Source organism: Protopterus annectens, chromosome 2.part1 (genome assembly GCF_019279795.1).
Source record: "Protopterus annectens isolate FY-2018-M chromosome 2.part1, PAN1.0, whole genome shotgun sequence".
NCBI lineage: Eukaryota > Metazoa > Chordata > Ceratodontiformes > Protopteridae > Protopterus > Protopterus annectens.
Window position 1 is genome coordinate 1128849845 of NC_056729.1, and position 72089 is coordinate 1128921933.

The following is a 72089-nucleotide window of genomic DNA, read 5'->3' on the forward strand; positions in this document are numbered from 1 at the left end:
CACTTGCCTTTGGTACAAAGAGTCTTTGTTTTGCTTGGGATTGCCTTATCCATGCAGTCCTGTAGGTGCTGGTAGAAGGCATTTGTAAGTGATTCAGCGGCTTGGGTACTGTTTTCCGCCAGCTCGGGGGCCTTAAAGGAGACCACACTAGTCTTTAGAAGTGTGAAGTCGGCTTTCGAGAAGTTCTTTACTGTGTTTTTTTTTATTTCAGGTGGGGGTGGGATGAGGACCTCCAGCGAGATTAGTTTGTGATCTGATCTCACCAGTGACGGGTATACTTCCGGTGTTGAACATTGTGCTCCCATGTTCGTGATGATGAGATCAAGTATGTTTTCTCCTCTTGTGGGGATGGTGACCAGTTGTTCCATGGCGTTTGAGTTTATGAATTCCAGGAACTTTTGGGCTAGGGTATTTGGGCTTGAGTAGTGTTCCCAGTCTATATTAGGGTAATTGAAGTCACCTAGTATGATGGTGTTTGGAGATACATTTATCCCTCCAGTGTTTTCAGGAAAGCCATGTGAGGTTCCTGAGTTTGTGAGGGTGGCCTGTAACATGCTACAATTTGCAGAGCAGTCTTGCCTATGGTTAATTGCACCTGGATGGTCTCCGATGCATCGTGCGTTGCCACCAATCTTGAGGTGTGGGTGTCCTTGATGAATATGGATACCCCCCCTCCTTTCTTGGTATTGTCCGGATTTTGGGGGCGGAACGCATGGTATGAGGTAAAACCTGATAGTGCTGGGGTCCTCTCAGGAGCCTTGAACCAGGTTTCTGTCACAGCACAGACATCGATGTTCTCCATACTGAGAAGGGCCTCGAAAAGTGCATTTTGAGATTGAGACTTCTGGCATTGAGCAGCATTACCCTTAGCTTTTTCCATTTTGTGTTCTAGGGTGGTAGGTTTAGAATTTGAGCCTTGCCTAAAAAGGCACTATGGGGTGGCAAGAGCCTTTGCCAATATCCAGAATCCCAGGGGTGACAGGTGCAAGCCGTCCCTTGCAAAGCAGCGTGGCTTGTCCAGCATGTCATCCCAGGCAGACAGACATTGGATCCCCTTTGAATGACACCAGAGTTTAAGCCAATTGTTAAAGCTGATCATCTTATCTCTGTATTGTGGCATCATTCTTGGTGAAGGTAGGATACTGCTCAAGGTCAGGGTCATACCTGCCTGGGCTACATAATCAGAGAGCTCCTCAATGTCTCTTTTCATGTAGTCCAAGCAGGTACGTCTCAGGTCGTTTACACCAGCGTGGACAATGACTGAGTCATATTTGTACCTGCTGTTGAGAGACCTGAGTGCTTGCATTATGTGGCGGATTCTAGCGCCCGACAGGCAGCTTACTGTAACCCTCTCCTTACTCAGTCTGGTGAGCGGGACGTCAGTGTGTCTGACTATGGAGTCACCAATGACTAGTGTGTCTGGCATTGTGTTTGGCCTTAAGGGCTGTGACTGTTTGACACTCTGACTGTGAGGTCTATGTGTTGCTTTTGGTTTATAAAAGCAGAGGAATACATTGGTGTAGCATGGTGAGCTTGGGTGTTGTGCTCAGAGGGTGTTACTTTAATTTTAGATTAGGTCAGTAGCTACACTGAGTGATGAGTGATGGGAATCAGCATGGGAGAGGCTAGGCTGCACACAAAGGTAGGGTCTCCAGTGATGAGAGAGGAAGAAGATTAAGCAGAATCATCTGTAGTTAATCCATGTGTGCACATACACTATGTTAACGGGAGCATAAATCTAGGTAACTGTGCGGGTCAGGAAGTGAGTGTCTTGGTATTCTCCAACCCTTTAAGTCCCAGGAATTTAATCTGTGCGTGTGTGTGTGTGTGTGTATTGTAGATATTTACCTCAGTGATAATTATTGCATAGGTGGAGGTAAAAAAAGGTTGTGACTCCTGCAGGCATATATACATGAGTGCCTGAGCATTCATTGGATGTGTGTAGTACCTCACGCCAGTTAGGGGGACCAGTTAGCTACTTTGCCCAGAGGAAAAATATGAAAAGTATGCTCTCCTTGGTATATGTAGTTTAATGTTAGGCAACAAGTAATTAGAAAACAGTCCCATTGTAGGTTGAATGCCATACAATCACAGGGAAGACAGAGGGCACTGTATTATAAAAGACAGGATGATATATGGTACACAAGGGGAACTAAATGGTTAATCAGTGCAACAAATCAAAAGGAGGAATAAATGCACTGTATGGAAATATATCTGCATCATGAGCATTTAGAGTAAGAATTAACAGTTAAAAATGCATCTGTTCCAAAAATGTAACAGTCTGGGTATCTGCATAAATCAAAGCAAAGCAAAGAAATAACAAAAATAAAGGCATCAGCTCAAAAAGATGTATTAGAATAGAGAAACAGTATGTATTAGTATATGTAAGCTCAAGAGGAAGGGCTCCTGCCACCCCAAAAGCTCAAATAATTGGAAAACCTATGTTGGTCCAATAAAAGGAATTACATTCCGTCTTGTGTTCCAGTGTCTTTTTTATGTTGTACATAAGCAATGCCCTTAACAGTTATAATGTCTGTTATAACACTGTCTAAGGTCAAAGTTGTACAAAACAGCTGAGAGTTTACATGTGAGATTTCTTTAATAAAGAAAACTGTCAATGCATTTAAAATGACCAGCTGTTTTGAAAAAAATAATAATAGTTAAATCAAGTCAACTGCAAGGTGCTTCATTGATTTATTAAATACATTCTGACAGGAAAGTGCTCAGCTGTTTATTTTTTAACTGTAATCGACTTCTATTTAACAGAAAAGGTACTATATTACTATAACTCAGAATTTTTTTTATAATGCTGAGTTTTTTAATAGTAAGTGATATGCATTAAAAAATTGAGCTTATTGTCAAATAGTAGATGCTTATGTTTATTTATTTATTTGTTGCCCTTGTTTGTTTTTACAAGATACTAGTTATTGGCTACTGCTATGGCTTGTATTACATGTTTACTAGGTAACAGAAATGCTTTGACCCAAAACCCTTGCTTCTTTAGTTACTTCCTCATACTCAATCTATTCATAGAGTGGTAAATTCAAAAGAAACTCTACTACAGGGCAGAGATAATTAGCAGCTGGACCACTTAGTGCTCTCTACTAATTTTTCAAACTATTTTATGCATTATTTTTGCACAGTGTGCTCAAGAAATATTCCACCAACGCAATACACAGGCACAAAACCACAACAATCATCTTATTAAAATGAAGTTGGGAAAATTGCTGTTGTAAAGGTTGACTAAAATATTTAGACATGGGTATGTTATAAAAATCAAATTTACTCATGATTAATAATCCAATTATATTTGGAATTTAAAATAAAAACACTTCTTTGCTTTAGACAGAAAGATTTGATTCTCAAAAACATATTTTATATATAAAACATTGCTCAATATCTAGCTTTACTAAACAGCAAAATAAATTCCATCCATGGATTGGAATGCAAAAAGAAAATTCTGTCAAGACAGAAAAATAGCTCAGCTTGTGTATATTAATAGAAATATAGCAGAAGCTAAATAAACCTTCTAATGAGGCACAGAGGGGTTTATACTTATTATGGAAACACTAGAGAAGTGTCAGGAAGGCTAGATGGGCTAATGATTTATTGGGAACGCAATGACTCTCTTAGAGGAATTAGGTCGAGTGATGATAGTGTGAAAAGGGTATGCTGAGAACTACTTTTAGCAAACTGTGACTATGGCCCAGATTCCAAAAGAAATGTGCACATAGGGTACTGTGCCAAAGGACGAGTTTGGCAAACTGAGGAAGGACATAATTTCACAAACAACTGAAAGTCAAGTGTGTGTACTAATAAGTATGGTGTATGGCAATTGCCTGATTCCAAAACACATCCTGTGCACCTGATGACAGTAAAATACAACACACTAGTACATGAATGCTTTATGATAAGCGTTTGGTGGAGGCCATATTTTTCTTGACCAGGCATTTACAAATTTGAAGACATATTGCAAAATGTATCTGAAATTTCTGTAGAAATAACTGAAATAATAACTTATGCTGATAATACACAACAGCAATCTGTGGTCTTACATGGCAAATGTGTCATATTCACAGGCAACCAGCTCAGAGGTGAACCAGGCTACAGTTAGGCCAGCTCTCCAATCAAGAAATAGCAAATATATGTCAGACAAAGAGTTGTTACAGGCTGTGTGTAAGATGTGTGTGCCCCACATGTCTTTACGCAGTCCGTGGGGTAACCCAGTCCAAAAGCTCATGGCTGATACCATAGGGGTGTCCCAGACAGCTGCTAGGACAGTTTCTGGCAGTCATGTGCAGCAAAGTACATGAGTTCATCCATTTCCCAGCAACATCAAAGGAGTGATAGGCTGCCATGGAACAGTTCTATTTCATGGCCAAATAACTCCTTGTTATCGGTGCAATTGATTGTACCAATGTACCAATCAAAACTCCTTGAGAAAATGATGAAGAATATTACTTTAACAGAAAAAGGTGGTCATCTGCCAATTGAAAGATAATGTGCTCATAACACAGCCTCATTATTAATGTAATGGTAACACATGGTGCAGCTATTTGGAAAGAGAGTGCCCACCAGACTTCCAAGAGGGTGAGATCTCTGAGGGGTACAATTTGTTAAGTACACCTGTATGCAACAATTGTGTTCTCTGCTTCTATACTGTAGTGTGAAGCAACCAAGCAATTGTTTGGCATGCTGAAATCACAATTCAGATGTCTGGACATATCTGGGGGTACACTGAAATACACATCACAAAAGGCTGCACAAATGGTCACAGTGTGTGCTATGTTACAGAACATGATTGCATCCAAGCACAATGGCCTGCCAGCCCTAGGTATGGGTAACAGACCCCACATATCCTAAGAAGAGCTATCACAGGCTTCACAAGATGATCCGCATGACATAAGGGACAGAACATCCAGATGTGGGTGACAAAGACTGCAGCCGAACATGTGATTCAGGCAGCATAGCAATATCTGTCTCAAAGCATCGAGTCTCAACATGCCAGAGGTGCATAAATTAACAGATGATGTGCAGTCCCATTGATGGCTACATGCCAGCACCACATTTCACAGTTACAGTAATCCATCGGTGATTTGGACATGAGGAACATCATAATCTCATAGGGAGCTTATCACATCGACAAAGGTAGTCATGGTGAAAGCAAAAAAAGTAAATATTATTCACTGAAATAACTTTTGCTGACAGTGGACTTTGCCTTTTTAACCATTTTGTATAACCTCAGAGTTGGCATATATAAGTCTGAGTGTGTGTGTGGGGTGTCCAACCACATGGGATATTTGAGGGGGGTGGGGCTTCTTATAATGTTGGCGGAAGTAGTTTTAATGAATGTTTTTTGATTCGTTTGCGTTCACTGAAACTACCTTCAGTGACTCAACATGAATCTCAGCCGATACAAATATCTAAATTGTGTTTTGCTGCAGTGTATATATATATATATATATATATATATATATATATATATATATATATATATATATATATATATATCATGTGACATTTAGGCGAATGCCTTATGGAAGTGTGCAGTTGTGAGAGAGGGGGAATGTAGAACAGCTAAAGCAAACATGTGTAAGTCCTGCATGTGGTCAATACTGGTGTAGTATATAAGGTCAATATATTCATTATAGACTGCAGTATGTGCATATAGTATAGTTTGTGTAAGAAATCAGCTTTTGTTGTTTGAGTGGGGAAGGAGTAGCAAATCACAACATGCAGATAAGGGTACAGAACTTAAGTGTGATAGAAATACATAACTCACATGAAACATCACCAGCATAGGGTGCCTGAATTGATGCCATACTTCAGGTTGCACACTATGTCAAAGCAAAGCCTGAAGTGCACAGACATCATGCTAGATGTGTACCATGTGGGTACAGCAGTGACAAGGGACAGACCCAGCATTTCAGACTGGAATTCCATGGCAACTAAAACCAGAGTAAAACTGATTGCCATTATCACACCAGTACAAAAGTTGATGGTTGATGGTACATCCGTACATATAATCACACTGTGGAAAAATAAGGGTAAGTCAAACAGTGAGAACAAAAATATAACTTGGGAATAGCAGGTTTATATTCATGACTGGACATGTATGAACACACTTATGGATTCTGGCTGCATGCTGTGTCATACATAAATGGTACTGTAAATTGTATGCACATATGCTCTCAGACTGTGGAATGCATGTGTCATGTTGATGTGCAGTTTACTAATTTTCAGTACTTGCAGATGTAGACACCATGGGAAACACAGGTGTACTTTTCTAAGTATACTTGTGCAATTGGTTTTGTCAAACAATGAGGAAATGTTTGTGAGGTATACATAATACCATATAACTGCATGAGTGTTTGCAACATTTAGAGAACTTCATTTGTTGCACAGCTTTAAACATTCTAATCATAAAAGCATCTATACAACACAATATGTGCCTTACAGTGACATGACTGTTTATCATGAGGTGTCAAACCTGTGAACAAATGCATGCAAGTTTTACAATGCATTGATGTGCTTCAAGTAAAATAATTGAAAAATAGTGCATCAGACATGTCAAAGACCAGTAACATGCACAGTGCTTCATGTTCAGCACAGAGGTCATCATTGCCACAGGTTTAGGGTGACATAAAAACATACATATAATGGGATACTTGCGAAAGTAACACTAATGTAGATGAGTCATCCTTGTTGCTGGATCAGGCCATGGTCTTGGCTGCCCCGACATATGAGGAAAGCTCGGCCTCATGGTTATGTATCACATATCTGGTGGTGCCACCCTGTATAGGGTGGAACATACTATGAGCCTGTGCAGTGCCACGTGGTATGTGACATGTTGTGATGTGTCTGTTGGGAGTTTGAGCATGGCTACCTACAAAAACTGTATATGCACATTGCAGCACAGGCACTATAGATAAACTATTTCCATGGGCAGGGCACCAAAGAGGATGTCTCCCTCTGCCACATTTGGCATATTTACCATGTGGGACATAGCTTTGCTGAAGCACAGCTGAGACAAATTGCTCTACAGAGAATGCAATTGATGCCACACTGTCTCTATGTGCAGCTGGTGTTGCTATGACCTCATCATGCCAGCAATCTTGACTCATATGTAACACACAAATCTAGTTTGCCACTCAGTCAGCTGTACAACCAAGAGCATGCAGTGTTACAACTGATCATATGCCTGCAACAGCAAGCATACAACATCATATACACACCCATGTATTGACAATACCTGGCCACGTGATGTCCAAAGGACATCAGTGGTCGAAATGTCTCACCACCACTGTAAGACTCAACTGGAGACAGCTCACAAGGTCTTTGTCTTGGCCAGTAGCTGAAGCTTCTTTACCAGCATACTGGCCAGGTGCACTGTCCTCTCTTTCAGAGGCAATATCTTGGACAATATGCTGGTTTCCATCTGTGCTGGACAAAGTAAACCCAAGTGCAGTTTCCTGTGTGTCACTGGCTTTGCAGTATCACATCCTGAGTTGGGATCAGTGGACATGTCCAGAAAGAAAGCAGACAATGGATGAGCTTCAAGCAGAGAGGCAAAAATAGAAGCACATGCTACACATATGCACATTAAAAGACATCTGTCAAAATGTCTTATGTTGCGTACAGCACTCTGATCAAAAGCAATGTATGTTTTACATACCTGATTATTGTGACTGTGGTCATCTACTGTGTTATGGTCATATAACATATGAACAATGAGTATTAACACAGCAAAAGAATTATAGAATTACACCACTATGACTGATAGGTGAAGACTTATCTAGCATGCCCTCAATGGATAACATCAGAAGACCTTGACTGTGAGGGGGCGGAGCCTGAATGGCTAACTGAAGGCATCAGTTTTTGGAGCTCCATAAACTGGCATTATATTCAGGAAATTATGATATTTAATTCTAACTAAACTACTACAAATATTTAGTTAATAGTCTAAAGTAACTAAATACAAGTTTTAGTGGATTTTTACAAGAAATTTCCTGTCAAATTATTCAGGAGTCTATATACAGCAACTGGAGAGATGAGCAACCTGAAAAATTCTCATTCTCATCTGGCACTAAAAAAGGAACTACAACTGGTGACTACCACATTACAAGAATTATCAACAAAAATGGATGATTTTAAGGTTAATCTACAGAATTTAAAAGAGAACTCTCAGAAACAAACAGAGGTCTTCAAAGAAATACTTTAGCAACATCAGTCAAAGATAACAACCATTGAAACTTCTTTGTCTGACATTGATGGAAAGCTTAAAGAAGAAGAAAAACAAACAGAGTTTCTCCTGAAGCAAAATACCTGGCTATCCAATAAACTAGATGACCCTGAGAATAGGGAAAGAAGGTCTAACATCAGGATTTTCGGTTTACCGAAGAAAACAGAAGGGAGGGGACATTATATCCTTCTTAAACTCGTAGATTCCAGAGGTTCTAGATCTTAAAAAGCTTTTTCTTTTGACATAGAAAGGGCACATCGTGCTTGAGGAAATAAAACGTCAGCATCAACCCCATCATTGTCCTCTGTGCCACCAAGGACAATTATAATACATTTTTTATCTTTCATGGACAAAGAAACTGGTGTTAAAAACAGTATGGAGGAAAAATCATGTTAAATACAATCAAAATCTAATAAGATTTGATAACAACTAATCCACTAAAGTGCCGGAACAGAGGAAAAAGGTATGGTCACTAATAAAACCTCTAAAACAGAATAATATTAAAACTCAAATAGTCTTCCCTGCAAAAATAAAGATACTGCACCAAAGTGAGATGAGAACCTTCAACACTCTGGAAGAAGCCCTACAATTCATCAAAAACAACAATATCATAACCATTTCAAAAGATATGGAATGGGCATCCCCGTCTTTGAAGGGAACCCCTGATAAAAATGGCTGAACTGATGTCAAAAAAAAGAAGTAGAAAACAGAATCTAAAGTACCAACATCTGTAAAATCTCTCAAAGTATCAACTGCAACCTAACCATTAAAACTTTGAAATGAATTTAATATATTTCAAAACCTCTAAGCTCATGCATACATATACCACATATATACAGAGAAAGGTATGTGTCCTATATCTTTTCACGTATGACTTACAGATCTAGATATATATTAGTTATAAATCATCTCTTTCTGACATTTCTTTCTCTTTCCCCTTTGTCTCATGTCTTTCTGTTTCTCTTGTTGTTTTTTTTTTTTTCTTTTTCCTACTTCTAAACATATGTTAAGATTTGACTGACATAGTAACTAAATACAATTCAGTACAATCAAAGTTAATATTTATGCTATGTAACCTGTAGTGCTCAGTTTGCTGGTCCCTTCTTTATTTATTTAATTATTTCTTTTATTAAATTATTATTGATATTTACTGTGGCTGAAATCAACCTTAGTCGCTAATTGTTTTATCCCTTTAAATCCAATGAAACTGTATACTGACACTCCAATTAAATTGTTAGAATATATTTCTGACAAGTCTATGATAACTGCAAATTACTTCCGTATTAAATTAAGTAATGCAACTGAGGTGTTAGTTAACATTGAAGTAACATGGGGTTGATTTACTCGTAGCTGGTGTAAATAAAGATGTTAGAAAGTGGGCTCGTTTTGAGTCCAAGTCTATTCATAGTGAAGCTTATTTGTTTTAATGTACTGACGCTAGTCTTTGTTATTGTCAAGAGCTATCCGACCATGGCTGAAGAGATGAACATTATTTGTGGTGCTGATAAAGCTGAAATGTTTTTTTTTTAAAGGAATGGTAGATTTGACTGCAGGAAACGATCTATGGGTGAGTGCAGAATACAGCTAAAATGTACTTTATGTAGAACTATGCTGTGACGAGGGATCCCGGCTGCTTTGTGTGGGAGCGATGTAATTAAGTGGCAGAGCTTCCGCATTCTTGTGATGAGACATAAGTGTGATAGGTAAAAGGAAATGATGTTGCTTTGCTGCTCGGCTTGAGACTATATCTTCGTTTGTTTGCATGGATTACAGGTCGGTGTGTGTTCTGGTCTGGGGATGGATGATGGCTTTTCCCGTGGTGTATGTGGTGTCTTACTTAACGACCCTTTGGTTAATTATATATTGACCTTGTCATGAGGGAGATAGAAATGCAAAGAGGGGAAATTGTTAAGCTGGTTGTATAGTCTCAGTGAAATGTATGGGTGGGAAAAAAAGAGCTTGTGAATTTAAAAATGAAGACTTTTAGGGCTGCAGCTCTCACGAGCTACATATACTGTCATAATCTTTTCATAAGCTATTGAGATGTTTATTATTGTCATAGCAACAAGCAGGAAAGGATTTCATTGACTATGGGCCCACTCCTTGTTTTTAAGCACGAACATATCTTTCATGATAACAGAAGAGAAATCTTTATTTAGTTTCATCTTTAGAGATGAGAATAAAAAGCTTAAAAAAGCTTAATACTTGTAGTATAGTTAGCAAATATAACATTAAGTGAACTATGCATTCAGAATACTGTAAACATCCGAACTCATATACACAGTACTGTTATGTTGTAAATCACTTTGTAAATATAACTACATTCACTTCCTTGAAAGCCTCTCATTACATAATTTATATGACTGCTAAAGCATGATAAAACTAATGGTTATATTATGTTCATAGATTCATAGATTATACTAAGCTAACTGCCCTTGCGAGCCATTTTAAGCTTAGCCAATTATCCCTTGTGAGACTCAAATCGTGCACCTTGTGTTTGTAAGGCAAACACCTTAACCATTAGGCCACCCTCCCAACCCCATGTTGTGGTATAATTTATATAGTCTCTTTTAGTTTTAATGCACAGTATCTGAAAATGTATGCTTATCTGTTACAGGAAGTAATAATCATCAAAATGTAGGTTACTTGCTGCAAGTCTTTGTGTTTATGATTTTAAATAACTTGTGTGCTTCAAACAAATGATTATTATTTCCAGCATGGAAACATATGTTGATACAAACAAATTGAATTAGTTTAATTATCAGTATAATAGAATTCATATGTTTATAAGTACAGATGGACAGCATATAGTTGTTAATGTATATAACAATTATTTCTGCTAACAAACATTTTAAAACACAATAATTGTAGTGAATAGACTCCTTTCATATTTAATATTGTGTGTGTGTATATATATATATATATATATATATATGTATATATATATATATATATATATATATATATATATATAGAGAGAGAGAGAGAGCTCTAGTGAGTGGAAAATGGAAGCTAGAGTGATAGTTCTTCAGATGTATCTAACTGTTGGACTAGGAATGTATTTAATTCCATGGTGGGTAAGATTAATGTTCAAACTAATTTAATTTCATTATTTACTTTAGTTTTTAGGACGTTAATTAGTTTTTCTAAGCCTGACTTAAACATGATGATTACTTTAGTGATAACATGCTTTACTTAGATTGATGAATGTTTACAAATTAATAATTTTACTATTAGAGGAGGGGATGGTCCAGGTAAAGATAATGGTACTTCAATTGCTTCTTCAGAATAATTTGATATGGGCCATTCTTTATTATCTTTAAATATTAATGGCCTAAATAGTCCAAGTAAGAGATCTAACTTATTAAGATACCTAAAGTTAAATAGAGCCCAAATAATTCTTCTACAGGAAACCCACTTCAAAAACAATGATAATTACATATGCGACCCAAGTGATTATATGACCTTAGCATACTCTAAATTTAAATCTAAGAAGAGGGGAGTAACAATTTTATGGAGAAAGAATTCCTTAATTCCTGAAATAATGCATAAATATGTAGATAATGACGGTCTTATAGCTATAGTCATCTTGAAGTATAATAATAGATTGTGGACATTAGTAAACCTATACTGGTTTCCCGGTATGGGGTGGGAACAGTTAAGAAACATCTAGATCAAATTATACATATAGCTAAAGTTAATCTAGTGGTAGGAGGAGATTTTAATTGTATTACCGATACTTCAGAAACTACTAATAAAAATCTCCAAATTTAACAGCTGCTGCAAATCTATTAAAAAGATGGTCTGAATCTTTAAACTTGATAGATACCTTTAATGTTATAGATAACAACTCTGTTATTCTCTCACCAACACTATAGATTTGGTACTCAAACCAGAATAGATAAAATATGCATTTCTCAAGATCTTCAAACAAAAATTACTTCTTTCTCAATAATCCCATGTCCCCTATCAGAGCACAATTCATTAGTTCTAAAAATGCAAATAGATTTTAAACCACTATCATTTATATCTAAAATTCCTGCGTACATTACAAAAATAAAAGAATTCAAGCAGTGGTTAGTGAATGAACTTAATGTCTTTATAGATATAAACTACAACTCAGAAGTGAACATATTAATGGTTTGGGATTCAATTAAAGCTTACATTTATGGGAAAGCGATTGGTTGTTATAAAATAGAATCAAGGAATGGGAATCAGAACTACAAGAACTACAAAGAAAACTCACATTATATAAATCCCAAAAGTCACTGAATTTGATTGAAAACAAGAAGAAAATAGAAGACTTAAAAGATATTATGAAATATTAAATCATAAAACTAATTTAGCCTTGGAAAGGTTAAAGATAAATTCTTATGCTACTTCCCCAAAACATTTGCATAATTTATCTGTCAAAGTTAAAATGCAATCTAAAGCTAACTCTATTATTAATATCTCACATGAAGAAAAAGGTAAGAAAGTGTCAGAAATAGGAGATATACTAGATGCTTTTAAGTGTCATTATAGAAATCATTATAAAAGTAAGAATATTACAACAGACCATGTCAGCTTAGAAAATATGATTTCTAATACTAAACCACTCCCTGAAAGTTTACAAAGGAATTTACAAAAACCCATTACACACAAAGAAGTTACTGATAAAAATCAAAGAAAGTAAATCTGGTAAATCTCCTGAAATGGACAGTTTAATCTCAGAAATTTACAAATTATTTCCCAAAAATATAACCTCATTACTACATAAAACACTAATTGAAATTCAAACCCATGCAATAATTCCCCCTTCATGGAGATACTCTTTAATCATACCCATTTTAAAAGAAAATAAAGAAGCTAGTCATTGTAGTTCATATAGGCCAATTTCATTGTTAAATAATGATTATGAAATATTTATGTCTATCTTGGTAAATAGAATGAAAAACCAAATGAACGAAATAATCAAAAATGACCAAATTGGGTTTATTCAAAATAGACACGCACATGACAACATTAAAAGAATATTGACATTAATTGACTATTTAAATAAAAAATATATAGAAGCCTTGATAATCGGTCTGGATATTGAAAAAGGATTTGATTCCCTAAACTGGGATTATTTAATTAAAATTCTTGAAGCATATGCCTTTCCTCCCTCCTTTATAACATTCATTAAAAAGGTTTATGAAAACAACTTAGCTTATATAAAATTAGGACCCTTCACCTCAGAGGCTATACAAATTACAAGAGGTACTAAAAAGGGTTGCCCTATGTCACCCATCTTATTTGCATTGGCTATAGAGCTATTGGCTATATTAATATGAAATAATCTGAAGATAAAAGGAATACATATATTTGGACAATATAATTCTAAGAGCATGCTCTTCACTGATGATATACTTCTTACACTATTGAATTCTAAAGAAGCCTTAGATGAACTAGATATTTTGATACAGAAATTTTATAAGATCTCAGGTCTTAGTTTTAATAACCAAAAATCTAAATATTTATTATTAAATAAGAAGAATGATATACAAATAGACAAGAAACATATCATAGGTGAACAAGTAGCAAGTTTAATATACCTGGCGATAATTCAGTGTAAGAATATACAAGATATAATGAATATTAACTATAAAAAGGTCATGGATACAATAGATGCTCTAGTGTTCAAATATAATAACCTATTCATAGTTTTTGAAGATAGACTACAGCTGATTAAAATGGTTCTTCTTCCCAAAATTTTGCATGTGGTACAAGCTACTTTGTTAATTCCTGAGAAAACCTATCTTAAGAAAATAACAACAATACTCCTAAGGTTCTTATGGTATCCTAAAAGAAATAAAATTGCATATGTCCATAATATTAGACAATGGGATCAGGGAGGAATACATTTTCTGAACATTGAATCATATATAAGAGCTACTCTACTTAAAACAGTGATTGAATGGATTAGTCCTACTTATATCTCCAACTGGAAAATGTTACATGGAACTATAATAATAAATGAAAACAAATTACTTAAAAATACTATTACAAAAGATAAAGATAATATATTATGGTACTCATTGACTTTAAATTTGCAATATAATATAACTAAACTAGGTCAAATCTATCTACTAATTTATTTGATCATTTTAGGAAATTTATAAATATGAATATGGATTTAAAGCTCTGGTTCACCACACCAATTCCCTTCAGTATTATTAAAAACTTTCTAGATAGAATTCATAGGGACATATTCATCTTTTGGGAACAGAAAAAAATAATTTGTTAGTTGCATTGTATAAAAAAATCAATAAGTATTAGATATAGAATATATGATGTCAACTTATGAATTAAATTCTCATGAATGGTTAATACTTTCGAATATATTGATATACTCCAAGGATCTATGTAGGATAATAAATTATTTGTCTTTCTCAACCCCACCTAAATTCATATTCAGACTATTTGGAATTATATATAATGAGAATATGAAAAATGGAACTTCATACTTATATAACCTAATAATAAACTACAAAGCATTACTCAAACCATAATTTTGGCAGTTTATAACTAAAGGACATTCGATTCAATTAACTCCAGAAAATAAATCAGATATATTACTCTCAGTAAAACTGACCTCTTGTTCTCATTATTGGAGAACATTTACCTGGAAATTCCTATATAGATCCTTCTTAACCCCTGATAAAGTTTCAAAAATCAATTCTTCTAGTAATGGGGTTTGTTGGAGATGGCAACAGACTGATAAAGCTGATTGGTCTCACATCTTTTACGAATGTATAAAAATCAAACCCTTTTGGGAAAATGTTAATAATTTTATGCAGGTGATTTATACAGATAATGTTGTTATGACCAAAGCTTTAGTATTACTGAATATGGCTGAAGATTTTGTTTTAAATAGAACTAATCTCTATTTACTTTGGACAATACCAGCTATTGCTAGGAAATGCATAACAAAGAGATGGAATTCTACCATAGTACCTAGCAGAAAAGATTTTCTGAGTTTATTGAAGAGGACAGCCTTAATGGAAGTTAAAACCAAGGAATTAAGAATGTTTCCTATGCCATTATCTAATAATCCTTGGAAAAGAAGTTTAAACATTGATTGACACTTTACAAATGGATCTAACCTCCTCTTGAAATAATTATTTCTTAAGCTTAATTTATCTACTTCTGTATAACTTGTTATCTTTCATTTTTCATATGTCAGGCTGAATGTAAATTTGTATATAGTTAATTTGTTTAGTAATATGATAGTACACTATGTTAAGTATTCAGTTGTTGTTTATTTCATATCTAAAATTATCTGAGTAAAAAAAAGAAGACCCTGACTGTGGAACACATAATGTGCAACTGCTGTTAATCTGTGAAACATATAACTACATCTGTATAATGTTACTTAGCTGACTAAATGCCATGTGTACCCTTGCAACTTACAGCAAGGAAATGCAACACAAACATGGTTGTTGGTTTTGAGACTGTGTACAGTGTGATGGCCCACTAACATAGGAACATGAGCACATAGGCAGCACAAGGCTTATGTGACAGATAAGTGAACACTTACCTGTCATGCTGTCATCAATTACACTTTCTTACTTTCTTTAACAGTCTTTCCTGATTGTCACAGGTCTTTTCTCACCCAATCCATTCACCTTTTTGCTAAACACCATTGTTTCCTCTTGCCTTCTTCCTGTCTGTCCTAAATATTCTTCACTAGATTGTCTACTGCTTTTCTGCATATGTGCACAAACCACTGTAATCTGTTCTCTTTAAACCTCTTTACAGTTGGAGCTACTTTGGCTTCTACTTTGATGTCATCATTTCATTTGTCCCACAGTGTCCACATTCTGGCAGACGATATGTGTGTATTGACATGTGTCATTTCCACAGAGCAGCAGCATACATATTCAGGCACACTCTAATCTGAACATAGTAATGCTGGTGCTCTTTCTCACATGCCTACTGTATTTGACAAGGTTACAGAGGTATGTAAGAGTGCATCACACATGTATCTGTTGGTATTCAGATTAGCTGTTATATAGTGATCCAGGTTTGATACAACATGTCATATCAGTACGGTACTGCAATAGTTACAGGGATTCCAGTGCACACCTGACTGTGCAATATGTGCAAATTTCTAGCCAGTGAGAATGTGTCCTGATTATGTTGAATCTTGGACCTTACTTTCAATGTGTGGCATCATCTATGCTAGTGGTAATGTTCTTTAACTTGCATTACCAGACCTACACAACTTGTTTGGTTTTTGGATGTGCACTGTCTACTTCCATGATAACTTGAACAGATATATGTCATCCCCATCACATCACATGACTATATGACATGAAGCTTGATATATTTGAATGAATATGAGTCTTGCATACATATACTGGCACACTATCTCTGTGTAATAGATATACATTTAATGTCTTTGTTGCCAATGTCTGAGCTCTTCATTACTACCCTGAGTGCCCATAAATGCTCAATATAATTCTTGTACAGGAGTCAAGCATTTTTTCTTTCTTTTTTTTTTTTTTGTGAAACAGCACTTAATAATATATTTAGAATGCCTTAGTAATCAGTTGGGATTCACACATAGTATCCTTCATGATATGTACTAGTATCTAAATATGTGAAAACTGAGAGTTATAGGTGTTTGCTGTCAATAAGTACCAAGGTTTCTCAGTATGAACATTTCTCTTTCACTATGTGTTGATATCTTTAGACATCTCTGTATGACCTATAATGTAACTGTGATGTGCATATATGATTGACAGCTTTGAGGGTAAAGTTGCATTACAATGATGTACTGCATATTGCTGTGGTAATATCATGTCATGTACAACTGACTTGTCTGCTGTTAGTATTAATTGCAACTTACACTGGCTCCACAATGTGACAAGGCACTATAGATGAAAGATGATGGAGAAGACATGCCTGACTCCTGTTAGAAAAGTCACAGTTGATGGAGAAAAGAGAAGCCCCAGATGATGACAGTCCTGGACTATCACATGCTGTAGATCTGCTGGACCAGAACTGTTGACCTCCACCACCACTTGATGACATGAGAAACCAGCTTAGGGAAGCTGTAGTTCTTGTACACAGATGCAGACAACAATGGGGAACATTTTCCAGGACATGGAATGAGCCATGCACAACTCCTTTCACAAGATCAACACAAGGATCATACAGGTGCCTCAGCCCAACCATGAAGAAACCTCAGGACCCTAATTATAATATTTGTGTTCCATCCATTTAATGTGTCCTACAAGAGATTGTTACATAGTTGAGATTTGTTGTTGTGATAGGAAATATTTGTGTACATTTTCCAATATAGCTGTATAGTTGTTAATTCCCTGTCAGTTCCTTATAATGTGCCACAGACTGTTTTCTAACTGTATCTTTTGATATGTCACCATTTGCTGTACATGCAAGACACATATTACTGCTTGCAATATGGCAACCCCTTGTGCTATTCATGACATTTCACAATGTGATCTGTATGTACCACCAACATCAGTTGTCTGCTGAGACATACATTGTCCTTTGAAGTCATCTCATTTGACATCATGTTTTGCAGACATGTACACTCTATTCATCTGGGAGTATTCCAGACATCATTAGCGGTCTCCACTGATACCTGCAGGAATACAGTCACACCATCTATATGTGTCTGTCAATACTATCTATGGTGAGGTACACTATGGTCATAGTTGACTAAAGAAGCATGCTTTCTCCCTTGACTCCTGTCTTTGTTAACATTCCTGTTCTATCACCATGGTGTATGTACCTGTGCTGTAGCAATGCTGTTAGGCTGTAGCATGTGTCTGTCTTTCTTTACAGTGCTTTGTTGGCACTCTGTAGTCATAATTCTCTTTAATGTAGCACTGTAATACCAGCATATGCACCTACATTAATGACACAATTCACATGTGGGTTTTCCTTCCCTTTCCTGCACTGCCTGCTTGCTGGCTGTCATGCACTACTGTGGTAGTTCTACTAGTACATACAGCAGTGACATTTGCACCATGTATGCACAACTACCTATACTCCTGTGTTTGCAAGTATGCCTTTAATTGCTAGGTATTGCACCACATCAGTGTGTTGTGCTTCCCTAGGGATTACGTTGCCACAATTCCAGACATCCTAGTTTGTTGCACAGGACCATGTTACAGGTAAGCACTGGCTTAACAACACTCTGTATTTGTAAGAGTAATCCACAAGTCAAATAGCGTAGAAACAATTTATTACCGCTTTCGTCAGAAGACTTCATCAGAATGCATTGTTACAAAAAACAAGGCTCTTAAATAGTACTTTAATTATTCAATCTATCAATTAATTTAAAATCTAAAAACATTTAAAGCAAAACAGCACATTATAAAAACAGAGAGGCAGTGTTTTCCTTCTTGATATTTAACTTGCCATTTTTTAAAAAACATTTGATGTTAATCATACCATTTAAACCGGGACTCTTATCAGATTTTAAATGAATCTGCCACATAGCTTCCCTCTGTTCAATGAAATTCCTAAAATCTCCCCCCCTCAAATCTGAATTGCACACTTCTAGGACAGAAAATAAATTTTTTTTAAAATTACTGCAAACTAATGAATGCTTAAATAATGCATTAGTGTCATTATGTGTCTTCATATCATATAAATGCTCACGTATGCGTGTTTTTAAACATCTTGTCGTCATCCCGTAAGCTGGGCATGTACTACATAGCCCAATATACACTACCCCCCTAGTGTTGCAATCAATATATTCTGGTACCTGAAAAGTTTTGTCAATGCTATCAATGACAATCAAAGGTCCCACAGAAAGAAACCTACAAGCATTACAATTGTGACAAGGGAAAACACCTTTCCTGTTGGTTTTATTTAACAACATCTTGTTGGCTTCTAAAGCTTTTTTAACATTAAATGTGTTTCTAAAAACAAAAACTGGTTTTTCTCCCAACACTTTTAATATATCCCTGTTCCCTCTTATAATTTTCCAATTTCTTTGTATCACATTTTTTATAGCTAAGCCATCAATGCTCATACCTAAAGAACACACCGGACCCACTACGCTACTGTCAGTACAAACATTCAAACTTGTCACTTGTGGTGAGGTGTCAACTTTGTAATCCAAAATAGCTGGATTCTTGGCATTTTTTAAAATTTTATAAAAAATGTGATACAAAGAAATTGGAAAATTATAAGAGGGAACAGGGATATAGTAAAAGTGTTGGGAGAAAAAACAGTTTTTGTCTTTAGAAACACATTTAATGTTAAAAAAGCTTTAGAAGCTAACAAGATGTTGTTAAACAAAACTAACAGGAAAGGTGTTTTCTCTTGTCACAATTGTAATGCTTGTAGGTTTCTTTCTGTGGGACCTTTGATTGTCATTGACAGCATTGACAAAACCTTTCAGGTACCAGAATATATTGATTGCAACACTAGGGGGGTAGTGTATATTGGGCTATGTAGTACATGCCCAGCTTACTACGTCGGGATGACGACAAGATGTTTAAAAACACGCATACGTGAGCATTTATATGACATGAAGACACATAATGACACTAATGCATTATTTAAGCATTCATTAGTTTGCAGTAATTTTAAAAAAATTTTATTTTCTGTCCTAGAAGTGTGCAATTCAGATTTGAGGGGGGGAGATTTTAGGAATTTCATTGAACAGAGGGAAGCTATGTGGCAGATTCGTTTAAAATCTGATAAGAGTCCCGGTTTAAATGGTATGATTAACATCAAATGTTTTTTAAAAAATGGCAAGTTAAATATCAAGAAGGAAAACACTGCCTCTCTGTTTTATAATGTGCTGTTTGTTTTTAAATGTTTTAGATTTTAAATTAATTGATAGATTGAATAATTAAAGTACTATTTAAGAGCCTTGTTTTTTGTAACAGAGCATTCTGATGAAGTCTTCTGACGAAAGCGGTAATAAATTGTTTCTACGCTATTTGACTTGTGGATTACTCTTACAGATTGTTTCCTGGCCTTTGCATTTCTGTTTTTTATCAGTGGTATTTCGTTTGGGCATTGTCGTTTTGCACCATGGCCGAGGAAACCAACATTGATGAACAATTGCTAAACCTTAGCGTTCATCCCACTCCAGGTTGTGACTCTGATTTTAATATGAACAAGTTATTTATTTCAACTTTACTAGACATTCAAAACTCTTTAAAGTTTTTGATGTCCAAGGCTTTGGGCATTCCACCTCAAGCGGAAAACGTTTCCAGCCCTGATGGTTCCTTTAAAGAACTAGACACTGTGGTGGAAGTCGATGAACAACCAGTAAGAAACCAGAACAGCAAGAACGGACGACAGCTTCCGGTAACTGAATCAGCGGTTAAACCTTTGCTGGAACCTTTGGTGAATCCCTTTTGTAGACTGTCAGCGTCTATTAGCTCTGTTTCCAACGAAGAGCTAACACAACAAATGGATTTACTTACCCGACTTGTGAAAAGGCATCGGTCTCTTCACATAGAAAATTGCTATTTTGAAAGGTGCATCCAGCTTAAGGTAATGCGGAAAGGATTACGTTTTTTCAAATGTCCCAACGGCGTACAAATCGGCGATCCGCTGTTTGGGACCTTAGTATCGTTCTTCAATGAAACAGGTATGACATTTTTAAAAATATTATGCGACAATAATGTTACCAAAATGAATATACTAAAGGCTGAAATTTCCGAACTTGAAAGTAATATTAGGAAAGTGTGCAGTGCTACGATTTGGAGTGATTTGTTTAAAAAGCTAATTGGGGACATTGAAAAACATTCTTTAGAAGTTACAAACCAGAAGCAATCAAAGTTAGAAAGGGACATTACCAGTTATCGGGCAAATTCCGCCTACAACTTCTTTGTTCCAGGGAACAAGGAGCCCAATTTCAGAAATACGGGTCCGTATCATAACAACAAGCGCCTTTACAGTAATGCTGTGAACAACTATAACAGACCTTCTTACACTGAAGGTCAAACAAATAGGAAATACAATCCTTTAATTATGAATGGTGAAAGGGGTCTGTTTGGCAACTGTAACGGTGTTACTATCGACAAGGAAGAACCGAGCAATGAGATTGGTGGTTTATTAGTGGGGGACACAGTGACTGAAGCTGTAAACAATATGACTGATAATAATGCTGAAAATACCACAGAGAACACTAGCACCGGTACTTCGAACTCTGGAAGTTCGGTTTTTTTGGGGAAAAGAGTAGAGAACAACAAGAAGGCTATGCTGACCAGGAGTCGAACATTCCTGGGTTCCCATTCCTCAGAGGAAGACAGTTGAACAAGGAAGCAGCAATTGACGACGATACTCGTTTTGACATAATAAATCTCACTGACTTTATTTTCAATGATGATGAGTTGCATGTATTGAAACTTGGACTTAACTTTGTTCCCACAGTTAGAGCAGATTACGGAAATACAGTTTTGGATATCAAAAAATTTTCGAGGAAATTAAATTTGTCTTATATATTGAATGACATTCAAGTTGGAAGTAATAATTGTTTGGTGAAACCTTCAGTTTACAATCCCCCTTTGGTACATACCATAAAAATATTTGAAGAGTCATGTATTAATGATATTGAGAATATTTTTTCAAGTAAATTCAAATCTAGGCACAATTTGAGTGTAAATGAAAGAAAGGCCTTTAATAAATTACGTGACCAAAATGGGATTTTACACTTTATGAAAAGCGACAAGGGGGGTAATATAGTCATAATGACTCAAGAACAGTACAAAAACAAAATGAAGGATTTATTAAACAACCGTGATGAATACGAGTTGGTATCACCATTTTTTATTAAGAAAAAGGAAGCCTTTATTCATTCTTTATTATATGATGCTTTAATGAACAATGAGATCAATTTTGAAGTTTATGAATTTTGTGTAATTGAGAATCCCAGAATAGGTGTTTTATTTGGCATTCCCAAAACACACAAGAATCCCCTGGACCCCCCCTTTAGGCCCATAGTGTCTTCTCCCCATTCAGTCACCGAAGGGATTTCATTGATTTTGGACGCCACTTTGGGACCTTTGGTTACCAGTCAGAAATCATTTATTAAGGATTCTTGGCATTTTTTAAACAGGATCAACAATTTTGCCAGCAAGGGTGATTTTGATTTCAATAAACATATCATGTTTACTTTGGATGTCGAATCCCTATATACTTGTATACCCCATGAAGAGGGGATAGATGCTATCCGGTCACTGTTAAGCAAAAATAACCAATTTAGTTCTGGCCAGATTTCTACTATTTGTAGATTTCTTGAGATTTTACTTTATCATAATTTTTTCTTATTTGGGGACTGTTATTACAGACAAAAAAGGGGAGTGGCCATGGGGTCTTCTGCAGCTCCTTCTTATGCCAACTTGGTAATGACATGGTGGGAGGAGTTCTTTTTAACATTGTTAAGAAGCAAGTTTCATATCTTAGTATACTTTAGATTTGTTGATGATTTATTTTTCATCATAGAAGGGGACAGTGACATAGTAAGAGAATTGGTACAGGAGATTAACGAACAGGTTAGTTTCTTAAGGTTTAAGTTAGGAAACGTAGGTTTACAAGTTGAATTTTTGGACGTCTCCCTGAGATGGGATTTTTTAGAAAATAGATTCAATAGTAAAATATTCCGCAAGGAGACCTTTACGAATAGTTATCTCCACTTTGACAGTGCCCATCAAAAACATACCATAAAAAACATCCCCAAGGGACAGTTCATCAGGGCCTGTCGCATGACATCATCTGAAATTGATTTACATCAAGAATTCTTATATATAAAAAAACTGTTCTTGAATAGGGGGTATCCCAACATTATGTTGGATGACATCATCACTACGGTTTTAAGTAAAAGAGGTACACTTTATCCAGCTATTTTGGATTACAAAGTTGACACCTCACCACAAGTGACAAGTTTGAATGTTTGTACTGACAGTAGCGTAGTGGGTCCGGTGTGTTCTTTGGGTATGAGCATTGATGGCTTAGCTATAAAAAATGTGATACAAAGAAATTGGAAAATTATAAGAGGGAACAGGGATATAGTAAAAGTGTTGGGAGAAAAAACAGTTTTTGTCTTTAGAAACACATTTAATGTTAAAAAAGCTTTAGAAGCCAACAAGATGTTGTTAAATAAAACTAACAGGAAAGGTGTTTTCCCTTGTCACAATTGTAATGCTTGTAGGTTTCTTTCTGTGGGACCTTTGATTGTCATTGACAGCATTGACAAAACCTTTCAGGTACCAGAATATATTGATTGCAACACTAGGGGGGTAGTGTATATTGGGCTATGTAGTACATGCCCAGCTTACTACGTCGGGATGACGACAAGATGTTTAAAAACACGCATACGTGAGCATTTATATGACATGAAGACACATAATGACACTAATGCATTATTTAAGCATTCATTAGTTTGCAGTAATTTTAAAAAATTTTTATTTTCTGTCCTAGAAGTGTGCAATTCAGATTTGAGGGGGGGAGATTTTAGGAATTTCATTGAACAGAGGGAAGCTATGTGGCAGATTCGTTTAAAATCTGATAAGAGTCCCGGTTTAAATGGTATGATTAACATCAAATGTTTTTTAAAAAATGGCAAGTTAAATATCAAGAAGGAAAACACTGCCTCTCTGTTTTTATAATGTGCTGTTTTGCTTTAAATGTTTTTAGATTTTAAATTAATTGATAGATTGAATAATTAAAGTACTATTTAAGAGCCTTGTTTTTTGTAACAGAGCATTCTGATGAAGTCTTCTGACGAAAGCGGTAATAAATTGTTTCTACGCTATTTGACTTGTGGATTACTCTTACAGATTGTTTCCTGGCCTTTGCATTTCTGTTTTTTATCAGTGGTATTTCGTTTGAACACTCTGTATTTGCATAGACCCATTGACCAGTGTTGCACTGCAGTGCTACAAAATGTTTCTTCACTGTTTCACACATGCTCATGTTTGTGAAATCTTAGAGTTCCACACATCCATATATTGTATACATTATGCATGAATTACACTGTGACTTTTCTTTGAGTGTAGCTTGCATATGTTGACATTTATCCCAGCATACAATATCACTTTGCTGAATGACACATTCACTTGCACCAGACAGTAGTAGCAAGCTGTCTTAGAGCCATGTTCTTCTGTAGGTTTTATACATGTGTGTTAATTAACATTATGATCTGTCATTCACTTTCTGCACCTGCATTTTCATATTTCCCTCCCCACAAATGTGAATATGACATCTGTTTTGATGGGTTTTCATGACAGTACATGTGGATTTATTTGACACTAATTTTATGTCACGTGGATGCATACATATTCATACCATATTTGCAACTGTTGTATAGCATTGTGTTGTGTATCTTATATGCACACACATCTGCCTTCCATCTAGCTACATGTCCATTTTACATACTGTGACTATTTCTGTGGCTTATGTGCCACTTCTTAGCTACTTGTAATCAGCACTTGTCCACGTGATGTGTTAGCATACACATTACCACATGGATGCAGTACTCCTTATTCTCTGTACACATGCTTCACAGCGGCTATTGTGCATTATCTGTGTGCTGTACACAATTAATCAAATTCCAATATTCTCGTCATTGCACACACATATAGTACATGTGTGTGTGGCATGTATGTATGTTGTGAAGAGTGACTGCATGTGGTACTGACTGTAGCATAGCCTGCCTACAGATGTACTGTGCTGCAGTGGCAGGTTATACTTCCATAGACAGCTAATACTTGTTTGCACCACACATGCAATACAGTGACATATATTTACATTCCCCATGTGTATGTCATGCAAGTGGAGTACACGACCTCATTTTACTTGCAAGTACATAGCCCTTTCTTAGTGATGTTACTATGCATGCCTCATCCTGTTAGTGATGTCAAGCTTCCCTGCTGTGGCCACAGTAGGCCCACATCAAAATGTGCATAATGCACAGAGACATACATAATAGAAACCATTGTGAAAAATGTACTAGTACAAGTAACTGTAACATAACTATTGTCTACAGATGGCATGATGTGTTTTGTCATTTCAGTGGCATGTGTTTGCCATTTCCTGTGCTTATGCTGTGATGCCTCTTTGCTGCTGCAAGAATGCTTTGCTGTAACCTTGACAGGACAGTAGTGAATTTTCCCATAAATTTCAGGGTTGCAATGTTGTTTAGTGGGCATATATTTGCCTCTCATCTGTATGGCTGGTGGATTTTGACATCTAATATTGTGATCCATGTGTCCAGATCTCTCTTATTTGCAACCTATCCTATTTGTGAGCATGTCCAGTAATGCTAGTTTAGGGCATTGATAGATATCTGCATAGCAGTGCTGTGTTATTCATTTTGGACAGGTAATACACAACATACAATGTTCACAGTCATTCCTGATCCCCTTGTAAGGTGGTAACACTGTGGACAACACCACAGCAATGTTGTAGTGTGAATTGGGGTATTATTTTTATTTGCACAGTAGACCGTGTCCTGACTTCTCCCCTCTCAAGATTTGATTTGCCTGTTTTTCGAAATGATACTAGAGAATAATTTGTTTATGTTTAATGATGAATACTATAGGCAATGCACAAGGTTGACCATGGGGACACCCTGTGCAAACAGCTATACCAAAAATGTTATAGCACAATGGGAAAGTGATTTAGTGCTACATAATAATGACTATGTCCCTTATATAAAGTTTTACAGGAGGATTGTGGTTGACATATTTCTCCTGTGGAAGGGTACAGAGGACATGTGTGGTAAATTTATTGATCATCTGCATAGTACTACTAGTTATTTGCACACAGGTGTCTTCTAATGTCATTAGTTTCTTGGATGTTAGACTTGAGAGAGGGAAGATCAATCAGATTATTATGAGCAGGAATAGGAAGGATACTTACAGGAATCATATCCAGCATAGAAATAGTCATCACCCTCAGAGTGTGTTTAAGAACATTATTAGGGCAAGGTATGAGGGTTTCTAGGCTGCATAATAATACAGCTGATTTTGAAGTAGCTTTGAAATGTATGAAGGAAGATTTGAGAGAGAGATAGGATATGGAGACCATGAGAGCAATATTAAATTGAATAAGCTGAAAGATCTGAGGAAGGGGTCATCCAGACCATATTTCCCAAATAATAGGGGTATGGATAAAATGAATGGTCAAGGCACAGATCATGCTTCAGGTGCTTCAATATGCCTATATTTTTCTTATAATGTTACATCTGTCTGTGAGATTATAAAATAGAATTTGAATATTTTAATGTCAGGCAGTGGCTTACAAGGTCTTATAGGTAAAGAACTGAGATTTATTTTTAAGAATAGGAAATCCTTCAAGCACTTGCTATGTTATGGGCCAACAAAGAATTACAATTCCAACTCTGTGAAGGGCACTTTTTCATGTGGAAGTTGTAACTTTTGTACTTTTATCAATAAAAGTAACAGCTTTAAGCACCCTACCACAGGCAAAGTATATATGTTTAATGTTTTATCAAGTTGTTAGACAAATAATTATGTTTACTTAGCTCAATGTAATATTTACCAAAATTTTTATATTGACAAGACAAACAGAACATTGATTGAAAGGATAAGAGAGCATGTTAGATGTATTAGACAGTTAGATGAGAAGAACCCATTGTGATGCCCATGCACTGGCCCAGTAATCAAGGAGCCTCAATCATCATCACTAACACTAGTAAGGGACATGCACATTGGGAGGATAACAAGTACACACACAGTAAAGTATAATTTCCCTTAAGTGCACACAGAGATCACAGTCAGTATGGGGCTGGTTTCTCCTTTTCTCTCCAGATCCCCAATAAGACTCCCCACTGGCACAGCTATAGGGTTTAGATCTCAGCCGAGTGGTCAAGTCAAAACCTCCAGCAACCTCTCTGTTCAACCAGTGCTTTGTGTTCCTGCCCAAGTAGCTCACACACACACACACACACACACACACACACACACACACACACACACACACACACACACACACACACACACACACACACACACACACACACACACACACACACATGCACACACACACACACACACACACACACACACACACACACACACACACACACACACACACACTTTGAGATTTTAAATATATACAAACACACAGACACTCCTGGGGAAGGCTGGCACAGGTTCACTAGCTATGTCCCCTTCTGCCCAGACTATAAGGTAGTACCGACTGCCACCAACCACTACTTATCAGCTACTATAAATGCCCTTTCCAAAGGGTGTCCAATTCTACTGTGCAATTTTACTATTATCCAAATGGTAAGTGTGACCAGACCTTTTTTAAGGCTATTTAGGAGTGGCCTATACAGTATCACCAAATACATGCCAGTATTCTAAGAGCTTAAATTATCTGTACACAAAAGCAGCCACAATTAAAAGGTTTAAATATATTTAATAATACATAAAAACACAAGACAATACTTACTAACTCAAAACAATGACAATAGAGTTCTGAAATCATAGGAAATACTTTAAAACAACATTGTAGGGCAGTCTCACCTAAATACAGAAAACATCTAGACTGACCTGACTATTTTCCTATCTATCTCTAAGAGAGATATTAAGATCTAAGTCTTACTTACAGAGCAAAGCAAGTGCTGGTGAGATGATGTGTTCAGGTTCAGAAACAAATACAAAATGCACTCTCCTTCTCTCTGAGATAGTTCTTAAATGAATAATACACATTACTGCTGGGTTAGCTAGATGACATCACTATTTGACACTTGCATCTCATTCCCAGACTAAACAGATACCAACAGAATTTAACATGTCTCTGTCAAAACTATTTATCTCTCAGATGTACAGCTGCTAGGATGTCACAGAGCAATACAAAAACACTTTACATGTGAAACGTAGTAATTATCTCTGTCTAAAGACAATAAGAAGAAGCTCCTAGCCTAGACATCCTGTCTCTTAGCTTGAGATAACACACAGTTGTAAAATCCTTTACTTATTTTCTTAGAGTCTGCATGTTAACTCTGTATGTCCCAATTTCTAGTATGAAAACATACATTTGCATTGGCATACGGTTTATACACATTTCTGCTATTCCAGCAAGGTGCACTGTGGTTAAAATCTTGAAGCTCAGTACATAACACAGTTTTCTTACAATTGCAAAACAAGCCTGTGGATCATATTAATATTTACAATGACAAAGAATTATTTACAAAATGCTATCTAACTGGGCTGGCAGCCTTCACAATTCGTCCCCCCTGAGAACACAAGCTAGTTTTTCAAGTGTTCCTTGACAAAAGTTGCTTCAGAGGGTTGAGCCTATCTGGGAATACCTTACCCCATTCCCTGTCTTGAGAGCCCATCTGCACTGGCATTGCTAACCCCACTGTGGTGTTGCACTGTCATATCATATTCTTGCAACTCTAAGCTCCATCTTAGCAACTTGGCATTTTGTTGGCTGGCTCAATGTAACCATGTTATGGGATTGTGATCTGTAGCTACAGTGAATTTCCTTCCATACAGATAAGGCTGAAGTTTCTGTAGTGCCCACACTATGGCTAGACATTCCTTTTCTACAGCTGCATAACATTCCTTCCTGGGTTGGAGCCTACAATGGAGATAAACTACTGGGTGCTCTTCTCCCTCTGAAGAAATCTGGCTAAGTACAGCCGTCACCCCATGGTTGGAAGCATTCACTTGCACAACAATTTATTTGCTGTAATCTGGACTGGCTAACACAGGGGGTCCTCCCAAAGTTTCTTTAAGCTTCTGGAATACCTGCTCACATGCTGTGGTCCACAATATCTTATCCCGCCTGTTTTTCCTTGTCAAATCTGTGAGGGGAGCAGCTATGATACTATACTTGGGGATGAACTTTCTGTACTACCCTGCTGTCCCTAGGAATGCCCTCACCTGATGTTTGGTAACAGGCACAGGCCATGCCTCAATGGCTTCCACTTTGGTAGGTTCTGTCCTGATCTTACCACACTCCTCTCTAAGTCCCAGGTAGGAGACCTCTGCCACACCCACTTGACATTTGCTGGGCTTAGTGGTCAGCCCTGCCCTCTTTAATGTGCCCAGAAGCTCCCTGATGTGCTGAAGGTGCTCTTGCCAGAAAAGGCTGTAGCTGGCAATATCATCAAGTAAGCAAGGGCAAACCCTCCTGCTCCTGATAGGATATGATCTACTAGCCTCTGGAAAGTCACTGGAGCATTTTTCATCCCAAAGAGCATCTTTGTGAACTCATACAAGCCAAAAGGAGTCACAAAGGCTGACCTCTCTCTCTAGCACTGGGAGTCAAGGGTACCTGCCAGTAACCTTTGGTAAGATCAATGGTGGTAAGATACCTAGACCCACCCTGCTGCTCTAAGGCTTCATCTGTCCTAGGCATGGGATAATCATCTGACTCTGTGTGACTATTTCATTTCCTGTAGTCCACACAAAACCTGGTGCTGACATCCTTCTTTGGTACCAGCACAAGTTGGAAGGCCCAGTAATTACCCCTAATTCCAACATTTCCTGTATCTTCTCCCTCATATTCTGTTTGACTCTCTCAGGCACCATATAAGGGGTCTGCCTAATAGGCCTTGGGGTCCTGTATCCACCTGGTGCTGTACCAGATGGGTCCACCCTGGTTTCCCAGTGAACGTGTCCCCAAATTCCTGTAATACTGCTCAGATTTCTTAAACCTGGGTAAAAGATAGCTGCTGGGGCATTGCTACTCCTTCCACTGAGGTGTCAGTCCGAGCCTCACTGAGGAGATCAGTCACCAGATCTCTCTCAGACTCCTCCTGCAATCCACTGCAAATACTCAACACAAGGGCCTCTCTATCATAGTAAGGTTTCATCATGTTAACATGGTACAATTTGTGCTCCTGCCTGGCAGCTCCACCATGCAGTTAACATCACTGATCTTCCTTACCACCTTGTAGGGTCCCTCTCAAGCTGCCTGCAGCTTGGTGTGTCTGACAGGACCAAGAACCATTAATTGCTGCCCTACAGCATACTCTCTAGCTCAAGCATTCCTGTCATACCAGAACTTTTTCTGCTGTTGGGCTTCTGCCAGGTTCTCCTGGGCCAAGCTCATGAGCTCCCTGAGCCTTGTCCTGCAGTTTAGGACATATGCCACAACAGACTCCTGATGAGATTCACACTCACCTTCCCACTCAACTCAAATTAAATCTAGAGGCCCCCTCACCCTATGCCCATACAGCAACTCAAAGGGTGAAAAACCTGTAGATTCCTGGGGAACCTCTCTGTAAGCAAAGAACAGGTGGGGCAAATATTTGTCCCACTCCCTTTTAAATTGGTTTGCAAATTCCCATAGCATGGACTTGAGTGTAGAGTTTAACCTCTCATTAAGACCAATAGTCTGAGGATGGTAGGGGGTAGTCTTTACATGCTTCACCCCACATTGCTTCCACAAACAAGCCAGCAGTTCTAACATGAAATTGGCACCTCTGTTAGTCAGTATTTCGTTTGGGAAACCTACCCTGCTGAAAATCTCTAACAAAGCATTTGCTACCTTTTCTGCCTGAATGGAGGACAAAGCCACTGCCTCAGGGTATCTTGTTTGCATAATCTACTATGACTAGGATATACTTTTTCCCTATGGAACTTGGGGTACTCAGAGGCCCCACAATATCCATAGTTACCCTCTGAAATGGCTCCTCAATCACAGGCAAAGGCATCAAAGGAGCTTTCACCTTGTCTCCTGTTTTGCCTACCTTTTGGCACTGCTTACAGGTCATGCAGTACCCTGTTGCATCTCTGGAAATCCCAGGCCAATAAAAGTTCTCCATAGTACATCGCTTTGTGTGTTTTATGCCCATATGACCTGCAAAGGGAATATCATGAGTTATGGCTAGAAGTGCCAGATGGTAGGCTCTAAGCACTACCAACTCTCTCAACTATTCTCTCACCCTCTTGCACTCGCTCAAAGGTCCACTTTCTATACAGTAACCCTTTGTCCCAGTATACAGATCTCCCCTTCCCTTGAGAATCAGGTGCCTCACTATCTACCTGCCTCAGGCCTTCTAATGTAGGGTCTAAGAGCTGACCCTGTCTCAAGTCTCTCTTTGTAACTTTTCTCTGCTCCCCTTCCACAGGAATCCCAGCATCCTCTGACAGTGGTGCCTCACTATCAGCCTGGGTACTACTACTCACCTCTGCCCTTGCAGTCACCCTGTCCAAGGGAACATCAGTACCCACAAGCAGCTGTGGCTCACCTTCAGTCTCACTGCTATAGGGTAGCTCCCTCCCTGAAGTAACCACCTCACCAGTCCTGGCTGCAAGTGTGTGGTCTGTCTGGGTCTCCCCCAGATTACCAGACCCACATGCTTGCCTCCAAGCCTGACTGCATGTCACTGCATGAACACATGGTACTGCATTATCAAATTCATTCCCTATCAGGACATCTGCAGGGATATCCTCAAACACACCTACTTACTGGCTTCTTTTTCCACCATCCCAGTCAAGGTGAGCCCTAGCCAAAGGCATTTGGAATGGGATCCCTCCTAAAACTCTGACTGGAGACAACTACCCAGGCAAGTAGTGCTCCTCTGTAACCATTGCAGGCTTCACAATGGTTATGTCAGAGGCTATGTCTGTCTTAGCAATGGTCTTTTTGCCATTCACTTAAATATGATATAACCTCTTGTGGTAGTTTGGTACCCTTGTTGTCTCAAGACAACCTACTGTCGGCATTTTGTCTTTCCTACTTACTGGCTCTCCCACCATTTGTTCCTCACCTTGCCTCATTGGACATCTATATGCTACATGGCCCCATTGGTTGCATTCAAAACATTTAACCCTAGGTTCTGGACATGTACCTGGACTAGTGATTTCCCCTGCTACTGGCGGACTCTGTTGGGGCTGTCTGGGCATCCCATCATGAGTTCCCTTAGACCCATGAGCAGCGCTGGGTGTCCCTTTCCTGTGCAGGGATGCCCTACTTGCTAGGTATAGGTCTTCTTTCTTCACCAACCCATCTACAGTAAGGCATTGTCGATCAGCTAACCAGATCCTCATGTCCTCAGGCAAAGCTCTAAGGGCTTGTTCCCTCACCAAAAGGTCTGCCAGCCCTTCAAAAGTGATGACCTGACATTCACTCACCCACTTATGAAAATAAGTGTGCAACATATTTTCACACACACTTTCATCTGCCTTGAGTCTATGCTCACTAAACCTTTTCCTATAAGCTTCAGGTGTTAGCTTAAATAATTCTAGCAAACAACTCTTTACAACATTATAATTTAAAAAGACAACATCAGATAGTTTGAAAAGAACATTTACAGCTTTTCCATGGAGTAAGGGGTTCAGGAACTGTACCCAGAGCCTTTGGTCAACATCATACTGTTTACATACCCTCTCAAACATATAAATGAAACTATCAAAATTATTCACCTCTGTAAACTGTGGAAGAAATTTACTGACCTTTTGTGCTTCTGGGGTCCAGTTACTCCATTCCCCATTACCTCCATGACTCTGGCGAAGAGTCAGCATCTCCTTTTCATGGTGCCTCTGCCTCTCCTTCTCCTCAGCTTCAATTTCCAAACGGCTGGCCTCCAACTCAAGTCTCTTTAGCTCCAGATGGATTTTTAAGTCCTCTGTAGAAAGGTTGAGTTGTCTATTCTTTGAGTGTTGTACATCTCCGCTGCCAGTTTAATCATCCTCCTGGTAGCTATTTTTCTGATGCAGCTGTGACCAAAGCTGCAGTCATGTCTGCTTTAGTCAGGTTTCCATGCACCAGTCCTTTAGCTTGGCACATCTCAGCCAACTGTCTCCTTGTCAGCTTGCCATACTCCTCTGTTGACATGGTTGCCAGCTCTCCCTGACTAACTAAGCTAACAAAAGAAATAAAATAATTGTGATCTGAACTCTAAATGTTCACTGTGTGTCTGATTTAGAGTACAAAAACACCTTCAGTGATCACTGTACACAAACTACAGGAATTCACTATCCACACCACTCCAAGCCAATTAATATGTGATGTGGCTAACTCACCACTATCAAACAATTACTATCTGATGTGGATATCCCACCACTGCCAAACAATTAATATGTAATGCCTGTGTACTGGCCCAGTAATCAAGTAATCAAGGAGCCTCAATCCTCATCACTAACATCAGTAAGAGACATGCACATTGGGAGGATAACAAGTACACACACAGTAAAGTACAATTTCTCTTAAGAGCACACAGAGATCACAGTCAGTCTGGGGCTTGTTTCTCCCTTTCTCTCCAGATCCCCAGTAAGACTCTCCACTGGCAGAGCTTTAGGGTTCAAATCTCAGCCAAGTGGTCAAGCCAAAACCTTCAGCACCCTCTCTGTCCAACCATTACTTCGTGTCCCTGCCCAAGTAGCTGACACACACACACACAGACACACACACACACACACACACACACACACACACACACACACACACACACACACACACACACACTTTGAGATTTGATTTATATACAAACACACAGACATTCCTGGGGAAGGCTAGCACAGGTTCACTAGCTATGCACCCTTATGCCCAGACTATAAGTTAGTACCAACTGCCACCAACCACTAATTAGCTACTATAAATACCCTTATCAAAGGGTGTCCAATTCTACTGTGCAATGTTACTATTATCCAAATGGTAAGTGTGACCAGAACTTTTTTAAGGCTATTTAGCAGTGGCCTATACAGTATCACCAAATGCATGCAAGTACACAAAGAGCTTAAATTATCTCTACACAAAATCAGCCACAATTAAAAGGTTTAAATATATTTAATAATACATAATAAAAACACAAGACAATACTTATTACCTCAACACAGTTACAATACAGTTCAGAAATCACAGGAAATACTTTAAAACAACATTGTAAGACAGTCCCACATAAATTTAGAGAACATCTAGACTGATCAGACTATTTTTCTATCTATCTCTAAGATAGATACTAAGATCTAAGTCTTACTTACAGAGTAAAGCAAGTGTTGGTGAGATGATGTATTCAGGTTCAGAAACAAATGCAAAATGCACTCTCTTTCTCTCTGAGATAGTTCTTAAATTATTAATACACATTACTGCTGGGTTAGCTAGATGACATCACTATTTGACACTTGCATCGAGTTCCCAGGCTAAACAGATAACAACAGAATTTAAAATGTCTCTGTCAAAAATACTTATCTCTTAGATGTGCAGTTGCTAGGAAGTCACAGAGCAATACAAAAATATTTTACATGTGAAACCTAGTAATTATCTCTGTCTTAAGACAATAGAAAGAAGCTCCTAGCCTAGATATCCTGTCTCTTAACTTGAGATAACACACAGTCATAAAATTCTTATTTTTCTCAGAGTTTGCAAGTTAACTCTGTATGTCCCAATTTCTACCATGAAAACATTCATTTGCATTGGCATATAGTTTATATAAATTTCTGCTTTTCCAGCAGCGTGCACTATGGTTACAGTCTTGAAGCTCAACACATAACACAGTTTTCTTACATTTGTAAAACAAGCCTGTGGATCATATTAATATTTACAATGACATAGAATTATTTAAAAAAATTCTATCTAGCTGGGCTGGCAGCCTTCACACCTGTTAGCTAAACATATTGTTGATACCAGCAATGAACATAATTTTAGTTTTATGGTAGCTGAAATTATATCTGAAGATTTGAGGCTAGGTGATATTTCTTATAAAACAGAGACAAGAAAGTTACACTGGATTCTGAAATTGCAGGCAGATAAGTGTAAAGGTTTAAATGGAAAGGTTGACTGTTGTTCATTGTTTTTAGTAAGTTATTGAACCAGTTGATTTTATCTCTGCTGCATTACAGTGTTTTTTATGCTTGTTGTGTTTCTAAATGGTGCTCGCAGTGTAGATACTTTTGTCTGCATACTGGTACTGGGCTGATTGGCAGGGACATCAAAACCCGAAGGGAAAAAGTTGGTATTTAAGTGTCAGTTCATGGGTATGCACCATCATTTCTGTGTTGCAGCTGTGGTATCAGGTGAGTTGGATCATTCAAGTCACCGGGGATTTTGTTTCTTAAAAAAAAGAAAAAGAGAGAGGCAGTGGTGTTTCTAGTATTATGTTCTGGAGTCCTTTGGATTTATTTCTGGTGGATTTTGTAATGGATCAAGAAGTCAATCACTGTTCTGATGTTTGAGAATTTGCTGCTTCAATAGTAAATGTTGTCTGAACTGGCAAAAAAATGTCAATGTTATGGTATTTTGCTTAAGCTCCATTGTGTGCTGTCTTAGCTAGGTGTATCGTGCTGGTGCTGAATGTTCTGAGTTCAGTGCTAAGTCCTGGAAGATTTTTTTTTTGTCATTAAGAGTCCACTCATTCAGTGGATGCTCCAGAAGTTTGGCAGACATTCAATATGTCCTTTGTGTGGAAGAGTTTTTTAGTTTGGTAGTTTGTTCCTCTTATAATTTGTGATTTTTTTCTGGCAAGTTATTGATTTAAGCTCATCAATGATGGTTGACAGACAAGTTTGGGGCTTCATATCCATTGCAAAATGTATGCTGCTTTAAACTCATTATGTTATAAAGTTTTCTTGGTTTGTGCGTCATGTTGGCATAGTCTAATTGGCTTTTGGTCACATCCTCCCATTATTTTTGGCCTTTTTGGATTTATTTTAGTTGGAGTTGTACAGTAGCTATTCTGGGAGGAAACAGTAAACATTATTTTTTGCTTTGTCTAGGATGCTTACCTCTCAACCATTTATGCTTTGCAAAATGCCCAGCTTTTTCATTTGTAGCTGTTTGGGGGGGTATCAATAAGGATCAAAGTCACTGAAGGGTGACAGACATTTGAGTTTCTGACATTATATTCTTTCAGGAAATGTAAGCGAATACCAAACCTGTTTTGCTGGCATTTTTGAGTTTATAAGAACTGTGTTAAAATTTATTCATAACTTTGATCCTTTGTTCCCTTTTTGAATTATGAGTTCCAGTTCTATGCTAAGAGGTTTTAAGGAATGCTAGGCCAGTCTGCTTAATTGTCACCTTTTTAGAGTGTTGCTAATAGTTTGCTGTGAAAATATGGGGGTAAAGGTCTCACTAGTCCTTAGTGTGTTCTGTTGAAGATTATCTTCATTGGCTCATGCTGATGTATATTTCTTTAGTCTTTCTTCCTGCCCTCGTTAAGTGAGAGGCTTGCTCATTTGGCTAATAAAAAATAATAAACAATTAAGATACAGTGCAAACAACAATGTGGAAAGAACATTAAAATTAAAGGCATCCCAATTAAGTATGAATGCAAAGTTTACTTATTCCTTTCAGACATCCCTCTCAGCTATACCTCATTAGGGGGATCATTCCTTATTTTGAGTATTACAAAGTCCAGTTTTCTGCTGTTCCACACTGAAAGGTTCTTTCACTCAGTCATTATTAAGAATTGTTTAACTGTTATACACAGTAAATAATAGTGTACAATGTTATTTTAATATAATGATTTTTAAGTATTTAGTAACACATTGTAACCAGGTTGTGAGATGGGAGTGTGGCTCAGTGGCTAAGGTGTTTGCCTTACAAACACAAGGTGCAGGGTTTGAGTCTCACAAAGGATAATTGGCTAGGCTTAAAATGGCTCACTAGGGCAGTTAGCTTAGTACTAAACTATGAACCTATGAAACTGTGATTTGCTATAAGCAAGTTTTCCACATTTCAAGCAATCACTACACATTACGAGAGGAATTCTCTCACATGAGGGAAACAGAAAGTTGGGAGTGATGCTTTCAGATCATAACATGACAAAACAGTCATGAGCTAAGTACTGAATCAGCTTTCAGACAGTGGTGCAACCAGTACTCTGTATGGGACAGATGCCTGGGCAGTAAAGGCAGAGTAGATGAGGAAGTTAGAGGTGATGGAAATGAAGTACCTGATATGGATAGTAGGATGAGCACTATGGGGCAGATGAAGAAATGAAGACATAAGAGCAGAAGCCAAAAGTAGCTTGAATTGCAGAAAAGATCAAAGACAAAAAGATTATGGTGGTCCAGGTACATGTGCGGAAAAGCAGAAGACAATCTGGTGAAGAAGATTTGGGACAGACAGAAAGAAAGCAAGAGGAAACAAAGGCATCCAGCAAAGAGGTAGATGGATTGGGTGAGAGAAAATCTGCAACAGTCAGGCATGAGTGTCAAAGAAGGCAGGTGTGTGACATTGAATTGAGAAAGATGGTGACAGTTCACACAATACCTTGACTTCATGTAGAAAATGTGAAAAGGGGGGGGTTGATAATGATAATGATGATGATGATGATGATGATGACATTCTGCCCCATGCCTGGCTAGTGCACAGATTGGTCAAATATGCTTGTTATTTGGGTATCTCCCCAGCATGTATGGGAGGATTGAAGCTTTTCATATTAGCAGACATTTAGGACAGATTTCATAATCTTTTCGAAGCACATTAAGTGTTTGTTCTCTGAGGTGCATTGGTAGCTCACTTGCCTTTGATAAATGAAGGCTGGGTTTGATTCTGAATTGTTGATGTTTTAAAGATGGGGAGTGGTTGAATTTTATTTTCTATATTAGTGAGCTGATCTATGCCTTTGCCTTATTGCCTTAATAGCTACACTGTTATGGATGCCTTTACATAAAAAATAATAATTAAAAAAGTTAAAATTATTTAAATATTTACAGTTCAATGATCTAGCTGTGATATAGTCTGTTTTGAATATAAGTTTTTCTTGATTTGGATACCCACTTATCCAGGAGCCAGGCATTGCAGTTATACTAAAGGTTGGCCATGTTTTCTTTTCAGGAATATGTTGGCACTGGAGAACATGCATAGTAGGCTTTTTGAATTAATCATTTATAAAGGTATATTGGCAGTTTAATTTAGGTGCTCAGATTACAGGGAATGAAGCTTAGAGGTTGCTGGCCCTAATAACTTAACATTCACTCACTTGAGTTTTGTGGGTATGCAGGCTGGGAGAGTTTCTGTATTATCCCCCAGCATGCATGGATAGATCATAATTTAATCAATGTCACATACACTGTCATTTTTCAGTAGTGCCCACTGATCACATCCTCTCTTTGATCAAAGAGAAGATATATAGGGGGTAGTAGATGTTGATGCCATTAAGTGCATCCTGGATACAGAGGGCCCTGGAACCAAGAACTTGGATTCAGCATTGGCAGTTTTGGGCAAAAAATAAATAATTTTAGAGTAAAGACTTGGGACAATGAGGTTGTTGGTTTTGTGGGAGAAGGGAAAAATGATGCATGAAGAATTGATTAGATTAATAGAGTTGTGTCAGCAATTGGGGATCCTGTTGGCATGAGAAAAATGGAAGATACAGTTAAGTCTTTAGTCATCTTGTGTGCAGAACTAGATGTGGTATCCTTCTCATTTAAACTACCCCATGATAAACTGCACCAATTTGAAGCACTCATCAAAAAAAGATCATTCCCAAGCTCTGCCTTTGTTGACACATTATGTAAAGGTCATCATATTAAAGGAGGTTTGGTCTGGCATTTGCATGACTAGAAATTATGGAAACACAAGGCAGTCAACAACTACCAGAAATGAGATGAGCAATATGCAAACACACAGCTGGAGGTAACTATTAACAGGCCAGTGGTTGTCTAATGTGTGGTTCATAGGCTCATAGGTGTATACTAGGCTAAAGACCTTAAGGGCCTTTTTTAGCTTAGTCACACATCTGAAAGTTTTGGGGGTCCAAAAAGTTATTTCTGGGGGATTGTGTAAGCTAAGACATGGGTGGTCAAGCATTTATGGGATACCTCTTTCTATTAGAGATATAGGTGACAAAACATAGGGTGAATGTCTGCTTTTCCATTCCATTATCTCAGTTATACTTGAATAGGGTCAGGGAGGAACTTTAGTTCACATAGATATGAAGCTTTTCCAGAGAAGTGGTATTCTCTGAGTTCCATATCTGTCCCTCCAACATGTTCTACTTATGTCACAAGCAAGGTTTAAGTCCCTGTATTGGGTAGTACTAATGTTATTTGCTTTGCAGATATGCAATAAGTCCACCAGAGTTAGATCCAGGGATCCTACGAGGCGATCTGCATAGGACATGTTAATACCCTGAATTCTTTCTGTGAGGAACCTCTATGAATGTTCCAGTTGTTGCATGTGCCTGGTCAGATAAATACTAAAGGGGCCATTGTAATCAATGTTGTGCCTGCTGAGTGCTGAATACAGTAGAATGATGACTTCCTAGGATCTAGATACCATACCCTTGCTTATAAGTGCAGAGTCTTTTGGGATTTTATAATGGAAAATGCACTTGGCCATTCTGTAGGTTTGCTGATGTTTGTTCTCACTGTGGACCTGGGCACTCAGTTGTTAAATATTGTTCTAAGGATAAGTTCAAGGTGGGAGACCAAATAATACTTCTGAGGTTAAACCATGGGTTTTTTTGCCAAACATTTCAGTGAGGGGTGGTCTTTCTTTTGTGGCTTCAGTAGGCATTCACATACACACTAACCTGTCAAGCTTGACATGTTAGCTTGGCTATTAGCAGACTATCAAGACCAAGAGGTTACTCAAGAGTTATTACAGGGTTTTATGTCAGGGGTTTATGTGAAATCAGATATGTCCACAAAAGGGGCCTTGTGTAAGACACTTACATCAATGCAAGGCAGGGAGAGAACAGTGAAAGAGATTTTAGACAAAGAAGATTGTGAAGTTAGAGTCACAGGACTATTTCAGCTTCCCCCTCTTTTGATTCATTTAGAACTTCCCCATCAGTTCTGATGATGAAGAAGGGAGAAGGTGAGTTTTTTTTATTTTACCACCTGCCATTTCCTCAGGGGTCATCAGTAAATGACTGCATAAGCAAGAATGAGGTTAACTTGCAGTATGCTTCCCTAAATGATACAATACAGATAATTCACCCATTTAAGGATCCGCGGCTTCCCAAACTGGATGTTGAGTCTTTTTCTTGCTCCCAGTCAGAAAGGATTGGCTTTGCTCGGTATGCAGTTTGAAATGGTCATGTCTATGGGCTGTGCATTGACTTCTGATACCTTCGAAAAGTTCAACATTGCATTACATTTGTGCTGACAGCAACAAACTCTGTGGCAGCTTGCTGTATATTGCCTTGACAATTTCCTGATTGTAGTGGAAGGGAAGAATGACAGAGAATGGAAAGCTTGGATAGATTCATGGAGTTGTGTCACCAATCTGGAGCCCTGTTAGCATGAGTAAAAAGTGGAAGGTCTGGTTAAGTCTTTAATCTTCCAGGGTCTGAAATTAAATGTAGTGTTTTCCTTATTCAGACTACAGCAAGTTAAACTGGACCTTTTGAGGGCAGTGCTGGGGGACTTTCTGTCAGCTAAAAGTCAGAACTTAAGCAGTGATGGAACTTTTGGGTCTCTTCAATTTCATTTGCAGCATTGTGGCCCTGGGGATGGAATTCTTGGGTCTCTTCAATTTCATTTGCAGCATTGTGGCCCTATTCTTGGATCTCTTCAATTCCCTGGGGATGGAATTCTTGGGTCTCTTCAATTTCATTTGCAGCATTGTGGCCCTGGGGATGGAATTCTTGGGTCTCTTCAATTTCATTTGCAGCATTGTGCCCCTGGGGATGGAATTCTTGGGTCTCTTTAATTTCATTTGAAGGGTCATGGCCCTGGGGAAGGATTTCAATGGATCTGTGGCTAATCTGCTTACGTGGTGGACACCAAAAGCACCACAGAGTCAGTATATGAAGACATGTCAAGTGGACTGTCATTCATTGTTTGCTTTCTTGTTTGACTTTAATAGGCTGCCTTTTCAGAAGGATAACTGGGTGTTAACTGATGCCTTCAGGTGAGCATATAATCTGAGCCTGTTTTAAGGTGTGGTAGTTTGCAATGCCTTGGCTTTTGTTATGGTCCGCAGAAGAAAAAAGGATGTCACCTTTTTGAAATTCATGTCTACCTGGGTGGCAACAATAGGACAAACCATCCAAAAAGAAAATCCTGTTTCATTCAGATAATCAGACAGTAGGACAGGTTTAGACTAAAAATTCTTCCAGATCTGTTTGGGTTCAGTCTCTCCTGAGGCTACTGGTCCTTCACATTTTACACATCTGTCTTTTTATGTTGAGTCCATCCCCAGTGTTTGTTAATGCTCTTCTCATCTTCATGTTGCATCACCATGATAGGGCTGTCTCTGAATCAGCAATGCTTACTATGAGGTACACCTCATGTACTCCTTATGTTAACTTTTCTGAACTGGGCCCATATTTAAAGTAAATTTTGAAGGTTTTATACAATTACATAGAAGAAACAAATACTTTCTATTTATATAATCAAAAGCTTTATATGCATTGTTCAAAGCAAAGAGACAATTCTTTAGCTGCAATCTGATGAAGGACATTGACAAAAATCAGAAGATCTTACAGAATATGGCTTACCACTACATATTTCTAGCTAGTATGAAACCAAACTGATTTTGGTGAATAATGTTCATTAGGGAAGGTAAAAAATGATTATTCACTAATTTTGCACAAATTTGATAGTCACAATTGAATAAAGAAATAGTACAATAGTTTCTACCATATGTGGGTTGCTATCAGGCTTGAGTCATGCAAAAAGAAATGTGGATACATAATGATATTAACAAATGCAAGTGTATCTACCAAAGTTAACAGTTATGTTTCAAAATAATAGAATATTTGCTAGGAAATCCTACAGGGATTATGTCATGGCATGGCTCCTTCTTAGATATAAATGACATATGTGTTTTTTATTGACTGTACTGATACATGTGCAGGGAGATATGTAGACTTACCAATCCAAAATAATTTAAAAAATCTAAGTCTCCCTGTAGAGAAAATAAGCCAGGTTTTCAATATGTATCCCAAAAAATGTTGAAAAACAATTTTATCTTCAGAAGGTGTAAAACTCTTATGTCTGCCATGATTGTGATGTATATAATTTGCTTGTGGATGCTCAGATAAATAATCTGCAAAATATTTCCTTCCTGTTCCACTCTCATAAATAGCTCCTTTTGATGAACATAAGCAAAGTTTTAATGATGCCAGTTAGAAAGATGCTTGCTCAATATAGCCCCTCTTTGTGAAGCATATTTTTCATAGTTTGCTATTCAAAATGTTTTAACAACATGAAGTTGAATGTTTAGAATGTTGATTTGAATCTTATGTTCATTTTCCATCTATTCATATAGAGAATTGCTCTAATAAAATTGAATTCAAGCAATTTATTTAAGAAATAGATTGGATCAGAGTTATTTAATCCCCAGTATCCCAGTATTTTTCTTGTATCTGTTTATTACATTTGTCTAAAACTTTAAAATAATTTCTAGAGAGTGCTTGTGAAAGTTCATGTTTAATTTTTATGAAATTAAAACATGATCTGAAAGATATCTAGGATCTACATTAATTTCAATACAACCTAATAATGACAAAGAGGGAAGAAATACATATTTTTCTAGTGTTGGTAAGTATAACCACTTAAGCTTAAATAGTTTTTGTTTCCATTCAACATCTATATTTACTATTTGTAAAAATTCTTCTAATTTGCACTTGAAAATTTGAGAATCTAAACTGACATTAAATTCTCAGCTAAAGTGATATTTGTATTCCCACTTCTCAAATACATTTATACAAAGTCTTGAAAAGATCATCATAATCCATAAAAGGATATTACACTGAGCATACTATTAAATTGTAGTCTTTGGTATTAGTTATAAGTTTGGGGATTTTACCCTCCTAATCAGCTGATCTGAAGGAACTCAGTTATTAAGGTTTTGTAGAATTAAAGCCGTCAATGACTACCAAATTACATTAAAGCAAGTACTACTTTAGATATTTTTTTCAGAACAGCCAAGGCACTTATTATGGGAACAAGTATTTTGGTATATTGGCAAGCTAGAAGGGCATTAATGCCCATGCTTGAAATATCTGTATGCATGCAATACAGATTTGTGATGATATGAATAAATATCAACATGCCTATATAACTTACCAAAGTTCAAAGTGTAATTGCAGCCAGTGAGTAAAGTTTGCAGTATGGTCTTGCGTATAAGTAAGTAAGTAAGTAAATAAATAAATAAATAAATAAAATATGCTGCTAATTCCTAGAAAAATATAGCTTTTTGAACAATGAACCAAAAAAACACAGAAAAAAAGGAGTATGACAATTGCCATGCAATGACATGCAAAGAAAGAAGAGTGCATAATGGGATGCAAATGAAGATGAGGAAAGCTGGTCATGACTTATAGCTGTCAGGTGCAAAATGGCAATGACAATTGCATCTGAGTACAAAGGGAAAAAGTACACTGAAATGTTTCTCATCTCAGTAGTACAATGCTAGCATGAATAACAATTTTCATGGCCTCAACCATCAGTCTCCTGGGTGTATGATGTGGCCATATACACAACCAAAACAAATACCAGTAGAAAATTACTTCCAGACATATCACAGGACAACAGGTGCAGAACCACTTTTGTGTGGATACAGACACTGGGGCAGATGTTGCAGACAGAGCAACATGCCAAAAGAAGATGTCAGTGTATCGGCAGTGTATACAGTTTTATAACATACACTAAAACAAAACCAAGTAATTATCTATTCAGGGCAGGGTAATTACAGACTTCACACACACCCACCAGATTCCAGCACACAATGGGCACACCCAATGCATCTTAAATGCAACAAATTACTTTGTTGACAACTTTCTGTGGAGGCCATGTATGCTTCCTTTTAACACCACTAAATTCCACAAATTCATAGGGAATCCTGTGGATTCCACAAACCTAACTTAAAAAAATGCACCTGGCATTTAATACACTACAGCAGATTGGGGTACTGCAAGCCATTATAAAGGACAATTTGAAAAGTCATCCCTGAAGGCAGCCAGCTAGTCACAGAGCCAGGCTACAGCTAAGCCAGCTCGCTGAACAGGACATAATAGATAGCTAGATAGATAGATAGGTAGATAGATAGACAGACAGATAGATAGATAGATAGATAGATAGATAGATAGATAGATAGATAGATAGACAGACAGATAAATACAAATTAAACAGAGAACTGGTGCAGACTGTGTGCAAGATGTGTGCACCCCACATGTATGTTCTTAGTCTGTGGGGTAACCCAGTACCAGTAGAAACAAAAGTGTGTCTGAGTCTATGTATACTTGCCTCTGGGATATTTCAGTGGCATATGGGAGATGCCATAGAACTGTCCCAGACAGTTGCCAGTCACATTCTTGCACAAATCCTGGCAGCAATGTTTTCCAACATGGATGTGTATATCCACTGCAGAACTGTCATGCAACAATTCCATGCCATAGACAACTTTCTCCATGTTCTCAGTATAGTAAACTGTACACACATCCAGCTCAAAACCCCAGCTATACCTGACATTAAACAGTATATCAATGGAAAGGGGTGGCCATCGCTCAATTGTCAGGTGATGTGCTCTGCAGATAGCCTCATTACTAATATCATGGCAGCACACCCCAGTAGAGTGTATGTTGCAGCAATATGGAGGGAAAGTGCCATGAGGTCTGCTTTCCAACATGGAGAAATACTGGAGAGGCTCCTACTAGGTAAGTGCATGACCACCACTTATACAGTAAGCAGTTGGTAGATATTTCCACAAGAAGCAAGATGAACAAATATTCCTTCTCATCCTCCTGATAACAGGTGACTGCAGTTATGCAATGTAGCTTTGGCTAATGATACCATACAGACCCCCATCAATCCCCACTAAGGATGCATATAACAGAGCAGTGGCTGAGACATGAAACACCGTCAAGCATGTATTTAGTGTGATGAAAGCAGGATTCAGGTGTCTGAACACATCAAAGTGCATACTCTAATACACACCAGAAAGAACATCATAGATGGTCACCATATGTGTCATGCTGCACAACATGGTATTCTGCCAGCCGCAAGTGAGGGGGAACCTAGTCCAAGAAGCTAGATGTCAAATGTGGAGCCATCAGAGCTATAACAGGATGATCAGGAGGATGTAGTGGTTAGAAGTAATAGGGATGGGTAATGGAGGATATAGCCATATACCCTAGCTCAGGCAAAATGGCAGCACCTGACTCAATCTCTGAGTCATGACAAGCCACACATACAGAAGCACACAAACTAAACAATGTTCACACAATGTTTCACCATAACAGCAGCCCAGAGCATGACTAATGAAAAGAAACCATCAATTGTCCACATTTAACATCATACATAACAGAAGCATATGCTTTACCTGCAATACCTTTTACACACAACATATCAATAAGCACATCCAGATGTCTACAGAGGAAACATCACCCCATGAATTTTCTCTGCAAAGTACATCACTAAAGAAAACCAAACTGGCATATTTGTAGCACACATGATATAAGCTCAACAGAAGGTGTTGTTGTACAGATAGGATATCATCATACAGATAACTACTATGTGACAGTAACTGTACAGTAGCCAGTACCACAATAAATCTAGGCCCATTCAGTGTCTGGAGATATATCAGCACAGATATAATCTAAATGCAGGGGTTATACACTAACTGATGCATGGCACATAGCATAGTAATGTGCAACAGTGCTGTGCAACACATTACATGGCATACAGCGGTATGAGTAATGACAGACATGGCAAGGACTGGCCAGACTAAAACATTCCACAAACAAGTCTCACGTCACATATATGATATGGAATGTCACATATAATGCAACACTATGATATTTATGTTATTGCTGCCACATGAGTCGGTTAGAGGTAAGAATACATTCAGTCATGCAAGAACATCAATGACAGTCTGTACGTATCAGCCATGGAACATACACCATTGTTTGGGATACTGCAACACAGGTATATATGTGTGTGGAATCAATTAGATATTGGAAGGCACACTTGGTAACTGCATGTCAAAAACAGAACAAAAAAGGGAAACGTATCCACAGAAGTGCATTCCATGCTGAGTGTGAGGCATGCACAATACCATAAGGAACACAGGTATGCATACAGAGGGTTAGCTGTGCATGCAGGAATGGCAGATAACAAGGAAATCCATAATGTAGCAACCAGTGTTGGTTGACTTAGATAACGTTGTTAATCATGAAAATATTCACCATATGTCTAGCAAGAGATGGAACCATGGAGACTGTCACATAGAGCACTGCTGTCATCAATATCTGAACCAGCATAAAAATAACAAATATGTAGAACATATCACAACTTGAAGGTAGTCACTTAGGTCAGATAAATGATTAGAACAACCATGTAGCATCAGACGTTTGATAAACTATCTACAAATAGATTAGCTAATGCTAATCAAAGTGGTCATCATTACCATAGGGTCAGAATGACACAAGAGGACACACATTGGATCAACTGTCAGCGTTACTCTAACACAGTCTAGGGTGGCCAAACTGACAGCTCACACCATGTCCTTGCTGCCACTGCCACTTCTGGAAACACTCCACACACGGTGCTGTATCCTGGAGCTAGATGTGGTGAAACTAACATTTTGGGATACAGTGTGGGTAGGAGTAGTTTTGAAATAAGTCTGCATGTCCTCCTTGTGTTCATGTGGGTTTCTTCTGGGTGCTCTGGTTTGCTCCCATGTTACAAAGACCTTCGCCTGGAGCATTTCTCCCTGAGCCTCCACTGAAAATTAGCTCATTCCATGTTGGACTTTCCTAGTAAACAAATGTTAAATAAATATGTAAAATGTGTCTGTCTGGATGTGACTGCAGGATTCACAGTTGATTGACCAACAGGTGATGTGTATTTATGTTGCAGCACAGATATTGATGTATTCGGCCCATGTGTAGATTTAATGAGAGGGGGTCTGGCTATCCCCAGTGGAGGTGGTCTGCTCAGTACAGTTATGGTACATAACACCCATTTTGTAATATGGCACTGCTCTAGCACCGCTGTAACAAGGCTTTCAACAGAGGATGCAAATACCACACCATCATGCTGTGTAGCCAGTGCTGCCATGACCTCTCCATGTCTGAGCTCCTGACCTTTGTGTAACACACACAGCTGGTGTGCTGCATGACCAGTGGCACTACAAGTACATGCAGGCCAGAGAGCCATGACCTTGCTGTGAATGTTCATTTTTCTGAATAAGCAAGCTAGCACCCTCTGATACTTGTCCATGCAGATCAGCAACACTCCCACATGTCGTCTAATAAACAATATTGTCGGTGAGAAGAGTCACCATCAGTATCAGACTCTATATGAGATAGTGGATCATGGCCATCATCATGTCTGTTATCTAATGTCCTTACGTCATCAGAATGGCCAGCTACATTATCCTTCCTTTTGGAGGCTACACCATGAACCATATGTCTGTCTCCTTCTGGGCCAGACAGTGATTTCAATGTAATGACCCATGTGCTGTTGATCATACTATATGAGTGAAACACATCACATCTCAACCCAGGGTCAGTGGAGGGGCTACTGGAGGAGGCAGGTGGTGGACATAATGCATAAAGAGACAGGTGAAACATATACATATATACATTCACAAAAGTAAAATATGGCAGCATAAGACTGACATTTTGGACAATTATATAACAACAGTTGTTATGACAATATAGACTTACCAGGTTGACATGGCTGTAGGTGATGCAGGGACCCAATACACCCGATATATGCCATGTCATTCATGTATCAAGCAAGTATGATAGAAAATGTGAATACAGCACCTAAACCTACCTGACATGTCCTCCACTGACCACTTCTAGTGGTAAGAGTTGACATGCCACTGTCATTTTAAAAACAGAAATGTACACAGCTCAGTAGTACATACAAGGCACAATGTAGCAGTCAACCTGATATATAGCACACACAGAAAATATGATATACACATAACAGATGGGGAATGATGCCATGCAGATCACAGGTGTTCTATGAAGGGAACAACACCACATAAGTTGTGAAGATCCCAGATGTAATTAACAATACTGAAAAGTACTAGTCATACATAATGCCTTACCAGGTATGTCCTTCCTGACTGGGTAATGTATAATCTGATGTCACGCAGACAGATGCACACAAGTATGGATCACACTAACATGACATCAACACACAGATCTCCTTTACATGATCAAATTTTCACTTATCCAAAATTTAAAAGGATGAGATGACTTCGCTGAAAATTTTCACAAATGGTCAGATCATTGGAATTGTACTCCGGGAAAAGAAACACTTGCCCACCATGGAGAACATTGCTCTTTTCCCCACTGTAATGTGATCTCAGAGTTGTTATATTCAGATAGAGGGGTTTGGTGTGTGCAGCCCCCATGTGATGTTTTTAACCTACTTTTGGTATTAAGCATATTCTTCAAGTTTTGAGTTTAGTGGCTGATTTGCTGGTTGTTTTGCTATTATTAACTACTGTTTTATTCTAGTACCAGAGCTGCACTCCTGTTTCTTTCTCTGTTAAAAATATACATTTCATCAATTACAACAATACAGTCTGACATACATGTATATTTTCTGTCCAGCAGGACCAATTGTTGATACATTTTTAACACAATCCTCAATCAAAATCAGTTTGAGATTCAAATGACATATAATTTTTTACAAAACGCCAGCTATCTATGCTGCCATATGTTACATATGCACTGCCCTACTCCCCCTGGCACAGCTACCTCACATCATCATAATGCATATAGTGCTTGGCTGTGGATGACTACACATTTCTCCATTATCCGCAAAGCTTTTGGAAAGCATTGTACAGTATAATTCATACATACATACCTTACCTCTTATATTTACTGTTTCATAACATTCTTTTATACTCTATTACTTCTTTCATCAATTTAGTAAACGTAAGAACAATGCAGGTCATCATGTCTGAAATATTTGTTAGTCTTGTAATCACATTGCAAGTGCAAGAAGTGTGAATCTGTTATCCTTAGACTGTGTTATAGCAGTAGGTTTCACACTGCATGTAGAGTTAGTAACTGCACTCCTACCTATTTTACATGAGTAAAATGTGGAATCCCACAGTTGTACACTATTTCCCTTAATGATTATTCATTATGTGTTTCAAGTGCAAACAAATGTTTTCTTGCAAACTATGAAAAGTAAACTCAGTGTGCTGACTCATGTTTCTTTAATACTACGGTTAAATGCGCATTTTGTCATGAATCACAGAGTTTCAGAATATTCCGTAATATGATATATTTGTGCAATGATGTAATTATGTTTCATTTACACATGGATATGGCTTAAGTGCATTCATAATTAAATGTTAACTATAATTCATGTGGTTAATGTAATGTAGGAATTAATTAGGAATAAATTACAGACTTGCATGGTAACATGCATCTCCTTTGTGATAATGCTGACATCACAAATGACTATCTTAAATGATGCGTATGGGAAACCGGAGATGTTATACATGAAGGGTATCACTGTAGGCAATATGGTTGCATTTAGTTATAACTACATTATATTTCTGTTCAAGTCCCACCACATACATTATGTACATCATTGATCAGCCTGATTATTCTTATACAGGTATGACTGACTTGCAGAAAATGGGTTAAGAGAGGTAATGTTGTTCTACTGTATTATTCAGTTATGTTACAGATGTCAACATTTCACATTGGGCTATATTATATACAATGTGATGTTAAAAATGTGTGCACCATCTTACCTTAAGCATATGGTAGCGCTTGTAATTTACTTACACTTCACATAATGTCATATGTGCACACATCTGATTGGTTAAATATATGCATGTATATATCTGTATAAAAAAGACAAACACATGTATACTTATATGGGAACACTTTATAATCTCGAAATTCTGAAATACCGAATTTCAGAATCCCGAGACCATAAAGCCGAAAGTTCTAAATACCGAAACCCCAGAAGCACGAATTTCAAAATCCAGATGTTTGGAGATGTTGAAGTAGAGCTTCTGGTATTGCAGTGTTTGAATGGAAGTTCAGGTAAGTATGTATGTTTAAGGGTGTTGGTTAGGGGCTTTAGTGTGTGTCAGTGTGTGTTGTTACTGTGATGTGTGTGTGCAAGGGGAATGTAGGTGTGTGGTGCTGTTTTCATGTGTTTGCCTGTGTAGTGCGACCCTGGAGTTAGTATATTTAAGTAGGGGGGGTGTGGGGGGCATATGTAGTGTAGGTTTGTGTGTTTGTGTGTGGGGGTTAGGTGTGCATTTGTGTATGTGTGTGGTGTCTGGTTAGTGTAGGATTTGCGATTTCAAAACTTGCGCTTTTGGGATTTTGGTATTTAGAGCTTTTGGCTTTATGGTCTCGAAATTCTGAGACTCGGTATTTCAGGATTAATTTCAGGATTATAAAGTGAATCCATTTACACATATAGATATATCCATCGATATATATATATATATATATATATATATATATATATATATATATATATATATATATATATACATATACACACCTATGTATTCATAAGTATGCATTTATTTGTATTCATGTATATGTACATACAGGAAGATTTCAGCCTTGAGTTATCATTCATCATATAGATATGTACACATTTTATTTATTATGGTGTAACACCACATTAATTTCAGCATACAATGCATATGTACGTTTCTGGCTTTCTCAATGTGTTTAAGTGTTTATAGACACATGAATGTGTGTGTGTGTGTATATATATATATATATATATATATATATATATATATATATATATATATATATATATATATATATATATATATATATATATATATATATATATATATATATATATATATATATATATATATATATATATATATATATATATATATGGATCTACTTCATTTCGCCGAAAACTAATTTCTCTGAATTTCATTTCACCTAGACCAAATTGACAAAAGCCTAAATCGCTGAAAAATCACCCCCATAGTTTGGGGGTTGTGGGGGGCACAGCCTCCCACACTGGGGGTGTGGGAGGTGTAGCCCCCCACCTAGTTTGATTAAAAACTACTTACTTACCCTCTTAACAGAAACCAGATAGTATAAAACCAGGCTAGGTGGGGAGCTGTGCACCACACACCCCCAACTATATATTCTAACTCCAGGATCACACTGCAGTGGGGAAAAGGGCATATACACTGCCACTGCTATTTTTGGTGAAATGAAATTCGGCAAAATGAGTTTTCAGCGATCTGATAGGGATCCGTATATATACATACATATATATATATATATATATATATATATATATATATATATATATATATATATATATATATATATATATATATATATATATATATACTGTGCAGCTAAATTAATATATACACACACACACACACACACACACACACACACACACACACACACACACACACACACTTATACAATTTCATCTTTCATTAGCACACTTTTAGTGCGTGTAATGCTTTACCTGTGCATTCCAGATATAAGGTGTTTGATCTTCACTTCATGTAGTTGCAGCAACAATTACCTAGATAGATAGGGTGCTGGTTTGCAGTGTGAACATAGGTAAAAGCTATATTTTTGACTCTAGCTTCCATTAGTTTGTCATCAGTCTTCCTCATGTGTGTGCACAGCTGTAACATTGAAACATCAGTGAATTAATATGATATGCTATTGTTTGTTACTGCTTGCCAACATTTAATAACTACATTTTTCACTGTTCTTTTTGTTTACATAGCAATAATGATGCACTAAAATAATACAATCTTTCTGTTATTGTAATACTTCATACCTTTTTCTATTTGTGACTGCTGAAGGTGGTGCCTGCAGTCAATCTCTATGCATAGAATACATGCACAGACTTGGGTAGTAATGGACGGAGAGAGGTATGTGTTGCTACTTTTCTCCTTTATGTATCCAGAAATACAATTAACATATTTCATTCTGCAGATTTGGATGTGTATTCCTATGACATTCAGGCACACAAATGTTGTGGCAGCCATCCCATAATAAATCTGTAAGGTATGTGTAATATGTAGGTATTTATAGTGAACCTAACATTAATGTGTACATTATTTTATGTGAAGTGTTGTCTTTGCATTATTAACATGTATATTTTTCTTACACTGAGGTTATGTGCTGTTTGTTGACACACCCTAAATGAAACACATCTGTGTTCAACTGGCATATTGCTTGTTACTAGAATTTGTTAAATATAAGTTTGGTGTGTGTGCAGTGTTGTTATTGTGTGGCACAGTATAATGTACTACTTTTACAGTTAGCGCTGCTTGTATGTATAGCTGTGGTACTTAGTGAATTATATGGTGTGCATAGCCTGCCTATTTTATTATTGAATGACTGTTCATTCATTCATAGTCTTTGTAGTATTGGCAGACCTTTATTGCCATATAATGGTTGAGTTCCAGTGCTCTTGCAATGATGTATAACTGTACTCTGATGGTTTTTCTAACACTGACTACATACAATTTGTTTGTTATTAATGATCCACAAGCCATTCCTTGTTTTATTGTGTTTCTGAAGTGCTGCATACTATGTTCTTGATCATCAATATATTTTTTTCATATGTGCAACAAGTACATATGTAAGCATAATGCAAATGTAGTCAGTGACAGTAATATATTTGTTTAAAGTAAATTATGTATGTGTGTCATATACATAATTTATAGCTATTACATACTGTTGTTATGCTTGTCACTGTGCGAATTTGTTCAAAAACATTCAAATTCCATTCTTATTATGTCATATTGTGATGTTACCCAATAACTATGTTGCATTTCTCATTTCATTTGCATATACATTTGCACTGGATTATTGATTATTAATATATATTTACTGCACATATTTAAAATATAGCATATCAACCTGAAACATTAGTTGCACATAATACTGATTTATATTGCCACTTTTAATGTTATATTTATACCTCAACATAAATGTATGTGACACATATTAAATAAAGACTAAGGGACATACTCCAAAAGAACTTTTATCTTTTTAATTTCTCTAAATATTTTGCAGTTTTAATGCCATGATGGGAACAGACCCCATTCCTAAGTCAAAGTATGATTAAAGTTCATGAAATTTGAATTGTTTCACTCTTTGATGTCAGCCAGAAGTGCTCATCGCAGCACCTGCAATGTGCCAAGTAATGAGTCCTTCTGCAATTCGTACAGAGTTACATGTATTGGTAGCATATCTAAATATGATTGCAGACTCTTTTTTATAAGCCCCATTGTTTCTACTACTATTGGAACTATCTTGGTATATTTCTTCCACATTGCTCTCATTTCTGCTTGCAAATCCTGATATTTTATAACTCTGTGTCTCTCTGTGTGCAGGACACTGTAATCACTTGGTGTGGTGAGTTCAATGATCAATGCTACTTTTGTCTTCTTTTCTTGGACCACTATATCTGGTTTTCTAGCATCTATCTTTTGAACTGTTGGTAATGGATGATCCCATGTGATGTAGACTTCATCATTTTCTATGATACTTTGTTGCTCATGTTTTGAATGTTTTTTAAGCCACTTTAATAGCATAATGTTTGCACAATTTCCAGTGCAACAGTCTCACCACATTATTATGCGTCTCAGTATATATTCCTTCTGCCATTAGTATGTTTCAACCAGCAACCAGGTATGCAACTGTTTCCAGCTCTGTTTTGCAAAACCTACATTTATCTGTTTCTCCCACATGCTCAATGGCCTTTTTAAACCAACGTATACGTAGCCCACTATCTTGTGCCACCAGTATTAACCTTTCATCTCTTGGTTTGAATTTGCCTTTCCTTAACCATTTCTACATTCCTTCTTGATCAATATGAGGTTCTTCTAGAAGTTTTCTTTACTTGCAACTATATTTATGCTTTTTCCACATTTCTTGCATTTTCATTTGGTCTTTCTCCTTATATTCTTTATTTTGTTTTTTTTGGCACATTCAGTTGCTGCCTGATTTTTATCTACTTCTGGTTTGATTTCCATCCCTGCTTGATGTCGATATGCTTCTACTAGATTAAGCAGAGATGTCATCTTAGATTTATTCTCCTCATGTTTCAAAACTTTCACTATGTTTGGGTATTTTGAGGTCAACAGATATGTGCGGAGTCCCATAATTGTAGATCTATACATGTAATCAATTTCAAGGAGGCCCATTCCTCCTTCAGAACAAGGAATATATAATCTTGGTATGCACTGATTTTTATAAATCATTTGGTGAGCATGAAGCATCCTTCTTGTTTTCCTATCTAATCTATCCAACACATTTTGAGGCCAGTCAATCACTCCAAAACTGTAAGTTAGGACAAGAAGAACAAATTGGTTTAGAGCTTGGATTTTGTTCCTAGATGTCAATGCTGTTTTCAGGATTAACTTAATTCTTCTGAAATGTTCCTCACTAAGTTTTATTTGCATTTCTTTGTGTTTTATTGTTGATACTTCATAAGTTGTTAAATATTTATACACTCCCTCTTGCTCAAGTTCTTTTATATCACATTCTTGTCCCAAACTGATGTTTTCCTGCTTTAAATGTTGCTTTTGCACATTTATCAAGACCAAATGACATTCTTATATCATCTGAAAAAGTTTTGACAACTTTGAGTTGTGCTTTCAGTTCATCATCTGATGAGCTATACAGTCTTAAATCATTGACAAAGAGAAGATGAGAAGTCTTTACACTTTATTGTTTTCTAGGAGCCGAATTATAGCCATGGCGAAAGCTGTCTATCATCGACAAAGACAAGAAGAGAAGTCTTTCCACTTTGTTGTTTTCTAGGAGCCACCCTGGAATATCCTTCTTTGAAATTTTATCCCTGGGATAATAATTTGTCCTTTATCATGGGTTAATTGCAAAGTGGTCTGCCACAGTTTCATGGTCACTGTAATGTAATCAATCAGTGTAGGATGTGTCTTATACAGTTTTAAGCACTCTTTTGTCCAGGAATGTGGGATACAATCAAATGCTTCTTTTGTAGTCAGTCTATACCATACTTAGATTCTTCTCCTTTTTGCAGTTCTCCACTATGACTTTATTTAACAACAAATGATCCTTTATTCTATATGACTTTCTTTTATTGCCCTTTTGTTCTACTGCCATAATTGAGTTTTCTTCTAAATGACTATAAACTCAGTCAGCATAAATTATTTATTTTATTTATTTATTTATTGGCATTTGTTAACCGGGTTTGTCCAACTGGGCTTGTGGCCCATTTTCAATAGGGACCCAAGGAGAAAAGCTCCAGTAGTACATTTTAAGCAAGTACAATTTTAAACAATATTGATATAATAGCAGTCATAGCATAAAGATTCACATATGTTGGGTTACATGCATAAAGTTAAAGTTGCATTAAAAAGAAGCTAAGTAACAATTTTACATTGATATAGTTCAATAGGTCAACAATAAAAAAATTTTATTTGTATAAAATTATGCAACTGCATAGTAGACGCATTGGAGAGAGAGGTGTAATGTACTATGTATGGCCCTTTTTAGGGTACATAAAGGGAATGAAGACTAGGTAGGATCATGTATACTTTGTATATTGTTGGAAGGCAAGTTATTGGTCTATAATTTTTAGGGTAGCTTGCACATTCACTCTTTAGTAGGAGCATTGTTTTTCCTGTTGTTAGCCAGGTTGGTATCTGTTTGAGATGCGCATATAAATAGTTCTTACTCATGACATGTTAATATTTTTAGCCAAAAGTTAGGTACTGCATCTGGGCCTGGGGTTTTTGAATTAGAGGCTTTTCTTAACTTTATTTCAATCTCTTTGGCTGTTACTTCATCCCATTTCATATCCTGTACCTGTAAACTTCTTATTCTTTCTTTAACTTATTCTATCCATTTAGCATCTTTGCTATGTTCCACAGGATCTTCATAGTTATTTCTCTAAAATGCATCTATTTCTTCATTTTTGGTGGTCTTTCAATTCCTTTTACCTTGTTTCTCAATTCTCTATAAAACATTTTTGGCTCATCAATAAATTGTTTATTTTGTCCTTTTCCTTTATATTTTTCTTCGTGTCTTCTAGGTTTTTTCCACCTGTGCTAAAATTTTTAGTTTATTTACGATAGTGCATGATAGATCCTGGTCTGTTCTAATACTGTGTATTGCTTTTATCACATCTATCTTTCTTAGTATTTTTGTTGATCTGCTCCCTCTTTTATAGTCTTCTAACAGTGACACTTCTTGTCTTACCTGCTTTATAGTTTTCTCTATTCAATGCTTCCATGATGGTATTCGATTTCTGCCCTTCCTTTCCCTCACTACCCAGTGTTCTTGTAGTAGAACTTTATCAGTTATTAAATTAGCTGCACAGTAATATATCCTGTTTACTTCTGTTATATTGCATGGATATCTAAGAACAGTCCTAATTACTGTGTTCATTTGTTTTATCAGACTTCTGATTTTTTGGGGTTTTCATTAACCTTCTGCAGTCTATTTTTTTCATTGATCTTGATATATCTGTCTATGTCTATTAAATCAAGTAACTCTTCTCATAGTTCGTTTTTTTTTTCCAAATTGAGGGCACATCCCTTGTTTTCCCTTTCCTGTGGGCATTCTATAGTAGGTTCTATAGCATCTTCCTGTGGGACATTCTCTTCAGTTTCATCTTGTCCCATCCGTTGTTCTAACGTAAGGGAACTTACTGGCCTATCACTCCTCAACACTGACTGTGACAGAGTTTCTACAATTTCCTGTTCCTTCCCTTGCTGTCTAATTCAAGTGAACATTTATACTGGTTATCTGTGGAAGGCCCCAAATTACCTTCATATGGCACCTGACCAATTGCTCTCTGTTCCACTGGTTTCCCCTTAATTTGGATACCCATTGCTCTATCTTATTGTGGTACTTTCTGAATTAGATTTTCTACACTGAATCCTTCACTTTTCAGATACTCTATAACCTCAATTTCTCTTTCTTTAACTTCTCCATTACTAATCTCCTTTTCTACTTTTCCTCTTTGTCTTCATATTTTTTGTATTGTAAAGTTTTCTATGTCTGGATTCCTTTGCCTGTATTTCTGTTCAAATATCTTTGGTGCTGCTCTTTTTATATTGGTTAGTTTTGCTTTCTCCTTTGCTTAAATATTTTACCGTATTAAATCTCTTTTTCATTCCCATGTCCATATTTCTTCTTCAGATGTTTCCTGATTTTCTTGTTTCTCCTTACTTTGGGCACTCACTCCACCATGCTGTGATGTAACCTGTGCTAGATCTTACCACCAAATCCTTCACTTCACAGGAACTCCATAACTTCAACCTCTATTTTCTCAACTTCCACTTTACTAATCTTCTTGTATATGTTCCATCTTTATGATATTATTTTTTTGTTGTGAACTTTCTGTATCCAGATGCCTTTGCCTGTATTTCTCTTCAAATATCTTTGGGGCTGCCTTCTTTATACTGATTAATTTGGCTTTCACCTTTGTATAAATATTGTACCATATCAAATCTCTCTCTTTCCCATGCCCATATTTCTTTTTTATACTTTTCAAATATCTCTCGGTTTTGTTGTTTATATTTTCACACTTCCTCAGATGCTTCTTTTTCCAAACAGATCAAAGTTTCTTGATCTATATACTGTTTTTCACAAATCTGTTGTATTAATGAATGCAAATTTTCATTTGAAGCTTCTTACAGTTTTTCTTGTGAAAGTATTTTTCTTTCCTCTATTTTCTTTTTTAATTGTTTTGTATATCTTGTCTCTGGAAATTCTGGGCTTTTTGCATAATAGTAACAATGCATAATTTCTTTCTTATCCTCAATAGTCTATATGGCTCTTCTTTGGCCTATCAGTTTTTGTAATTTTTGTGGACTGCCTCATTGTAGAAATGTTTCCATATTTTGAGGATTCTATACTGTTATTTATTCCAGTCTTGGCACCAGTGCACCTACAAGGATTGGGCATTTGTTTATCCTGGGTCTTGTGCACCCAGCTATCTCTTTTAATTTTTTGCCCTACCTCTGTCCATGATATATGCTATATAAATACAGTCTATATATCAGTGTCGCCTTGGTGAGATTTTGCAGAATACAGGGTCCTCCTCATGAAGGTACTCACCAAGTCTTGAAGATGAATTCAATTTCAGCACTACTACTCTCCTTTGCTTGCTGACTTTTCATCTCTCCATTTGGACCTCATCTCTCCATTCAGTGTGAGTGACTTATATCTGTGTAAGGCTTATCTATAAACAGGTTTATACCAGCAGCCACATTCCAAAAGGCTTGTCTGGGGCTTCAATAAACTCCACATAGGCTTAGCACGAAGCCTACATGAAGTTCACATGCCTGTGCGATAAGTAGCAGTGCTAATTGCATATGTAATTAGCAGTGCTAATTGCATATGCATGCCTTGCACTGCACTTACACAAATACAAGCAAGATTTCATAGCCAGCAACAGTGTTGATGGCCAGGGAAGTTTATAAATCAACATGAACACCTGCAGACATGTGGACATGTTTAAGTATGGGCAAACTAGCTCTGCAGGATTGCGCAGATTGCCACAATGACTACTAGGGTTTAATATAAGGCAATGCATAAAGTTCTAACACATTAGAGGAAGGTGTAGTCAATGCAAAGTACTGAAGAAGCCTGTTTTAAGCATAGTGAATAAAAGTTTTGTTGGTGATCAGCAAGGGTACATAGACTTCATTATAAATAGTTATTCTGGGGAAGTGTGTGTATTGAAAGGGGCCACATCCATGAACTGTAGGAATGAAGACAGGAGAAGATGGAAAATGAAACTTGGCAATGTACAACAGATAAGGGCATGTCAATGTATGTACATCACAAAGACAAGACTGTTGTAGCATGAACAGTAATCACATATCTGCACGACACAGTAAACACTGCTGTTTACACCTCATGTTTGGGTATAGTAATATCATCGCCCAATTATTGTATATTATGTGACTGTCACACAAGGTCACATATCAGTGGAGATGATTGGTAGGGATATAAGCATCCTGACATGATCACTGGAGAGGGCATTTATCAAGGACGGTATATACACTATGGGGTATGTACATATTGTGAAGATTTGCAAAATGGGTTGCTTGAATATGAATGAAATGTCAGCATAGATCTCAAACAAGCAGAACTCATAGCAACAGGTTCATTGACAATAATAGACAGAAGCACACACAATCATGAACAATATCAGAATAATAACACCTGTCATCTGTGTCATTGGCATAAAGTATGTTATTGTGAGATAATATATGTATTCTGCATAAAAACACTTGTACAACTGTAATAATATTTTAGTAATCTATAAGAGGACTCAAACAGGTGTACATGCATATGATCGACCGGTGGATGGTTGAGCAGGTATGGCCAAAAGGAGTGCAGCAACATCTCAAAAATGTGATTGAAAGTGTTGTGAATCACAAAATCCCATCACATTTTTGACCCATGTTAGCACTCGTTTTAAGGTGTTGAGCAGTCGGAAATGTCGATTTTGGTGTTTTTATGACATTCCGACCATTCGGCATTACAGGATTCACGGAGAAAAGTTGGTAAAATACTTGTTCGAGCAATGTGAGCGTGACCATATGAAGGTAAACCACTCAAACACACCTTCCTCAATAACTAACACCTTTCAGAGGTGTTCAGGGGGACACTCTCACACCTGTAATTTAAATTACAATCAATCCTGTATAGTTGACAGGTTTGCATGGCATATATATGCCACAACCCACACTTGCACAAATGTGACCCATAGCATCAGTGTTGTCAATGAGCTATGTATTTACTAGGTGCATCACAGGAACATGTATCACACATGCATCTTGTATAACACCTTGAAGGGAGTTCTGCACTGTAAACTCCTAATGGTTATGCAGCAAAACAAATGCATAGGTATTGTTGCAAAATGTGTGATAGCTCAAAAGTGATATATTGGAATAAAACATCCCAGGAAGATGTGTTCGGAGGTATATGCAAAAGGGTGCATTGTACTCAACTATTGCTGTGATTGCATGGCAGGCTAGACACCCGGTGGTGTAAACTTTGGCTCTACATGATTGTCACTGTTGAAGTGGCACCCCAACCCCATGTGCAAAAATGGGAAAAAAGTGGTTGTGGATGGATGGATGGATGGATTGATGAGGGCTGAGAACAATGGGACTATAATGACCTTTGATGTAGATATACTCCTGCACATACTCTGGAGTTGTGCTACATACACGTAAAAGGGATTTGTCATCACTCTGGGCACATGTTGGTGGATGTTCTGCATATCATCTACCTCAGTACACAGCCACTTGATCTGCTCATAGGGATGTGCTGTCCATATTGTGATTAGCTTGTGTATTTGCTTTCATAAAGGAAATAATCCACCATGAATTTGTGTTCATGTACTGTGTCTCCATGGCTCTGGCAATAATCCTTTGTGTGTGTTAATACTGCCTGCACTATAGCAATACAAATCTTGGATTCAATGATTGTCCACAATTTGCAGTCATCTACAAAGCTGGTTAGACACAGGATGTTTAAGTTTGTCTTGGCATCTGAGACTTTAAATAATGAACAGGAAAGGACTTAGTACAGAATCCTGCAGTATGAACCTGATCACTGGAGCCTAGATAGAGGTGAGTTTACACACTTTGACATAATGCGATGCGTATGTGATCCATTTCTCTACCCACATGGTGACGTATGTGTTTATGTCAACTTGAGACAGTTTCTCTGTAACAACACTTGCCTGAGTGTGGATTTGTGTCAAATGCCTTGACCAGGTCAAGTTATGCAGAATGACAGTGTTTTCCTCATGCATGCCCCTGGTGACCTTCTTGAAGACATCAAACAAATTTAACAGATATGATTTAGCCTTAACAAATCAAACATGGGTTTGGTACACAACTGGGAGATTACATGTGTCCTTTTTGATAAGGTCCATGATGACTCTTTGGTCTGCCCCACAAATGAGGAAAGTCAGAATTATGGGTCTATAAGAGAGCATCATGTGATGTTCTGCCCCTGTTCAAATAAATTACTGCTGCTGTACACCCTTGGGTGGGAAATAATTAGGAGAGATCCTCACCTTTCTTACAAGGTCAAAAGCAAACCCTGGATTATTTACAAGAGGGGGACTAATTTAAAGGAATTATTACAACATAAAGAAACCACCCCACAGTGGAAGTGTGGCATGTACAAATACGAAATGTGTAACTACTTTAAATACACAAGTACAGGACAAGACATTGAAGTTAAAAATATTAGTTTTAAAATCAAACTGAAGTACACTTGTCAGTCCAAGTTTGTGGTTTATGTAGCTCAATGTCAATGCTGTGCAGCATTTTACATAGGTAAAACGGATAGAAGGTTAAAAGAACGAGTAAACGAACGTCTATATAAAATAAAGACCCTTAACAGAGAAAATGCACTGGCTAGACACATTATTTCCTATCCACAACATTCATTTTTGTTCAAAGCAATTGATTCAGTTGTTGATGATAGTCGTGGGGGCCCGCTTACACTTTTACTTGAGCAACTTGAGTTAAGTTGGCAAATACGCACTGGGGCAATGTTTTACCCGGGTTTGAATGAAACAATATCTTTAAACAGTATATTGAAGTTGAAAAATCTTAAACGTTAATGTGTGTATGCATTTTTATAAAATGCATTCATATTTGTGATATCTGACTTCATTTGCCTCGGATATGTAAGTTTCTTAGTTAACTAAGTAATATTATATTTTGAGAGTCAACACAATAATTTGAGATATAGTTTTGTTAGTATATGTATGATTGTATATATATTTCTATCACCATTACAGGTAAAAATTCTGAAGGAAGGGTTGAGATGTTCAAAAATATTGTCAGTCATATTTGTTTTAAAAAATGTTTTAAGTAGCAATAATGTGAATGTGCCTTTAAGACATAAGATTTTAATTAGAAGTGTCATGTGACAAAAAGGGTGTGTATATATTGCTTGTGTTGAAGTTTGTTCCGTTTCTGATGAAGTCTTGCCACATGTGCAAGACGAAAAGCACTTCATTAAACTGAAAGAAAATTAAACTGAGAGAGAATTTGCTTTGGTGTTTCCAAGCTGTCTTTTTGTTTTTCGCTAGTTTGTCTTACTTTGGTTCCTGTCTGTTGGAGTATGTTATGGCTTTGGACAGTTCTTTTGGAACACCAACTATTCTTGACTTGACCCCACAACAACAGGATGGAGTGGGGTATTTGACACAGTTAATAGAACAATTATCTCAACGTATGAGCCTGTTACAGGCTAGAGTGCATGCCATTTCTTCTGTTCCTGCCATTGTTCAACCTTCTGCTTCTGCGTTGGTAATTGGAGGTGGTAGGCATCCCGGTACTAGCTCAGTACCTCCCCATCTGAACTCACAAACTGGAAGTGTGATACCAACTGGAAGTGATGTCACATGAGCTGAACAATCGCACCAGAGGAGTAGTCCAGGTGGCGAAAGGGCGCCGAATGGCAGAGAACCTATAGGTTCAACAGCTTCAGCATCTGGTTCAACAATTTTACCTGTTTTTCTAACAATCAGCCAGGTAGTGTCAACCTTACTAACAATATAATAACTAACAAATGACTTAATATGAGAAGTTCTACAGGATTTAATACCATGAAAGACTTGCCAACTTTTACTCAGTGGTCGGAAATGCCAATTCCTTTATTCCAATCGCAGCCCAACCAATCAACACCTTCTGAAATAGAGGACTCAGGTAACATAGTTTCATTATTACAAGACCTTGACAAAAAACTTTTCAAATATAAAAAAACTTTCTTTAGAAGTTACTTACTTACGTCAATGTGTCAATGAAAATATTGTTCCCAAAGGTTTGCGTGCCCACCAATACCCTACGGGGTTAGAGCCAGGTTCATTGTTTCATAAAGAACTTATTGAGTTGTTTAACATTCAGGGACTTGCCATGTTGAACCTGATGATTAAACATTATGAGACTTCTATTAACCGTTTACAACAAGAAGCTACTAGCTTAGATGCTGCTATTAAGGGCCATGTAAACTTTTCAAGATATGCTTTTGATTACAACAGAATTTTTGACAGTATAGACCAACAAATGATGAAATTTAGAGAAATTAAAGTAAAAAAAATAGCTAGAGACCGTAAAGCATATGGTGAGGGGAATGCTTACCCCCCACCCCCAAGTTCACAAGTAGCAAAATCCAGCAATGCTGCTATAAATGTATTTTTGTGTAACACAACAAACAGAAATTAATTAACACATGGTCGATCTGTCTCAAACGATAGTAGTGCACTTCCATCAGGTGAGGGACCTATGTTACCCCAACAGACAATTGTGAATAATACATCAGCTAATGTCCAAAATTTTCAGCATCAAGCCAATCAATACGATCTGAGATCAAAGAACAAGAAATCTCATTGCAACAGCAACTACAAAGGGAAGAATTGGAAACGCAGAAGATGATACCACCTCTTATTGCACCAGCTTCCCCGGCAACTGATGCTGCAGATTTTGGAATAAGGAACATCTTTATGAATAACGATAAAGATTTTAAAATTTACAATTTTTCTGATGTTACTATAGATCAACCATTGGTGGAACTATTAGCCAAGGGGTACACTTTTGTCCCCACAAGAAAAGCAGACTTAGTTAAAACTTTAATTGATTTAAAATTATTTGTGCGTAAACTCAATTTGTCTATGCTTCTTGTTGACAATATTACGGTTCAGTCTAGTGCATTACATCCTTCAAGTACTTTTTGCCCCCCTTTACACCCAACTTTACAATGTTTTGAACTCATTTGTGAGTTGGATTTATATAATGGTTTAGGGTTGGGTAGTAATCATAAGCAGAATAAAAGGAAGAATGTTTCATCTGTAAATGTTACTAGTGAACAACTGTATTTATTACAACTAATTCAAGAAGCCCCAGTCCGTATTATGGCCCCAGATAGGGAGGGGGGCTTGTTGTTATGAATGTGGAGGACTATGTCAATGCAATGGACCAAATAGTCCGAAGTCCCACATATCAGTTGGTTTCACGTAATGCATTAAATCAAGCATATAGTAAAATAAAGTCTCCTTTATATGAAATGTTGTTAGAAACCAGGATTACTACTGACTTATTTAGATATTTATTTATGCCTTCCCCAAGGATACCTGTTTTGTTTGGTATCCCTAAGTTACATAAAAATGTGAATAATCCACCTATGCGACCTTTGGTGGATGCTAGGGCAAGTATAACTTACCCTTGGGCAAAATGGGTAGACCAAAAGTTGAAGAAGTATGTAACTCAAGAGAAATATATATGTAAAGATTCTTGGTCGTTCTTGTCACAAATCAAGAATTTAGAATTCAATGCTGACTTCAATTTTCTAACAGTGGATGTGGTAGATTTATACTCTTCTATCCCCCATGTGGAAGGCATCGAACGAGTCAGTAGTTACCTGAGAGCTAAAGCAGTAGCCTCTGATGAGGTGGCTTTAATAGAGGAAATGCTTGACATAATCTTATATAATAATTTCATTTTATGTAATGATAAGTTATATGTTCAAAAGACCGGTGTAGCTATGGGGTCACCCTGTGGGGCAAGTTATGCCAATTTGGTAATGGCCTCATGGGAACAAGAATTTATCTTTGGTAAACAAGAAGTGAAACAGTACATCCAGTTCTACACATGGTTTTTGGATGATATTTTTATAATTTTTGAAGGAAATAAGGAAGCAGCTAGTAAACTAGTAGATTATCTTAACAACACTACAGATGTCCTTTCCTTTACTTATGTATTTGAAACGACCAGTATTTCATACTTGGATGTGGATCTTAGTAAAGATATGGAAAGGAACGCATATGTAGCAAAAATTTATAGAAAGGCCACATATTCAAACTCTTTATTACATTTTAGCAGTTGCCATCCATGGCACCAAAAGAAATCAGTGGTGAAGGGCCAACTCGTGAGAGCTGCCCGTATGGTCACGTTGGACCAGGATTTCATGGATGAATGTAATAATTTGAGGTCAATGTTTGTTAGGAGAGGTTACCCAGTAGACTTTTTTGAGTGTCTACTGGAAGAAGTAAAATACAAGAGAGAACAGGGGTTGTATAAACCCATTTTGTCCATTGGTTTACAAAGTGTTATAATAAATGACAGAGAATTACAACAAAAAGAAGTATGGAATTTAAGTTTAATAACACCCTATAGAAGTAATGCAAGGGAAATAATGTCAATTTTGAACAAAAATTGGGAAATAATTAGGAGAGATCCTCACCTTTCTTACAAGGTCAAAAGCAAACCTCGGATTATTTACAAGAGGGGGACTAATTTAAAGGAATTATTACAACATAAAAAAACACCCCACAGTGGAAGTGTGGCATGTACAAATGCGAAATGTGTAACTACTGTAAATACATGAGTACAGGACAAGACATTGAAGTTAAAAATATTAGTTTTAAAATCAAACTGAAGTACACTTGTCAGTCCAAGTTTGTGGTTTATGTAGCTCAGTGTCAATGCTGTGCAGCGTTTTACATAGGTAAAACGGATAGAAGGTTAAAAGAACGAGTATACGAACATCTATATAAAATAAAGACCCTTAACAGAGAAAATGCACTGGCTAGACACATTATTTCCTATCCACAACATTCATTTTTGTTCAAAGCAATTGATTCAGTTGTTGATGATAGTCGGGGGGGGGGGCGCTTACACTTTTACTTGAGCAACTTGAGTTAAGTTGGCAAATACGCACTGGGGCAATGTTTTACCCAGGTTTGAATGAGACAATATCTTTAAACAGTATACTGAAGTTGAAAAATCTTAAACGTTAATGTGTGTATGCATTTTTATAAAATGCATTCATATTTGTGATATCTGACTTCTTTTGACTCGGATATGTAAGTTTCTGACTTCTTAGTTAACTAAGTAATATTATATTTTGAGAGTCAACACAATAATTTGAGATATAGTATTGTTAGTATATGTATGCTTGTATATATTTCTATCACCATTACAGGTAAAAATTCTGAAGGAAGGGAAGGGTTGAGATGTTCAAAAATATTGTCAGTCATATTTGTTTATAAAAAAATTTTTAAGTAGCAATAATGTGGATGTGACTTTAAGACATAAGATTTTAATTAGAAGTGTCATGTGACAAAAAGGGTGTGTATATATTGCTTGTGTTGAAGTTTGTTCAGTTTCTGATGAAGTCTTGCCACATGTGCAAGACGAAAAGCACTTCATTAAACTGAAAGAAAATTAAACTGAGAGAGAATTTGCTTTGGTGTTTCCAAGCTGTTTTTTTGTTTTTCGTGAGTAGCCATATATGACTATCAAGATATTAGTTCTTTATGGGAGAGGATTGATGATAGAAGGATACAGAATTATGTTACTCTGACAATGCACACACACTTACACATACATAGAGACACAAACATAATGTGGCTGATGTGCTAATTTAACACACATGTAAGTATTTTATTTCCATCTGCAAAGCACATTAGTTAATGATTAAAACACCCCTGAATTATGTATTTGCCTTGTCAGAGTGGTCTTTATAGATGATGCCAGAGTCAGTATATGATGTGTTTAACATATTCCTTTTATGAGAGTGATGTGCAAAGTGTGTATGTACTATTTCCTGTTGTGTTTTCAAAGTGCAAGTATACTTTAAGAAACAGCTTGTCAAAGTAGATGCAAAAAGCTGTCAGGAATGCATGTAGCAAAACTGAGACATATGCAGCTGTTTCCCAGTATGTTCTGTACATTACACACTTATTGTCATAAGTCATCATCCCCTTTGGGAAAAACTCATTTCCCATGAATTAACACATCGATGGTAGTCCACTGAATACAGAAGGCAATTTAAGAGATCTGGGAACACAGGTTGACAGCAACCTCTCTTTTTTTTCCACCACATTGCCACTGTGATCAGAAAGTCCTTCTACGAGGATGGTGCAGTGGTAGCATTGTCACCTTACAGCAAGAGGCTCTCTGGTTTGATTCTCAGCTGGGGTGCCTTCTGTGTGGAATCTGCATGTCCACTCTGCATTCATGTGGGTTTCCCCGGATGCTCCAGTTTCCTCCCATGTTACAAAGACATGCATCTGGAGTGTTTCTCCCCAAGCCTCCACTGAAAATTGTCTTTGTTCCAAGTCAGACTTTTCCAGTTAACAAATGTTAAATAGTCACATACACACACATTTTTTGTGATCAGCATGGATGCAACTGTGTATGTACATGTATTCATATTTGTGAAGAATTGCTGTGCACATTAATACATGTATTATAAGACATTCTGAATGACTATTGTCATTATAAAGGTGTACATGATATGCAACATTGCAGTTTTGCTATTCATTTCTGTAGCATAGTTGACATTTGGGAACTAGGACTGATATGCCAAGTTTCAAGTGCATGGGATCAGGTAAAACATAGTGTAAATATGTGTTCCGTCATTAAAAAGTACCTTGCCTTTGGTTGTGTTTTTACATGGATCTTAATGGGATAAAGACTAACTGGACAGTAAAGATAAATGATACATGCTAATTATCACTTTCCATAGCGCACTGCAGAGCAGCTGGTTTGTGAGATCAAAGGCGAAAGGTTTGTGCATGCATATTTAAGGACTCCTACTTGAAGTTGAAAAGTACTTATCCATACTGGCTATGGGAGACACAGTTAACAAATGCTATGGTGTTCATGACTAGTTCATATCAAATATATTGCATCATAAATTGTATAACTCTAACAAAGTATTTATACTAGTTTCCCCATTTGCACATAGTTAAGCAATGAGCAAATGCAGGTCTCTGCTTCATTGAGAAACTTATGAGAGTTCTATTGGTTTGCTTTCCTCCATGCAGTCAGCACTTTGGACAGTACTGAGTGGAAGAAAAACACCTGCTGCCTAGCTGTCTCTGTGGCAGCAGGTGTAACAGCACTGAGCTCTTATTTTGAGCACAGATGATAGAGAGTTAGAATCCAGCTCTCCTGAATTTTTTTATATAGGTATGTATGATGTAAGTAAATAATTACATGCGATAGTTACTGGAAATGAGAGAGGGAATGACTACAGTGAAGTACTGTGTAAAAGCAAACAGTACTCAATTTATGTCAACAGCACACATACGGGTTTGCATATTTAGACATTCATCAGTTGAAATAAATATTATATGCAATTTTTAATATGCATGCCTTTATTCTGCTTTAACTGTGTGTTTCCTTAGTACATTGAGTTTAAGCTGCATTGTGCAGAGATAACAACACCATGCTATAGGACGTGAAGAGCCATTCACCATTGCTCTGCACTGGTGTGTGATGCCAAACTCTGTGTAAATGCAGAGGACAAAAAGTGAAGACCTTCATTAGGGGGCATTTCTGCCATGTGTGTGGTGTGTGATTCTATTTTTTGACCAGATTAAAAGTGTGAAAATGGGTTAGAGAGGAAAGTGGTGAAATGGGCAGCAAGCAGGGGGGAAGAACAAAGGGGAAACAATATAGGAATGTGCAGGAGGGAATTAGGAAAGAACCACAGCTATCTACTTCTTCACCAGTGTAAAATGAACATGGATAGAATACTGGATGAATTTGAACTGTCATCTCAACAAAGATGGATGACAACAATGCAGTGATGTTCTATAGCCAATTAGACTGACTGAAATGTGTCAAGAAGGGACATGTATGAATTGGAGAGCTATGTATGGGACAATATTTTTTTGGGGGGGAAGGTGTGCATTTTTGTGTTTTTAATTCAGTAAGAGAGGAATGTTGGGTAAGGGACACAGGTGTGTTAGGGTCAGGTAAGTAGGGTAGGTAAAGAAATGGATCCAGACAAACAGGACAAGCAAGACAGGAGACAAGGATGGTGAGGAACATACCAGGTTGGGGGACACCATGACTGGGTATAGGGAGGGGACATCAGATGCCTATGCCCATCAAACATGGGGACAGTGGGAACCTAGTCCTCACCCTCAGAACTGTTATTACTCTCCCCTCCTCAGTTTTCTGTTGGAGTAAATGATGTTTCTTTTGCCCAGCATTCTGGTGAGCATCTTCTCCATCCAGCTGAGGCATGCAACAGTGGTACTTTCCACAACCTCATGCACCATGTCTGGCATCTCCTGGCCTGTGACAAAATAACCACCTCCACCAGTACTCCCAAAGGGTACCATTGCATCAGCTGCCAGGGTAATGCTACTTGATGTGGATGGCCCAGGTAGTGTAGTGGCTGCAGAGGCAGTGCTTCCAGGTTGGGTCCCAGATGTGCTGGGCATTGGTGCAGCAGCATTGCACGGGTGGCAGGCTGAGCCACACTGGATGGCCTACCTACCTCTGCTGTAAATCATTTTGTGAATTATCAGAAATTAATGACATCAGAATGTTGTGCGTGGGTTTCCTCCGGGTGCTCCGGTTTCCTCCCACATCCCAAAGACATGCTGCAGGTGGATTGGACACTCTAAATTGGCCCTAGGTGTGCGTGTGAGTGTGCCTTCTGTGGAAGGTTGGGCGCCGGGCTGGCAACTCGACACCGTAAAACTCCACTGCCATTCAATGTGCGGACAAGGTGATCCGCTGTGGCGACCCCTAACCGGGAAAAAGCCGAAAGAAGAAGAAGAATGACATCAGAATGTTGTGACCACACATATAAAAATAAAAAAGAGAGATAAATGGTGGGGTAAGAGACAAAAAAAAGAAAATAATTAGTACCATCATATGTGACATACAATTAATTACTTCAGTATAAATAATAATTTTACTTTTACATTAAGCATACTTTTTAATAGCTACAAACTATGACTGATGATTGTTCCAAGTAATCCTTACAATATGCATACATTGCACATATACTTGATCAAATACTACAGATTAAGTTAACAGCATGCCAATTTTGTTGAAATTATTACATAACATTTAAAATTATTTTAGAATGTATTTGTTACATGTGGGATTTGAATCCACAACATATGAATACACTATTACAACTGACTCCTACAGTTGGCTTGAGCTACAGGCTGAAGCATGCATGCTTGATTTTACAGTTAAGATATGCATGCTTCATTTGCTAATAATGTATACAAGAGCAATACTTCAGATAAATAATATTGTGTTGTGCTGCATGCATACCCCTTGCTTCTCTAAGTCTTTACAAACACTCAGCATGGGCATCCCTGTTCACTGCAATCAACTAGGTGGTCGTAAAAGAAAAATGGGAGAAAAAGAGTAGAACATTATGCATACCAGTCTTGGCTATATCAGGCTTTCTATATAATATAAAGTATCATTATCTGTAGACTTATACAACTGTGGGAAGTCAGCAGTCCTAAACTCATCCAGTCACTGGTTGAGTTACTCCTGCTTGCACCTTTTCAGATCATTATAGAGGTGCCGGCATTTCTCTCCAGTGTGGTGAATGCCAGTTGCACTGGAGACAGCCTTGGGCAAATTGTTGCAAGCCTCTGATTTGTATTGAGACCTGGTATAGTACCCTGCAACAGCCTATGACAGTAGCACTTTACAAGGAGTCCAGTGAATATTCTGAACTCATCTCTACCCCATCTTTGAGCACTAAATTGGGCACCTTCCCTTCCAGCTCCTACCATATCCATACAGGTCAAACAGCAACAGTAGGATGTTTTGTCCTGGTCCCCTTCAATAAATACATAACACCGAATTACATTTGTCGACCTTTATTAAACTTCCATAAACATAATTTCGTTAACCAATATTTATTAATTACAACTGAGACATGGTATGGATGATATTAATCACAGCATAACATCCATGTAGCGTGACCTCCCTCATCCTGACCCAATAAGCAGCATCCACTCCACTTGCTTATTTATGAAGCAGTGTACCACCACTTCATTTACAATTTATTGAATTACACATCCAAATAAGTAGCTTACCTCCACTCACTTATTTTACTTATCAAGCAGTGTCCAACTGCTCACTTTTCTTTCCCATCTATTTAAATTGAACATCCAACACCAGAGAAGGAACAGAAGAGGGCAAGCCTGCCCCTCTTCTCCACCCTACCCAGACTGATAAAATAACCACAATTCTCACTATTCCACCATAAAAGAAGAGGGAGGACGGGTAGCAAGTTCACACCAAAATGTGATTCTTTACCCAGTTGCACTTGCCTAAACCCCTTAAGCCCCTCCCTACCCTTACCTCATATCCTCCCAATAATCCCTCATGCCCACTTAACCCTTTCATCCCCCCATCCTCTTTATTTCTACTATTGTATTTATCTAACCCCCACCTGAAGATGTCCCTAGACAAATTAGTTTGTTACCAAAGCTCATTTGTCCAAGTCCCCTTCAGTAAACACATCACATCAAATGATATTTGATGACCTTTATTAAACTTTCATGAACATAATTTTGTTAACCAATATTTATTAATTACAACTGACACATGCTACAATTGATATTAATCACAGCATAACGTCCATGTAATGAAAGAATGATAAAAGCTTACGCCACTGCTATGTGAATCTTGGGAAACCAGTAACTTGTAACTCCTTCTAAACATATATATCCAAGGTACCATCCAATAAATGCAGCAGTCGTCTTATATTTCCACACTTTAATCGGACACAAAAACGAACACGAACAACATAACAGAAAGTTAAGCAGTTTCACCTGTACACATCACAGGCTTCATCAGAACTACCATACATTTTAGTTAACTTCAGTTTAAATTACTTTTTTGGCGCCAAACAGAACACTCTAATTTAAAGACACAATGTCACCAAAAATTAAATTACGTTGCTGTGTGTCTTAAAAACTGATCAATTCATTCAATAAAATAAAATAATGAAATATAAAAATATATATGAATATATATTAAATTCATATTAAATTCCTATTAAATTTATTAAATTCATATTAAATTCCATGCATATCTTATTTCTAACTAAATATATGTATCAAATATAATATATAAAATGTATAAAATAAATAAATATATGAATGCCACTTCATATGTTATATATATATAACTATATAGTAACCTTTATGTATGTCAATAA